General features: G+C 32.1%; 6 protein-coding genes and 1 long non-coding RNA gene across 7 annotated transcripts; 2 read left to right on the top strand and 5 right to left on the bottom strand.

Annotated features, from left to right (window-relative positions):
- The first annotated feature begins 5,783 nt into the window (after window positions 1-5,783).
- On the top strand, window positions 5,784-8,394 carry LOC11425686 (uncharacterized). Its single transcript, XM_003588612.4, has 2 exons — window positions 5,784-5,946; window positions 6,084-8,394. Exon 2 carries the CDS (start codon window positions 6,524-6,526, stop codon window positions 7,784-7,786), a length of 1,263 nt encoding a protein of 420 aa, XP_003588660.1. The 5' UTR covers window positions 5,784-5,946; window positions 6,084-6,523; the 3' UTR covers window positions 7,787-8,394.
- A 2,248-nt stretch (window positions 8,395-10,642) lies between these two features.
- On the bottom strand, window positions 10,643-15,412 carry LOC11433343 (uncharacterized). Its single transcript, XM_003588611.4, has 6 exons — window positions 15,228-15,412; window positions 12,210-13,214; window positions 12,067-12,117; window positions 11,892-11,990; window positions 11,376-11,540; window positions 10,643-11,262 (listed from the first exon to the last, which is right to left on the bottom strand). Exons 2-6 carry the CDS (start codon window positions 13,188-13,190, stop codon window positions 11,113-11,115), a joined length of 1,446 nt encoding a protein of 481 aa, XP_003588659.1. The 5' UTR covers window positions 13,191-13,214; window positions 15,228-15,412; the 3' UTR covers window positions 10,643-11,112.
- Window positions 15,413-21,448: 6,036 nt separating this feature from the next.
- LOC11433341 (myb-like protein X) lies at window positions 21,449-25,177 on the top strand. Its single transcript, XM_003588609.4, has 2 exons — window positions 21,449-21,689; window positions 23,191-25,177. Exon 2 carries the CDS (start codon window positions 23,240-23,242, stop codon window positions 24,686-24,688), a length of 1,449 nt encoding a protein of 482 aa, XP_003588657.1. The 5' UTR covers window positions 21,449-21,689; window positions 23,191-23,239; the 3' UTR covers window positions 24,689-25,177.
- Window positions 25,178-25,872: 695 nt separating this feature from the next.
- On the bottom strand, window positions 25,873-32,115 carry LOC11429812 (pentatricopeptide repeat-containing protein At5g10690). The gene is made up of 11 exons (XM_024775214.2): window positions 31,655-32,115; window positions 30,021-30,153; window positions 29,563-29,660; window positions 29,276-29,437; window positions 29,121-29,189; window positions 28,665-28,800; window positions 27,770-28,002; window positions 27,586-27,663; window positions 27,126-27,194; window positions 26,662-26,838; window positions 25,873-26,350 (listed from the first exon to the last, which is right to left on the bottom strand). The coding sequence occupies exons 1-11, from the start codon at window positions 32,006-32,008 to the stop codon at window positions 26,099-26,101; spliced, it is 1,761 nt and encodes a 586-aa protein (XP_024630982.1). The 5' UTR covers window positions 32,009-32,115; the 3' UTR covers window positions 25,873-26,098.
- A 3,607-nt stretch (window positions 32,116-35,722) lies between these two features.
- Window positions 35,723-37,285, bottom strand: LOC11421396 (uncharacterized). Its single transcript, XM_003588606.4, has 2 exons — window positions 36,831-37,285; window positions 35,723-36,499 (listed from the first exon to the last, which is right to left on the bottom strand). The coding sequence occupies exons 1-2, from the start codon at window positions 37,097-37,099 to the stop codon at window positions 36,031-36,033; spliced, it is 738 nt and encodes a 245-aa protein (XP_003588654.1). The 5' UTR covers window positions 37,100-37,285; the 3' UTR covers window positions 35,723-36,030.
- Window positions 37,286-47,930: 10,645 nt separating this feature from the next.
- Window positions 47,931-50,927, bottom strand: LOC11432831 (exocyst complex component EXO70I). Its single transcript, XM_003588605.4, has one exon. The coding sequence runs from the start codon at window positions 50,421-50,423 to the stop codon at window positions 48,366-48,368; it is 2,058 nt and encodes a 685-aa protein (XP_003588653.2). The 5' UTR covers window positions 50,424-50,927; the 3' UTR covers window positions 47,931-48,365.
- A 2,631-nt stretch (window positions 50,928-53,558) lies between these two features.
- Window positions 53,559-54,511, bottom strand: LOC120578261 (uncharacterized). The gene is made up of 3 exons (XR_005644213.1): window positions 54,444-54,511; window positions 54,233-54,351; window positions 53,559-53,729 (listed from the first exon to the last, which is right to left on the bottom strand). It is a non-coding gene; the product is annotated as an uncharacterized lncRNA (long non-coding RNA).
- Window positions 54,512-61,317: the final 6,806 nt, after the last annotated feature.

Genomic DNA, 61,317 nt, shown 5'->3' with positions numbered 1-61,317 from the left:
TAACATTTTATAACATAAAAAAGTAAATCGTAAAAAACAATAAAGAATTCAATCATTCCATTTTGAATTTTTTTTTTTTTTTATACACTCATTATTTATGACCTAAATTGTAGGTTCTTTATAGGCCATTGAATTCTTAGAAACGACCTTGCATGAAATCGGTTAAAGTTTCTATTTGTATTCGCTTGATCTTGTTTTAAAATTTGCAAAGAGGTTATGGTTAAACTAAGATTAAACGTTTTGTCACTAAGCAAATTAGGACTATATCATTGGAGAAAATCCGGCAACAATTCAGTGAAGAAATTCAATAACTAAGATCAGATTAATATCTAAGAGTTAGAATCTTTGAAAAATTCATTGCTGATACTTCTCTCATGTTATAAATTTTAAGTTAATTTTTACTGTCACTATTCTGTGATAAAAAAAAAAAAATCAATCAAAAACCTTTTTGTTCTATTTGATAGTTCAAAATGGTTAATATTATAACAAAATTATTAAATTCAACACTCATTAACAATAAAGTACACTTTGAACAATTGTGTGTAAGACCACATGGGTCCTTGTACAATCTTATAGGACTTGTCCATAATACAACAAACAATTTCATCATATTATTATTCCCTTAGCAAAGTTATCCAAATTTACCAAAAAAAATAAATTTGAATTTCTCATGATCTTTACCTTCACACTCAAAACATATTAGTACAAAACATCGAAAATATAGGTCATTGATGTTTAACAAATTTCTATTTGTATCATTGTTAGTTAAAAGATGTTGTGATAGTATAAACACACTTTTTTAACACTATCTCTAACACTCGCTCTCTCATTTGATTCATCAATATAGTTTCACCACTTTAAGTGAGACTCGTTTCTAAAGTTTGAGACCTACCTTGATTTAAGTCAATAAATGAGTGAGTGTTAGAGACAATGGTGAAAAGAGAGTCTTGATAGCATTAATCTAAACCATATTCAGCTTTTAAGATGTGCTCCTAAACTTAATTTCAAGAATTGATGAACTTCTAGTTTAGTCTTCTAATTCTTATCCTTTTATCGATTTATTTCTCTAAGATAATTTAATCATCCACAATTCTCTTCAAAGAACTTTAGAAGCGACGATAAGAAGTATTATTGTAGAAAATAAAAACTAAAACATCAAATAGATCGAAGTAAAGGCTCAATAATATAGATCATTGAAATTTAATAAGTCATTAACTAAAACCCGCTAGGGTTGGTTAAGTGGTATTGACTTAAGATCTGAAAATATGCTCCTCCTCAAAGTTTTAGGGTCGATTCCCCTTATGTCAATTTAAGTGAGTTAATTTAGTTTCTTAAAAATAAAAATAAAAAAGTCATTAACTATATTTATTCTTAAACAGTGCCCTTGCGGCACTCATTAGCATTTTACATAAATGATTTAGTCTTTAACCATCCAGATTTGCCTGCCCCATTTAACCCCTGAAAAAGCGGGTCGTGGCTTGCATGCTCGTTAAAATATATTTATTTAACTTTTATTATACTAATAAATTGTAAGTGACCCAATTTGTAAGACTTTTCCCCTAAAAATAATTGGACAATTCTTTAAGGCACGAAACCATTGAACAATTCATTATTAGACAATTGTTTTTCTCTTTAAACGAGATTAGAATGGGAATAAAATGATTATGAGAAAATAAAAATTGCTTTTTATAACAATATTATATTATTTTTTGGGTTAATTAAGTTTGTAGCCCAAACAAAATTATAGGCTTTTAAGTTTAGTCTCTAAAAAAAATCCATTCACTTTTAGTCGCTATTTATATTTCATAGAGACTTTTCTCAAAAAAAAAAAAAATCATAGGGACTATTATGAAGGACTAAAAATATCCATTTTCTGTAAAAAAAAAAAAAAAAGTATTAAAAACATGGACTATTCTTAAAAACTACAATATTATGGAGGATTAAAATTACTTAAAAATTTTATAGAGACTAAACTTGAAAACTCGTGATTTTTCAAGGACTAAAAACATATTTAAACTTGTTTTTTAAAAACATTTATCACAAAAAATAGGAACTTGAAAAAAAGTTGTTAGATGGACCAACACGCTAATCTGCCTCTTTGCGGGGTGGGGTGTGGGTTTGAGCCCACCGCCTTAAGTTGGCCTGCCCCACCCTCCCTGTTTTGGTGGGCTGATAGCGAATCGAGTCTAAACGGGGTGGGTTGACCCATGTTGTCGTCCCAACTTAGAGTTAGAGTGTATTAAAATGATTGATGAAGAGTTTTTAAGTCACTATTCAAAATATCATTGAATAGTGATGCCACATAAAAGTATAAATAAGTGAAAATGATCACAAAGCACTTCATAAAATATTTTGAAAACATTTTAAATAAAATCATTTAAAAGAAAGGTTTAATATTGCATGATTTTAACATAAAAGACACAAACAAAGAAACAAAAGTTTTTCGAAAATGGAATGAACTAATGTGTCTCCAGACATCATGCATATTCATAATTTTCCTCCATAAGCCTTTCTTTCACTAAAAGCTTCATAGTCTTCTTAACAACCACTGACACCGTTGATAATGCCTGAAAAGGTGTGTTATTTACCACTACTAAGCTTGATTTAGTGCCCCCTTTAGTTTTGAATTTGTTATGTAGAGTTATTTTGGTAATTAGTATATTATGTTGTTTTAGAAGTAAAAGTAGTAATTTAGTGTTTTTTAAAGACTAATACCTCAAAATAGTCCTTAAATTTTGAAAAATCGGCCAATTTTGTCCCTGAATTTTTCAAAATATCAAATTAGTCCCTGAATTTACAAAATGTCAATCAAATTAGTCCCTCCGTTAATTTGGTCTGTTAACGGAGGTGACGTGTCACGTTAACCTCTGACAAAGCTTACCACGTCAGATGCCACGCAAGCAGGGACCAAACTGATTGATTTACACAAAATTTTGAAGGACGAAATTGATGGATTTACACAAAATTCCAAGGACCAAATTGATGGATTTTCAGAAAATTGGCAACGGCTCTTTTCCTTCTTTGTGAGTAACGGCTCTTTCTCCACTTCCTCATTAAGGACTATTTCTTCCCCAAATATATAAATTTGGAACCCTAATGTTATAATTCCTTACATAGAGTTCAAAATCCCCAAAATTTCTTCCATAAATTGATGTAAAATTTCTTCCCCAATTCAAAAAACTTAGAACCCTAATTTTTTTGATTAAATTCGAAATTTCTTCCCCACTTGTAGATTCAGTGTTTAGAATTGATGGGTGGTGCGCGGATGGGCAAAAACAACTACAACAACCGGTATTCATCTTCAAGCTCTATGTACAATGATGATGTGAGAGAGCTTCAATGTTGGTGTCCTAGAATTTGTGTTGTAAGAAGAGCAAACACTGTCAATAACCCAGGAAGGCCTTTCTATGCTTGCCCTCTGCATAAGGTTTGTTTAACAATGGTTATTTGATGTCAAAAAAAATTCAATCACATTGGTCCTTGAATTATAATCATATCCATCATTTCGATCCTCAAATTAATGAAAATACCATCAAATTGGTCCTTGAATTATCATAACAGAGATCAATGTAATCCTCTGCAACGTTTCGCCATCTTCTCAATGTCCCACAAGCATAACTGATCAACATCCATTTTCTCCCAAACACAAAACTCACCATCGACGTATTGTAGCCTCCGGTACTCATCTCGCTCTAAACAACCACCGTGATGCAAAATTACCGTAATAGAGTCTTCCATCCTGCGAATTATGCCAACATCGTCAAAATCAAAAGCAAAACAACATAAATAATGCAAATCAGACTTTAATACGAACCTCAACAAACCCTTTTTATAATTTGTTTAAATCAGGACGTGATTTCGTTCAAAAACGCAATCAAACACACAACAATCACAGACAAACAGCAACGAAACATGATATGAAGTTAAAAGTTGAAAAATAATGGCTAAAACTAAAACCAAAAATCACAAAAAAAACGGACACAAAACAGGGACAAACGAACAAGAGTGAATGGAAAACAAAGTTGAATGGCTATACCTTGACAAACCACAAAATCTGACTTCAAAACCGAATCTTTTGCAAGGATGATCGCCGGTGATGATGATGATTTTGGTGAAGTGAAGAGGGTGACAGTTTAGGCGGGAAGGTGAAAGGTTAGGGACTTGTTTGATGCTTCTGAGTGAAAATGTGAGGATGAAAGTGAATGGTAATAGAGGGGTATAATTGGAAACATAGGAAAAAGAGACTGAAATGTTAAATATCGAATTTTGACAATTTCCATCAGTTTAGTCCTTGTACACGTGGCTGACACATCATCACTGTTAACGGACATTTTGGACGGAGGGACTGATTTGATGGACGTCTGCAAAATTCAGGGACGAAATTGGCCGATTTTTCAAAATTCAAGGACTATTGTGAGGTATTAGTTGTTTTTTAAATTATGTGTGGTTTGTTGATTGTCAGTAGTTGTAAATTCAATTAGAAAAATATGAGAAATTTGCCACAGAAAATGCGGCACAAATTGTTATAGTAACTTGTGAGACAACAAACTGAACATCTTATAATGGTTCAATGTATGACAACCTTATTCTAAGAGCACATAGAACACCTCGCTTTTTCCCACTATTTCTTTGTTAGTTAAAGGACCAAATGTGACACAAAGAGGAGAGAGAAAAAGGTCCAAAGGGCAATTGAGGACAACTTCTTCACTATGCAAGATTAAGCTATTTTGGACTTAATTTGCATGCTTCTACCTCCACCCCCTACCAGTTACTCACTCTCCATCTCATTTCCTTCTATTGGAGACCAATCTAACATACATTGGAGACCATCTCATTTTTTAAGTTCATTAAATAATTAATATATCCGACCTATATATAGATCAGATACATTAGTTATTCAATAAACCTAATGTTCAATCAATCTCTATGAAAGATTAAAGAATGAATCAAAACATATTTCATCCATACTCGATTGCATATAAGTAAATGAATTTCTTCTTCTTTTTCAATAATGTTAGTTTCAATTTTCTTCTTTTTGTTCAACTGCACTGTACGACGACTTCAATTTTACATTGTTGAGGTTAACTTAAATTCAGTTTAAGTAGGTTCATGTAAACTTAGTTTACACAACCTACTTAAACTTAGTTTACATAACCTACTTAAATTTAGTTTACATAACCTACTTAAACCGAGTTTGCATTACATACTTAAACTAAGTTTAAGTATGTACACTTAAACTTAGTTTACATGACCTACTTAAACTAAGTTTACATGTACATACTTAAATTGAGATTACATAGAATCATTGAACAAGGTTGAACTTTTAGATGTACATTTAAACTCAGTTTACATAACCTACTTAGATTGAGTTTATATGACCTGCTTGAACTGAATAAGTGTTTGGGGTGTAACCAAGAAAGAAGGAAGAGTTTAAAAATTAAATTTTATGGAAGAATAATTTATCATTTTAAAGTATAATCATAACTAAACAAGGTATAATTAGAAAAACTCTATCAATTAACACTCTTTTTAAAACATCGTTATAAATCTATAGTAGTATAGATTTACGGTGTAATTGGTTCCTATTTAGTTTGTCAAAAAAAAATATAATTGTTTCCTATTTAAAGTAAAACTATTTTACATCCTCAGTAAAATAAAAAAGACAAAGTTGGCGAATTTGTCAAACTACATAAAAGAGAAAGAGGGAAAACTGAAAATTTTTCAATAAAAAGGAGGGGAAGATTTAAGAGTCAATAAATATAATAAATAAATATATAAACAAAATAAAAAAATTAAAACTAAAAAAGAAAAAAGAAAAAGAAGAAACAAAGAAGAAGAACACTGTTAGTAGAGATCGAGCTTACTCATGAAGAAGCAAAGACCAAACTGAGTTTCCAGATTTCTATGCAAATTCTTCAACTTCACCCTCTTCATACTTCAATCAATGTATACTTCTAACTCTTCATTTTTTTCTTCTTCATTTCATTGAATTTTCAAAGTTCTCTTATTTTTATTTTTCTTAAAAATTTGATTTTCTTTTTAATATATGTATGTTTTTGTTTGCTCTATTTTGTTGAATTCAGTGATCTTTTCATTATTCAAAGTTTGAAGCTTTTGGGGTTTCATGAAGCAATGAGGTTTTTCAGATTGGTGCAAGTGATGTAATTAGCGCAAGCATGGTTTTTCAGACCCTTTTGTTTGGTTTTTCGAACTTAGGGTTTTGATTTACCGTAAACTTTGTTGAATTGGGTTTGATTTAAGTAATTTGGGCTTCTGGGTCAGTGTGATTTTTCAGTGGTTTGATCTCTAGGGTTTTGGGAAAATTGAGATTTGGTTTTGCATTTTTTGTTTGTTGATTTGTGAATTTTGGGCAAAAGGGTAACTTAATTCATGTTCAAAATTGGTTCTTTAAATGATGTGTGAAGATAGATATTACTGTAATTTGGCTCAAATTGAGGTAACTGGTGGTGGGTGGGTTGTTTTCTGATATTGTTGGATGGTGTATGAATCTGTTTGTTGAGAAATGTTACCTCAACAGAGCTCAAGAATCAATTTGGTTGAGTTAAAAGTACAGATTGTAAAGAGGATTGGAGTGGAGAAGTCGAAGCGGTACTTTTATTACCTGAATAGGTTTTTGAGTCATAAGTTGAGTAAGAATGAGTTTGATAAGTTATGTTTTCGGGTTCTCGGTAGGGAGAATCTTCCGTTGCACAATTATTTTATAAAGTCGATTTTCAAGAATGCCTGTCAAGCCAAGACTCCGCCACTAGTTCAGCCATCGGGTCCTTCAAAATCAGGAGCACGGGTTACTAATTTCTCTCCTGGTGTGGAAGATGGACATGAACAGAGTGTTGCTAATGGAAACTTCCAAAATCATAATGTTTCTGTTTGGTCAAATGGGGTTTTGCCGGTGTCCCCGCGTATGTTACGGTCTGGAATACGTGATCGGAAGCTTAAAGATAGACCGAGTCCCCTTGGACCAAATGGGAAAGTTGATTCAGTTGCTCATCATTCCATGGCTTCAGAAGACAGTGGTAGTAAGGTTGACATGGAGAATGGAACTCTTACTCCGTGTGATTATCAGCGACGAACACAGCATCTTCAAGAAGTTGCTGGGCTACCTAAGAATGCTATGGGGGATGCTATTCTGGGATTAGCCGAAAAACCAAGAACACATGTCAATGGGCTGACTCAAATATCGACTGTGGAAGATGGAGAGGAGGTGGAGCAACTAAACCGCCTCGGTTTTAACAGAAATCCTCTAATAGCACCACTTGGGATCCCTTACTGCTCTGCAAGTGTGGGTGGGGCCCGCAAAGCATTGCCGGCGAATAGCACGGGTGATTTTGTTAGTTGTTGTGATAGTGGTAGGTTATCTGATACAGATACGTTAAGAAGGCGCATGGAGCAGATTGCAATGGTACAGGGTCTTGTAGGTGTTTCTCCAGAATGTGCAACTGTGTTGAATAGCGTGTTGGATGTATACTTGAAACGGTTGATCAAGTCTAGTGTTGATTTAGTGGGAACTAGATCTACAAATGAGCCGACAAAGCTCCCTATCTCAAAGCAGCAGGTTCAGGAGAAGCTCATAAATGGCATGTTGCCAAATAATCATTTACATGTGCATAATACTGGTAGGATGGCTGAACCTCAGCTTGAACACAGACCCCAGTTTTCAGTATCTTTGCATGATTTTAAAGTTGCGATGGAGCTAAATCCACAGCAACTTGGAGAAGATTGGCCACTACAGTTGGAGAAAATTTCTATGCAATCCTTTGAAGAATAACACATCAATAAAGATTTTTTTTTTCTTACGTTTACTTGAGCAAATGTTGGGTCAGGTTCTTCTGGTTCTGATAGCTCGGCGATAGTTGTGGTGATTATTGCTGTACTTTGCACTGTTTATATTGCCATGATGAACCAGAAGACTCCCGAATAGGGATTTTTAGCCCTTCCAGGATCAAATGCTGGCTTCGAGCTTCAAAATGTTTTATCTCTGCCATGTGGAGGACCTAGGATGGACCGGCAATATATTTGACTGCAACCAAGGGAGTTATGATATGAAGCCCAGGAGTGGTTGCACTGTTGTATGTTTAGCATTGATACTGGTTGTATTTGCGATTGTAAAAGATCTGATAACTTTTGATTGCTTTACAACCAATTAGGAGACTTGGAAAAAGTTTTGCAGGAATGGGGTCAAGGAACTGTGACATGTATAAGATCTGAAGGGTTGCTTTGTATGTAATTTTAGATTGCGACGATTGATTGAAATTCAATATTAATAACATGTCAAGATCTATTAAGTTTCCTTGATGATTTCAGTGTTATAGTTGAACTTTGTGGTGCCAACTTTGACCAATATCTGAATTAGATTTTTATTTTCTACTTTATTCATCATGTAGATCTGTAAGTTACATGTCTTTTTCAGTTCATATCACTTTTGGTGACAATAAATTAATTTCTGATTATATGCTGTACTTTTTATATTTCAACATCAATGAGTATTGCAATATCTTACTTTTTCAGATTTCATTTGGTTTATAATTTGTGGTATCTGATATCAGGAAAAAGTTCACTGCTTTAAAACAAGAGTAAGATTAATTGTGGAAATTTTAATATGACAACTTGGTGGGGACTTTTGATGCCTATATCCAATTTGGTTCCTACAAGTATATACTGTTTGATTCTGACATAAATCTTAAGATATGTAAAACAACAGTATTCCTGTGAATATGGTGAACTGGTAAGTTACTTATAACAGTAGCCTGATATTTTGGACTTGTTACATAGAGTCATTATACAAAGAAAAGATCAAGCAATCATCGATCAATCACGAGGCTCTTTCAGACAATAGTTTCATGTCTGTTTTGACTTTTTAACCTTGATTTTACCATTTGTATTGGTTTTTTTTACTGTGGTTACAACGTACAACAAAAGCAACTCTGCAATTTACAGAGAGATATGGAGATAATTCTTAAAGCCGTGGATGCTGAGTTTTCTGATTGATGATATATACAAAAGCTGAATATGTTGGAGCTGCAGCATATAAAAGGGGTGAAAGTTAAAGATGGTGAATTGTTACAACTATTTAAATGGAATTAAAATTGAAGTTTTGAAGGTTCTTTAAGTAAGGAATAGAAGTTTTGAAGGAGTACTCATGGTGGAAGCTGGTTATATGAGTGTGTGATATATTTGCTACTTGAAAATTAAGAGATATACTTTTTGATATTTTTTTTTTCTCTTTTCTCATTCTGATTGGTCACAAATATATGACGTAAGCTTGATAGATTAGATTCCACGTTGACATAGTCTGTTTGTTGGGAAACAGGTTTTGTTAGTTAGTTGCAGAATTGGTTGCACAACTTCCCAAAGCTTGATTCATGTGCCTGCCTACAAATGTGCTTTTCTTGTCTTGTGTTTAAATTAAAAGATGTGTCAATTGTTCTCTTAGAATATATGCACCACGCAGGAGATATTGCTTTCTCAAAAGTCAAAATATGTCTTTTATGACCTTGAACTACCTCTTCTCTCCTTTTAGTCCTCATCACCAACAACCACTCAATTCAACTATTTTCCAAATCAAGCTCACAATTATTTTTTTTATTTTAAATTGAGTTTAACTCATTTACATAATCGGTTTGTTAGATAAGAAGTGTCATACGTTATGCATTAATTATTTTCACGCCTTATTTCTTTTCAACGTAAAACTTAGATTTTTTTTTTCTCGATCCACTATTGAGCTTGGCGCATGGATAATATGATGAATAACTCAATAAATAGACTTTGATACAATTTGCATATTTATCATGTATTTCAGAACCATAACTTTCTTACATTCTATAATAACCAAGCTGGAAAGGGTACACGCTGACAGCAAGCCATGAAAGGTGGAATATGCAACTTATTTGTTGATGTTCCACCAATTGTTGTCCCCATTGGAAGTAAATAGGACTGTACAATGATACAAAGTGGGGCTTGTTGCAAAGTGGGATTTGAATCTCTTTGGAACATACAATGCCTTAGACTTCACCATCTAATTTTGAACATATCAAGTAACTGCTTGATGTATAATTTCACATCAAAGATTGGAAGTGGCTAATTATAGTCATGGCATTTAACTTTGTCAACAACAGTACTATTTTGACATTGCTCCCTTGAACTTGTGTAACTACTACACGTGACCTGAACTATCTTAACCAGCAAAATAAACATTCAAGTACATCTATAATTTCAATTAGTGCAGGACTATTGTGATTAACACTGCATTTGAAAAGACTAATTTGATTTGTGATTAACACTGCATTTAAAAGACTAATTTGATTTGTTACTCATTCAAATCAAAGTGTCTTGGAATCAAGTAGATACCCCTTTGGGACACTTGCTGCTGTACCAGGAGTCAAACACCTTCAACTTACACAACAGGAATGACATTCATCCGTCTGATAGTTATGTGTACCCATCTCAATGTATCTTTTGTTGGTATTTATAAAACCAACTTTTTTAATAATGAAAAACTTAAAAGTTTATGCTAATCGATTGATTTGATAATCATTTTCAGTAAAAAAAATAATGAGACAAGACTATTTCATCAGCAAGAAAATAATCAATTCCTAACTCCAAAAGTAATAATAATAATCTACAGTCATAGAAAAACAAAGTCATGCAAATCACTTGATTTTTTTTGTTTTTCAGTAAAAAACAATGAGCCGAGACTACTTCCATCCACAATAAAACAATGAATCCCTAATCAAAAATTGGAAACAGATTCTCTACTGCCACAAAAAGACACAGTTATTGATCGAAACCATTAGATGGCTCACATTTTGAGTTCATTTTTTAAATTTAATTTGAAAGTCAGAATGTTAGCCGTCTAATATACATCCAACAATTCCAATTTGGCGACTGTAGTGAATGCATGTTTGTGTGACTGTAGAGAATCTAGATCCCACCAAAGTCCATCAAACCACGGTTTATCACATTATTAGATGGGATGAAGTCATCTGTTATGCACGTAGGACCAATCAGAAGAGGCGAGAAGCAACTGTATTTTGTGCAGAGGGGAAAAAAAAAAGTAAAGGAAGAATTTTGTACAAAAGGAAAAGAACAATGCAATTAAGGAGATGAAGATGAATTGGACAGTGATGCCGACTCTTTACAAAAAGGGCACCAGTTCTTCAGCCTCAACCAGTCCTCTATACAAAGCACATGAAATTTATGCACGCATTGCAGTCTTCCAACTTCATCTCCATCAACATATTCTTCCTGCAAATTATGTAAATTTATCTAAATCAAATTCGACATGCTGGATCCTAGTAACACATAGCTAATCATTGGCTATATAACATTAGAGCACTGATGAGATGAGATGGCTATACCTGGCAAATGCAGCATTTGGTATCATCCTTTTCCTCATTAACATAGTCAGCAGCATCATCTGAAGGCTCAGACTGATAGATACTTCTTTTAAGACTATCTGAAAGTGCTTCTTCTGTCAGAGCGGTGCTCACGGTACCCATCCTCTCTTCGAGAGCTAAGAGTTCCTGTAATTAATAAGTATAATATAAATATTCTGAGATGGAAATAGATAAACATAAAATTTAAACGAAAATCCAAAAAAAATTAATTCAAAGTATCACATATCCTCAAGGATAGTAAATAGTAATCCCTTTCAAGTCAACTCTCTCAACACAGTTACTTCTTCAACCTCTAATTTACCATTCTACCATTAAAAAGCAACTGGGCCCAAGTCATATACCAATATTGCTTTTAAAAACATGCATGCTTACTAACATTTTTATCCAAACCCATAAACCCTGTATATGTACCCTAATAACTTCGATAAGAAAAAAGGATGTAACAGACTGATTCTGCAACTTACAACATTAACATACCTCATATGACATGCTGTCAATATCCAACCGCATGTCTCTATGACGATCATAGATGTTAAGTTCACTAAGATACAAGTTGGTCTCTAGTAAATGAATTTGCTGCAAAGATTAAAATGAAATAACTAAATAACTAGCAAATTAAGTCAAGTTAACTTTTTTTTTTATCTACAATTACCTCTTGAGTTAACTCTTCATCTTGTTCAAGTCTCTCAAGTGCCAATAATACCTACATGCAATTATAAATAGTACTTACATATTAAGCTCATTAAAAATCAAAATAATAAATATGCACTTGCATGTTTTTACATCAAAAGTTACCTCTGACATATCATCCACATCGTAGCGCCGAGAGCCATCCTGAATTATTAGAGAATGTGGGATGTCATATTCTTCAGGAGAATTAGGCATCATATCATATAACTCCTCAGTGACAGGAGAATTAAGATCAATAGAATGAGGCGAAATAGGGGATACGACAGGGGACTCATTGGTCACCCTGGGGTTTTCGTTTCCTTGACTAGAAAATCTCCCCCTGGCATAACCACTAACTGATCTTACAGTTCTAACTGATGCTCTGCTATTGTCCCTGTGAGGAGGAATATTTCTAGATCCTCTTGTATCAGATATAGATATGCCCTTTCTGGAGCCAAAATTCAATCCTTCCGATGAGGGCGCAGTCATCTTCTTCCCTTTACCAGTGGAGCTACTTTCCCCTTCAGAATTTCTCCTTTTTATCAAAGTAGTCTTCCTTGTATTAACGGTAGAATCTGATGATGAGCAAGAAGGGATGACATCAGATACAGTGTTGCATCTGAGGTTCCTCAATCCATACTTGCTAGAAGCAGCTTGTGTCACCGGACCAATGCTTCCGTTTTCTCGTTGACGCAATACAGGTCTTTGATTAAAATTCCTTTGAGATCTTAAATTTGATACTCCGCTAGATTTTCCTACTTCCATCAAAATCCCTTTAGTAGACTTTGTCCCTTCCTTTTCAGCTTGAAGCCTGCTTGAAGTTAATGTTCTCTCAGGCTTTGTAAGTGGTTTTGCTGGGTTAGCAGCTGTTCTACGGGAACTACCAATTACCTCCTTGCCACTTGAAGCTGACTGTCCTGATGGCCTTAACGATTTACCTTTTTCAACATATCTGACTTGAGCAACCTTAGGAGGGTTGGCTGTACTACTGCAACCCGCTCGTCTGCGAGTTTGATCGTTTCGATCTCTGGTATTGGCGGTATCTCTGGTATTGGAAGTATCTCTGGAATTACCATTAATGCCTCTTTTGCTGGAACGTTCATCCATCAATTGTTATTATTACCTTCAAATCTGCATTACATCAAGCATAATCAATTACTGAGATTAAACTAAAAGGGGACAAATAAAGAAATTTGGCAAAATAAATCGGATTACAATAGTAGTTTGAAAAAGAAAAAATAAAACAATTGAAGATAACGCATTAAAATAGTGTCCATAACCATAACAGAAATTATAACATGCTCATTTGATGGGCTTGCGGTAGTTTCCTTCCTTGTTAATTGTACTGAACTACGTAATACAAGAAATAACAACCCACCTCAAATAGCATTTAGAGATAATTTCACTACAAAATCAAGCGAAATACAATAGTGTTGCAAGAATTTATAAATTCCAAGTTAATTCACAAATTATTTCCCCTTTCATCCAAGAGGGCTTCTTATGAAGTAGGGAAATTGAGATATACCAAAGCTCTTTTATTAAATAATTATGACACCAAGGTTAGAAAACAGAAAACATGGAAAAACACATTTGGTTTAATAATACACATGATAAAATAAATTATAAACTCAAATCATCAAAATGTTAAGAAAATCAGCAAACTGAAAAGCTTTCACTAAACAGTCAAAAGGTTGACACTAAATTGACTTTCTGCATTTTCCTAACAACCTGACAGAAATCATGCAACCAGTTTCCAAAGTTTAAAGCACAAATTTATGAAGATATCGGAAACTAGAACAATCCAATGAAATCCTTGTACCAACAGCCATGATCGCGCTTACATATTTATACTGCAATTCTCAACTCGAAAGGAAGACTACCAGAATTTTCTTTCATATGAAGATGATATTAAAGAAGAAGTTAATGGAGTCTAGCATTATCTGCATTATGCGTAATATATGTAGTTCTTAAACAGAGTAATCCTTGTTTACATCCTCTGAATCATCACAATCTTATTCAATCACAAAAAGTACAATGCAGCCTGATTACATTAAATCCAACAATAGCTATATATAGACATCATAATATCATCATAAGCTAATAAAACTTATTTAAGCGCATTTTCAACAAGCATATATCATATATGAGCTATTTCTAAAATCAAAGAGGGAATGAAAGTAAACGCTGTCTAAATTCAAAACAACTTATGATATATCATTGTGTTTGAACTTTGGATTGGCTTATTTGAGCTTATCCACCGACATAAATTTTGTGAGACTGTTTGGAAGAACTTATGAAAATAGCGTATGACATTGTTCATAAGACATACTTAGCTTACTTTCATAAGTTCTCCAAGATAGTTTATGAAAACAATTTATAGCTTATAAAAAAACAATTGAACTCTATTTTATCTTTTACTATAGAAATAGCTTATACATATGTGCTTATGCTATAAGCCGCAATAAGCTGTTTATCCAAACAGGGCACATATCATAACAAACAAGAGTACAAGTGCAAATATCGTAAGATAAGCCCTAATAAACCCTTCCACCCTTCCAAACGCCCGTTAATTGGATTGCTAGTACTTGTAACAGACCAATATACTCGATTGCATTACTAATATTCAGCTGGAACAATCCCAACGAAGAAAACGAGAAAGAATAAGAAACTAACGCATGCCATGATAAGAAGATGATGATGATTATGAACAGCCACAAAAAACATGATGATGCAAACAACAAAAAGCAACACATATATGATCATATAAATACAATGATCACATCAGAAAACAGCTCAAAACTGAAATAACAGTAACAACAACAATAACAAACAAACAAAAAAAGGCTTTTTTTTATTCCCATCGATTAAGGGATAAAAACAAAATGATCATAAAATAAAAACGAAACCTTTAGCATAAAAATCGATAGCTGGAAACAAACAAAAACAAAACTTCAATAAGGTTTTTCCAATAATCGATGGTTTCAATATGAGGGTATGATCAACATGCATAAATTGATCATCGTAGTAGTACATATGTAATCAGAATCGATTCTAACGCAATTGATTAAAGGATTGCAGAAAGAGATATTAAAAAAACTCGATAGCTTGATGAGAAGAAAGAAACTCGATTGTGGCGGCGAGTACCTTGAGATGGTGGTGGTGGTGGTGGTTAGTTATTGTTCTCCGCCTTAAACAGAGGAGAGATTGTTGGTGGAGTGTGAAAGAAGAAGAGAGTGAGTTGAGAAAAAGTGGAATGAATTTATAGAGAATGAAAGGAGAAGAATGAAAGTGTGAATTAAAACGTGGATTGATTGAAACAAAGCTGAGGGCCCAAATCACATTCGTAACCCATTGTATCAACACATCTTTTTCTTTTCTTTTGATAAATTATTATTTTACATATATCTTAGACGTAAGAATATTTGATATGTTGAGACTACGATGATAATATACATTAAACGATGATCCTCAGGAGTATATTGCTTTATTTGAAGATATGCGTGCAGAGAATTTTCTCCGTGAGAATTCGGTGAGTGAGAAATTCCCGCGAGAGTAGCGCGGGATTGAGGAATAGAACCTCTCCTATAAAACTATTCACATGAGAGAGTACAATGTCTATATCCGCTCTTTGTTATTTCTTTAGAAATTAATTACAATTGGTAAAAAAAGATGAGTGGATAAGATTCCACTAAAGGAAATTGCCTCGTGGGACTAGTAATTCAAAAAATTATATTTAATTTTTATATATACAAATATTTTAAGTGATGTTTACAACAAAGTCTTAATATTATATTTGTTTTATCGTTAAACTGCAATTATTTTTACCAACTATTTGATTAAAATTATATAAACTTGGTATTTTTTTCATGGTGACGGGGCTTCGCGGGGACTATGGGGATTCCTGGGGATGGGAACAGGGAGGACAAAGCTCCATGTGGCAGGAATAGGGACGAGGACGGGGATGGAAGGACAATTTGAGTGATAGGGTGGGGAGCGAAGAAGTATTTTTCGTCATCGCTATGTCCGCCCCATTGACATCCCTAGTTAGGACGTAGAATCAACTAACAATTTCTCGCTTCTCCACACTTTACGTTTTTTTTTATTGGGTCCACAATTAGTGGATGATGAGAATGGTCTCCTGAATTAGTCGATTATATGACTAGAAAGCGAGTTTAAAAAAAAGTACTCCATCCGTTTCAAAATGCGTGTCACTTTAGCAAAAAAAAATGTTTCAAAATGAATGTCACTTTACATTTCTAATACAACTTTAATTTTTTTCTTCCAACTTTTCTCACACACAATTTCCAATGCAACTTTAAGTTTGTCTTTTTCTTATAAAGTAAAGTGCAGTTTAGTAAAAGTGTTATATCTAATTATTATTTCATTAAATTTCTTAATCTGTGTGCCAACACCTAAAACGACACTCATTTTAAAATGGAGGGAGTATAATATTTTCACCGGAGTATTTGACCCGGAAATTTATATATGTTTTCTTTACAATATTTTTTTACCACGATAATAAATTATATTTCAATAGTAAATTACTCTATTCATTTTCAATTAAACTTAATAGCGATTACGATCACATATTTTTATCTGATCACTTAATTGCGTAGATTTCATGGCGAAGTTTGGAACTTCATCTGATGATGGTCTTGTTCTTCATGACTCCCCCCCAACTGGTCTCATTGACCTTCTTAAAACTGATGTCGTTACGCTGACACCTTTTACCTTCGGGAGTAGTTAGCTTCGTAGTAGCTTTTTCTTTTTCTGTTTGTGTTTTGTTTTTTGTTTTCCCATTAGCTTTGTAACAAAAATAAATATAGGTGTTAGGAAGTAGAAAAAGACACTTTGATGCCCAATAAATACGTGTGCTAGCAATAGCGAGTAAAGCGTGAAGTGATCATACTTGGTGGCGCATAGTTATATTGATGCAATATGATGATACACTTCATATTGTTGATATTCTTACTCTTACGATTTGGTTCAGTCTCTTACAATTTCAGGCTTGTCTGTTTAGAGCAATCAATTATGAGATAGACAGGGCGCCTATCCGATCTGAATGAGCTTCTTGTTTGCGGGAACAACTCATCAACCGTGTGATAGTTTGTTGGTGCCTATGTTGGTGAAACACTTTTGTGTTTGACTTATCCAGATGTCAGAACGAGTTGGTTTTTGAGATGATGCATAAGGTATTGCTTTGTGTTGTACGTCGAGTGTGAGGCGTGATATCTCAGGAGGTCGTGCATGAGACATGATCCTATGTTGCACTATGCTATAAGCCGAGATGGACAACTCATATGGACTTGGTTTTATTCACAGCACAAAAGATAATAAGGTATTGTTATCCCCTACTACCTTCGTTCCTTTTTAATTGTCACATTTTGATATTTTACACAAACTAAGACAATCTACAAATGATACTACTTTTGATGCAATAAGCTATACTTTTACTATAATGACCTTATTCATTTAATATCTCATTTTGTATATTTCTCTCTCCGCAATAAATAACTAAGGACAATATTGGTAAAACAACATTTAATGTTGCAATGAACTTTAAAAGTGACAGTTAAATAGGAACAAAAATTTTCTCCAAAAGTGACACTTAGAAAAGAACGGAGGGAGTATTTCTTTGTATTGGTTCAAAGAAGCAATGTTTTCAATGAAGGCAAATAAATGTTCAGACCCAAATGGTTTCAAGCTTGGATTTTACCAATATTTTTTGCAAATTTGCGGACATGTGTTGTTCATAGCTAGAAAATGACAATTTTCCTTCTAAAACGTCCTCCCTCCGTTTTAAAATGAGTGTGGTTTTAGGTGTTGACACATATATTAAGAAATTGAATGAAATAATTATTAGATATAACACTTTTACTAAACTGCCCTTTACTTTATAAGAAAAGGACAAACTTAAAGTTGAATTGGAAATTGTGTGAGAGAAAAGTTTGAGTATTTATTGAGGGTAAAGTTGCAAGAAAAAAATTTAAGTTGTATTAGAAATGTAAAGTGACATTCATTTTAAAACATTTTTTTTTGCTAAAGTGACACTCATTTCAAAACGGGGGAATAATATTTTTACACTTGTGAAATCTCGAGTTCAAACATAAAAGAAGGTGTTCAATTTATAGATATCAATATTGTGAGCTGAACGATGTTATTATAGACTTAATAAATCTCTTAAAAAACAAAAATGTAAATATATCAATGAATATATTTTTATTTATCATATACTACATCTGTTCCTTTTTAACTGTCATTTTTTGACATTTTACACAAACTAAGATACCTAATAAATGTTATTTTTTCTTATACAATAATTTATACTTTTACTATAATAGCCTTAGTCATTTAATATCTTATTTCATATATTTCAGCTCCAACTTTCTTTGTAGCAAGCCCTACCATTACTAGAATTTTTAGTTTTTCCTGCAGATTTTGCCAAGGATTTAGGTTCCGCAGGAAAGATATATCCGTAGGAAATGTGAATCTATCTGCAGAAAATGTGAAATTATTCGTAGGAAGGAAGTAACGTTTTGCGGTAAATTTTTTGCCCAGGCTCTATAAAATTCCTGGCTCCGCTACTGAATGTTGGTAAACCAACCTTTATTATTGCATTGAACTTTGAAAGTGACAGTTGAATAGAAACAAAAAATTTCTCTAAAACTGATACTTAAAAAGGAAGGGAGGTAGTATTGTAGTATTTAACTTTTACCGCATATATGTAAGAAAAGAAAAAGATAAACAGAAAGTCAGAAACGTTGATGGTACCGTCTTTAGTCCTAGGCCTAGCCCACGTATGGAATATTAACGTAGTTTGATTAAAAGATAAAGTGCTTTTAACATTAATTAATCATTACTTCACACACATTGAGTCAAGTGGCCTTAATATTCTTTGCCCTTGAAAAAAAGAAGTGGCCCTTAATTCCATGTAACTGTATCCTCTTCTATAATCTACTACTACCTCGTTCCTTTTTAATTATCATTTTTTGACATTTTACACAAACTAAGATACACTATAAATGTTACTTTTTCTTATACAATAATTTTTACTTTTACTATAATAGCATTAGTCATTTAATATCTTATTTCATATATTTCTCTCTTTGCAATAAATAACTAAGGATAATGTTGGTAAAACAACATTTATTGTTGCATTGACCTTTGAAAATGACAGTTAAATAAGAACAAAAATTTCTCAAAAAATAACACTTAAAAAGGATCGGAGGGAGTAGTACTTTGCATTGCAGCAGGATGTAGCCGTTAAATTAAGTCAGAAAATAAAGCTAAACACTAACTAAAACCTGAAAAAGTATATTGTTGAATTACCTCATTTTTGTCCCGACATGGGGCCTACTACTACCATAGTCATCACAAATGGATCATATAACAATACTACTACCTCCGTCCCTAATTATAGGATCATTTAAAAAAAAATAACGGAAATTAAGAAAATTGATAGTGATAATAAATTTGTTGGTAATTACTATTGGTTTTACAATTTTATCCTTAAGAGAGAGAGTTAATTTATGTTTTCAATATAGTATTTAATGTTGATTGAAGAAAAATATACAAAATAAATAGGGGTATGATGGTGAAAAATTAATTAATGCACTTGGAAATAACAAAGGGGTCTTATAATAAGAGACAAAAAAAATTCTCAAAAGGGTCTTATATTTAAGGACGGAGGTAGTATTTGTTAACATCATAATCCAAAGTCTAAAATAGTATATATACTTTTATAAGGGTAACTCATGCTAAGAAAGTCTTATATAGGTACAAATACAAATGAAAAATGTTTGGGCATATTCACATAAATGGAGAAAAATAAATGAGAAAAAGTTAAGTCATATCATTCAATTATTTTTTCTTTTAATTTTATCAATTTATGTATATGTGCCTAACAATTTTTTATTTGTATTTGTGTCTATGTAAGATTTTCTCCCTCATACTTCACATGAGTTACTTTACTTGTGTTGAATATGGCCCGTTTGTTTTGAAAATTTTAGAAATTATTTTTAATTTTTTAGTTATGTTTGTGCTTTTCCTAAATACTTTTTTTTATTAAATATCTCTCTCACACAACTACAAGAATAATCTTTTAAGCTAGATAAGATCACAATAGGCGACAAATTTTTCTCCTTAAGATATTTAACACTACCTTTAAATTGAATTCAAGCTCATCACTTCTGATTAAATTGAAAAATATCTATTATGATTCAAATTCAAGTACTCTTGGGTTTCTTAATATCATTTTTTTAAAAATGATTTTTATATTGAAAATGAAAAAAACATAACTCATGGTGTTTATGTTTTTTCAATCATATTAATGAAAAACTATTTTAACATACATACTTCCAACTTGAATGATTTTTTTTATTTATGTCTCTCTTAAAAATCTATAAGCAATGATATTCACATTATTTACAACAAAATCAATTTTCATCATGTATGTTACTCACATTCAATAATTTATCAAGTACTAGTACTATTCTAATCCTTGATGGATTTGGCAAGGTTTGCCATATGTCACCATAGAGTGCAATGTCTTCTAGATACTCTATGTCAATGTCAACCCCACGTACTAGATATTCTAGTCAACTAACACTGTTGTTGCGCCAAATGTGTTGGTCAACTTGTTGCACTTTATCAATTACTTTATCTAGTTTTAGCAATATTTATCAATGACTTAGCCAAATCTCTCTCGATGACTTTGTTGTATTCATTTTCATGGATTGATTGTGTTGTGCAGTTGTGCTCACCATGACGTGAGATCAGGGTGAATCTCTATGGTTTGATTCTAGTGATTTGAAGATAAAAATTGAATTCTCTAATTAAAAGTTTATTTTTTAATACAAAGTTTAAGATATTGTCACGTTATTTAATGAATTTTGTTTTTGAAAAATATCTAATGAATTTAAAAATGTAGGGTGTCTTGTGTCATGATACGAATAAAATGACATAAATAATAAACAACAACGATTATATCTAATAGAAGAAACTCGACTATCACATTTGTTTTTTTAGAAGATCAACTACCATATTAATGTAGTGAATTAAAGTTTAAATTTTGACGGAGACACATATGCATTTAATTTTTGACAATGTTTTGAATATAGTTTTCTATTTGTAGTGTAAAAAAAATACACAACGGGATAACATATCATTAAATTTCATTAAAAAAAAAAAGAAGAAAGAATCATTAATGCATGTGACCTATGATGAATCCATAAAAATTTTCTTTTTTAAGAAATATATATTATATGTTATTTATAGAAAATTAAAATAATTATTACGTGTAGAACTGAAAGAGAAAAGGTCAACTATGCTTCCCATATTCTCCCAAATGTCTCGGTGTTATTCACAGCTATAGTTTGATAAAAATGTAAACAAATCATTTAATTTAATTTGTGATTTCATGCCTGCAGTACAGCTCCTTTGAGTTGTGCATGATTTGTGATTTCCTTTTTTGATGTTTTTGTTAAATTTCTTAGCCTACAATTGCTGTATTTTCTCTTCCAATCAACTCATATTTTCTCCTTCTTAAGCAATTTCATTTGCTTTGTTCCCACAAATTCACTCTTCCATTAGCTTTATTTTATCCAGGTATGTTATCAAACTATTTGTTTTTCTTTTCTTTTTCATGTAAATGTAGCTTGCTTTTTATTTTTATTTGTAGCATGTTCCTTTATTCCTTTTAAAAATACAAAGGAACATAATTTTTTGTTTATAAAATTAAAGTACACTTAAAAGGTTAAGATCATAATCATTTGACAAGCACTTGAGGTGTACTTTTTAATTTTACTTTTTCCTTACAACTCATTCAGACACAAATTTGTGATGAATCTGGATTTGGATTTTTCCTATAATATCACACCCTCTTGAGCTTACATTCCTCAAAGTGTACCTTTGGGATGCTTTCTTTTGTTTTTTCATGGAGTTGGTATAGTTTAGCCTTTTCTTTTCAACAAACCATTCATAGCAATTTCTTTTTCTCTTTTGGTTACATACATATTCATCACCACTTATTTTCAAGAACTAATAAGGACATGTGGGTCATATATGAGAAGAAATAAAGTAAAAGAGGGAATTATTAACTTTGGCTCTAAATTTGTGGGGATTTGATAATGTGATCAATGACATTAATGATCGTTTAAAATGATTCATTTTTGCCAAGTTAAATTTTCTGTAAGTTAAATTATTTTTACCTGAGTTAGTGCTCTTCGCTACATTAGACGGTTTTTTTTTTTTTTGTCAGTCAGTTAGTACTTGTTTCATTTCTATCTAATTTTTCTCCTTTAGGTTTAGGTCCTCTTTTATTAAAAAGTTTTTTTTTATTTTTTTAAAAGAGTATTATTTTAAAATTTTGTTGTAAATCAAAACTAGGAGTGTCACACACAAGATGCTTGTATTTTAAAATTTTATATTTGTATACTTCAAAAAGTTGATTATAAATTCCCTATTCAAGCAAAATCAGTTCTTCTAAATGTATTTCTTGAATGCCATTCACAAATATAAGTAAATTTTTTTTATTTCTCAATGTCAATTGATTCAATATGCAAACCTACTAAATTTTGAAAGAAACAACATAGCTATCTTTTGAAATCGAGTATCTAACACAATATTGGATGTTTCCTCCAAGAAATTATTGTAAAGGAAATTAGTCTCAATGTTATTGAGTATATATCCATGCATGATTTAATATTTATATACAAAAACTATCAATCCTTGATTTTCTCATCTTCTCATCAATAATTGATTATTGATTTTCTTATCGAAGGTTGCACGTTTAGCTTTAAAGTAACGTACGTCAACTCTATAGTGTATAAAATGAGATAGATCTTGCACATAAGTTTGTTTTTGGCATTTTGTTTTCACTATTAGATCAAATGAGATATGGCATGACATATCGATCCAAGGGTAGAAAACAAACTTGTGCATGATGCAAGAGTTAATTCAGATGGTTAATCTTTAAGTACTTTTTTGATCCAAGGGTAGAAAACTAATATATTTGTGCATATTAAACAAAGCATTAAAGTGATTTGCTCAATTCTAAAGAGTTAATTCAGATGGTTAATCTTAAGTACTTTTTTTTTTTTTTTTGCAGTGTGCAGATTCTATCAAGAATTTCTTATAGCTTAAATACCTAATTATATATGGCAACAAAAACTAAAGAAAGTAGTACACTTGTTGGGAATGAGAGGAAGAAGACAGCACCTTCTATCACAACCACCAAAAGGACCACAAAACCATCCACAACAAACAAGAGTAACTCAACCACCTCATCAGAGAAAAACATCCCAAACTATCTAAAACCTACAACAAGTTTCAAACAACTCAAAACTGAGACTCCAATTAAGCCTTCTCCATTAAGAAGAAGATCATTAGACAAATCACTTTCATCTTCAAATTTAACAGCAACAAAACAAAAAGAAACCTCTTTTTCAAGACTTCACAAAACCCTTGTTTCTCCTGGCCCTAGAGAAAGATCTGCTACACTAAATAATAGATCTTCCAATGTTCCAGTTAAAAGTACCAACACTTCAAAACCTATTTCAAATAAGACACCAAGTGATGCAAAAACTAAGCTAGTTGGGAAAAAGGTTATAAATAAGAGTGCTTTTAGTAGAAACAATTCTACTTCTAAAACCTCTAAGAAGGTAGCTAATGATCATGCTTCTGATATTCCTGCAAAGATCAAAGCTGTGATTACATATTCTGATTCATCAAGTGTTGAAACTGAAGATGTTAAAGAGGTTACAAACCAAGAAGTTGAAGTGATAAAAGTGGAGAATGAAGAATATGTATGTCATGAGATTTCAACTGATGTCAACTCTGAATTACCACAACAGCATGAACATGATCAAATTCTTGAGGATTCTGACATGTCTCAGAATCAAGCTGATGATGAGAAAGTCATTTCTACGGTTTCAGACCAAGAAGTAGAAGAAAAGGAGTCACAAGAAGAGGAACATGAACTTGAGCATGAAGAGAAAGAAAACAATAATGAGAATCAGACAGAAGAAGTTGATCATTCGGAGGTTGAAAGCGAAGTTTCTGTAATTGAAAAGGAAGAAAATGAAAGTGAGAATCAGATAGAAGAAGTTGATCGTTCCGAGGTTGAAAGTGAAGTTTCTGTGATTGAAAAGGAAGAAAATCAAAGTGAGAATCAGACAGAAGATGTTGATCGTTCCAAGGTTGAAATCGAAGTTTCTGGTAATGAAAAGGTAGAAATTGAAAGTGGGAATCAGAGAGAAGAAGTTGATCATTTTGAGGTTGAAAGCGAAGTTGCTGTGAATGAAAAGGAAGAAAATGAAAGTGGGAAAGTAATAGAAGATCAAAAAAGTGAGAACAACAATGAAGAGGAACATGGAGGTGAAGAGAAGGAAGCTGTTGAAGGAGGGGTTAGTGAAGAAGTTGAAGAAGCTAAGATTGAGGTAGCACAACCAAAGCAACAACAATTAGCAGTAAAAGGGAAGAATGATTTATCTCAAGTATCTAATGGTATGATTGAGGAAACTGCAAGCAAGCTATTGGGGAGGAAGAACAAGGTTCTTGCATTGGCTGGAGCATTTCAAACTGTCATTGATCATCAAATCAAATGAACCATGCATGCATGCCACACTTGTATTATTTTATGTGAGACTATACTTTGCTGACACTCATTTTGGAATTAAAGGGAACAGTGTGAGAGAAGTGAGAGTTATACTCATGATTGAAAAATCAACTTTTGAGATTTAAACAAATTCTTTGTTATATATATGTGTGTGTATGCTATTGCAATTGCAATTATAATTTCAACTCCTGATTTTCCAAGAAATGATTATAGCTCCTCATTTTTCCTTCTAACTTTCTCAATTCAGAAGACAAAATCTCAGGAGTAGGAAGAAAGAAAAAACAAGAACAAAACAAAAGAGTTGAAGAATTTATTCTGATGTATGAGTGCTATACCATTGTAAACTACGTAAATTATTCAGTCTTTTGACAATTTGACAGCTCTCTTCCTTTTGTTCTTCACAAACTGCAGTAATGCAAAGCTTGTGTTTGATTCACCAAGAAGATATTAGCTGATATTATTTGACGATTATGATTGATACTCTTGACTAAGAACATATTGATTTTATTTTCTAACACTTATGAAATTTTTAACCTATACCTTTTGGTATAGATTTGTTTTAGTTTGTACATCTCATTTATTGAAAAGCCTTCTATTAAACTTTTTCATAATTATTTAAAAGTTTACAACAACTTTTTCCTAGGTGAAGTTTAATTAGATAAGAAAAATTTACCTTCCCTTCTTGTTCCTAACCATTTGCCATGAGACGAAAGAAGTTAACTTCTTGTTACTTCATCTTCACTATCAAAAGATAAAAGGTCCAAAATTCTAAATTCTCCCACATTACAGTCATTTATTTCTGAGTCAGAAACTTTTGTGTCCCTTCTTGAGCAGGGGATAGATACCCTTTATGCACGCAGACTTCTTCTATCACAGCAAACAATCTGATTCTTAGTAGTCTATTGGGACTCCTTATAAAACGGTTGATTCTTCCTTCGTCTTCCCTTCTTCTATAGGACAACTCACATCCTCAAAATCTTCATCAAATAGTTCAACCTCTTTTGACAATTCCTTAGCTTGCGCAGCTACGAGGAGCTTCTTGTCTTGAGCTACTTTTGGCTCGATTAGGCAATAAACTTGCCCTTTTCTAGTAGACTCTTGTCCTTAGAGCAAGAATTTGATTTGTAAAGAACTCAACACCTTTTTGCCTATTCAAGAATGGATTTTGCTGCATACATGAAATCCCTTAAATCATTTGATAAAAATATTTGCATCAACTCCTCGGCAAGGCACTCGGGGCGAAACATTAAGTGACAATTATGTTGAAATGCAGTGCACTAGAAATGTTTTTTTTCAACACCATGGAAAGCGGAAACTATTGGTTTTTGAGCTAATGCATTTTCTAATACCACTAAAAATAAAATTCTACATTTTGGTACCAACTAAACATGTTATATTACTATTTTCTGCAGAGTGAAAGGTCTGTCTCTTTCACTTCAGATACAGGTTTGATGAGCCTATTCAGTTGTTCTAATGTAAAAACTCCAACTGCTCTACAGCCGTATGAAGTAGCATACGAGTCGGTGCAATTTAAAATGATAACCATTGGGTAACCCTTCTCCAAAATTAAATCAATTACATGACCAACAGATGTTGAAGCTGCAACACTGGGAGGAGGGCTTCTCATCATTGTTGAAAGCGGAGCATCCAACTGCAGAATGAATTCATCATAGTATTAGATAGTTAGAGGCCGAATCAGAAATTGACAACACGTCAAATGAAGAATTATTTTTTAATTTGTATCGATGTCTATGTATTGTTCTATATTATGTTAAAACATTTTTGTAATTAAAAAAATGTTGATTTCTTTGACAAAGGATGAACAAACGGGTCTTTAATAGCCCAAGACAGAAAGTACATGCATTAGTATTAGCTTCTCTCCATGTCTGACTTAAAGACTATAGAATGCATATCTTTATAGTAGAATGCTATTTCATCAAACGGTAATCTTGCAAAACATACCTGAGTGCAGTCTTTGCGGTGCAAAAGCCCTGTACAGCTTCCCCACTCATCTACAATAGGAACTACTGCATCATTGAAGAAACGTGATACCACATCCTTCAGCTTTATGGTACCTAGTAGGGGCCGTGTTGCTTTAAATGGCATCATGAAGCCCTCAATCGGTTCAGAAGGTGAAACCTAAACCACGAGGTTGCATAATAAGACTATATATAAATTCTCAAAGAAGAAAGAAGAAACTACCAAAAATTTAATGCAGTGCAATGCAGAAAAAACAGCCAAATGCTGAGTCAGAGGGTCTGTGAATTATGAATATATAAATAAAAGCATGAAAGCCTGCAAGACAGTAGTTTTAGACAAACTAGGTTAAAATGCATTTACAAACAAATAGAGCATACTTGTTATTTAGCTTAATATAGCTCAATGCCACCTAGTGAAAAGGATGTCAGTGAATATATGTTAAGTACCTGGGGAAGTAAGAAAGGATTGAATAAAGATGCTGAGAATCCTGACAAGGCCTCAATACGAGAAGCAACCTAAATTACAGAAGCACAGGCAAATGATTAAAAACCTGACTTGCTGCCAACCTTAGCATTTTAGGAGGGAAATAAAACAATTAAATGCCTAACAGCTTGTTCAGAAACTTACTACCAAACAATATTTGGCAACTGTATTAAATGTAATCCACAGTAATATTATACTTATAAAAGAAACACCAAGTCAAAACAAAATCAAGCTAAGAACCTAATCTCTGCAAAGGAATCTTTGCATTGTTAACAGGACACCAAAAATATAAACTGAAGTACCAGTTGATCCCATAAATTAATGTGATAAGAAACGAACCAGATATATAAATCAATGCTAATACTTAAAAGTCTACTAAATGGATGTATATAAAACAACATTCATGAAAAACTAACTACACACCATGCCTCCATGACTCGTCCAGGATATGCCCTTCCATCTTGAAACAATATACATAAGAGTTTTAGTAGCGACATCAACCTGGCATAAAAAAAAAAAATGCATAAAATGTCAAGAACAAGTGAATTATTAACTTCCTTGTCCCAATCAAAATGTTGAAAATTAGAAACATAAATATTAATAATACCTGGCCAGCATTCAGGGCTGCTTCCATTAGAAGGTGGTCAGCTTCTTCTTGGGAAACCGGTAAGATTGTTCCTGAAGTATCTGGCAAAATCCGCTTATGCAAATTTTTAACCAGATCATAATCTCCTCTAAAAGCAAAGGCACGCATCATGGAAAGATAGAGATGAGGCTTCGGTCTCAACTCTGGATTCCAACCAACCTGTTTCTGTATTTCTCCAAAAATACACAGAGCACCTATATACCCCAAGATAATTAAATTATATGACGAACAAAATACAAATTCATCAATTAGTTAATGAAACAAAAGGATTGTCTGAATGCACTAATAGAGTGATTATTAAAGAAGAATACTAATAGTATCTATTCAAGCTTCATTAGAAAATGAACTAGTAATTGAAACTCAAAACAGTAGATTTCCATTCCTTTACTATGTTTAATTGAGTATAGTTCTTTTTGTGCCACACCCACAAATTTAAAGTTTTAACTTGCTACGTGGTTCAACTGGCCACTTAACTGAAAGTTTTATTAGTCCTTATAAGACATAACCTTTAAGTAAACACGGCCAAAAGTTAAACTATTATCCATTTCTAACTAAATAATTGGTGAAATTTATCATAAAATACAACATTCATAATCTTCACTCGACTTAGAAGAATGTAAAATGCAAATCAGCAGTATATCAATGTTTCACCCTTCAATTCAAGAGACAGGTATAAGAAGAACTCCTTAATCTCAGACATATTTTGATTATTAGTACTTGTTAGGAATATCTTACTCCACCCATCCAAAAAAAGGTAGAATATCTCATTCCAACTACCATAAACATTTATCCTTTTAATTATTCCTGAAACTATCTCCAAGCAACTAAAGAAAACCGGAATCAAATGAAAGCATACCCTTAACTGAGCCACATTTTAGTAAAGCATCAACTATTGCAGTGTAAGCAGTTCTGTCAATGTATAACTGAGAACATGATTTCATCTCCAGCACTATTTGCATAACTGAAACGAGATCCTTTGCCTGCCCCAAACCCTGCAAATAAAGAGAAAAACTGAGAGATGCTGCCACAAATCTCTCCTAAACCCCTGATAGAATTATAATAAAGGCCATAACTAAATTTGTTTAAAATAAATGTTGAAGGCATGGCATTTTCATACATGACTGCTTAACTATGAGAACATAAATAATCAATAAAATAAAAGCAATTTCAAGAAAACTGAAATGAGTGAACATAACTCTAGGCACCAACAACCAAAACGTTCTACAGAATAAAACAAAACTTGATTTAAATTTTAATGGTTTCGTACTACAACAAACTAATATTACAAGTGAGTAAATTTAAGAAATCTGACCTTGAGCAATGTTGTGTATGTAACGATATCTGGAAACAGATCATCATGGATGAATTCCTGCGCTTTTTCCTATAATATAAAAGGTTGGAATTTAGAAGGTCCAGATTTATCTAGCACAAAACTATTAAAGTTATATTTCAAATAAAAGTTATTACCTTCATTTCCCCAAATAATTGCATGGCAACATCCAACTTTTCACTCTGAACACATGCTAAAATTAGTGTGTTATATGTGAGCCTGTCAGGCATTATTCCTTGATGTAAAATTTCATTGAGCATGTTTATTGCAGTATGAGGACAGCCTGAGTTTATATGCCCCTAAATTAGTGGGAAAAAAAAAATAACCATTCAAATTATTGCTCGGTTCAACAAATATTTCCAATCTCTAATACTGAAATATTCTATTCATAATGAAATTTTCTCCCTAAGGTTCAGAAGTAAACCTTTATTAGAAGGTTGTATACTGAGACTGAAAAATGTTCGCCTTCACGAAGCACAGAACCATAACAGGCAAGGAGGCCATTTGCACGACGCAGGTCTCCTGCACTACAGCATTGCAAGTAAAACATCACCAGTCAACATGACTTTTTAATGAATTTTATCATAGACTAAACCAGAACATACATCTAACACCTTGAACATTGAAAACAAACAAAATATCAATCGCACAAGAACTTCCTATATCTTCAGCTACCATATACATTTTTACATGTCTGACCATGCAATGCAAAAACAAAAATTGATCAGGAAAAAAAAATATCATAACAAAATAAAAAGTAATGTACACTTAGCAAGGCAAGAAATTCCCAGAAATGAAAAACATTTAATACAATAGATGATGAGACAAAGAGCAAAGATTTGACAGGGATAGGCATCAGGGAGACTGAAATGTCCAACTCACCTGCTTCTGCTAAGGCATTTAGTAAACCAAAGACCAATGGTGCTGACAACTTTGGATTTCCCACGGCAGTACCATTTTCGACAGATTCAAGCAATCTAAAAGCTTCATCAAATCTATGTGCCTTGCCTAAACCCTTTATAAATTTAAATAAAATCCAATCAAGCTTAAATAGAACATATAATTAAAAACCATAGCAGAATGAATTATTATTAGATAAAAAGTAATCTGTAAGACTATTAGTGTATGTCTGGATGGAGGAACTTATAGCTAAAGGAAAGGGACTGTTAATATTTTTCATTTTAATTATGAAATTTATAAAATGATTATAATGATTAATAATGGGTGATTGAAAGTTTCGAGGTTATCTGTTAATATTTCCTTTCAATGACCCAAAAATAAAATCTTAGTCCACTAGATTGAGCTAGCTACATGAATCAAACAACATTAGCATATCCTAACATAAATCATGAATAACGATAGACTATTTAATCCAAATCTTTATTAATGATTAGCCTACAATTTTCCCTGGTTTCTCTGTAACTCTACCTACTGTACAACCATTCACTTGATTTACTTATTGTATGCTTGTTTCTGTGTTTAGAGGAAAGTATAAATTTGATTTTGACATGTTTGAATGTTTTTGGGTAGAATTGATTCTAACTTAAGCCAAAATTTGGAGCTTTCCCTTTACAATTGTTTTTTAGCCTTGAACTGACTATTCAACTCACTTTTACATGAATGTATTCAAACATACATAAATCACGTTACATTAAACTCACTTTTAGCCAAAATTAATTTACAGAATCAGTTTTCTTTGAGCATGTCGAACCCATCTAAGACGAGGTTTGACCACTTTTCCTCAATACTTGCTTATGTTAGCCCGACTATTCATGCAATAAAGGCTTTGTTTGGTAAAAAAATAGAGGATAGCTCATAAGCTAGCTTCTACTGGATGAGCTGATAGCCTTATAAGCTAGCTTATAGCTGATAGAAGATGAGCTAGGTGATTTAGTTTGTAGTGTTTTGATAAAATTAGCGGTTAAACTAGCTTATAAATGTGAAATGACATAAAAAAGATATATTTAATGAATGTTTAATTTTTTTCAATTAGAGTAACATGGGTAAAATTAGGATAAAAAATGATAAGCTTGAAGCTACAAGCTACTTGAATTAGCTTATCAAAAAACGCTATAAATTAATAAAAATAAGCTATAAGCTCGTGAATAAATGGTGGTTATCAAACGGAGCTTTTTTAGTCATATTCATATGACTATGAGCTTATAAGCTATAAGCTCAAAAATATGTCTTGCCAAACAGACCCAAAGTCTTTCCTAATCCTATATTGTCCTATCCACTAACCCATTACAACATTGTCATGCTCACAACATATAATCTCACACCACAGCACTTATCAGTAAAATTAGTTTCAATAGCACATTATCATCACAAAAAAAAAAATTACACTTTAATCATTTCTCCATTTCATTTCATAATAAATAATCTGTATATTTCCCTTTTTAAAATGAAAAATCTACTCTATCTAAACATACCCCATTAATCATTCAATTGTTGAATAATTTCTATAATCAGAATACTTAATTTTGTAAAAAAAAAAAAAAAAAGTATCTTAATACCTTCAAAAGCGTGGCATAGGTGACAGTATCAACACCACAAGCATCAGGATTCTTCATCTCATCAAAAATGTTAAGAGCTGAATCAATATCACCGCAACGAACACAAGCTTCCATAACCGCATTCTTCACAATCGTGTTCAATTTTCCAAAACGTTTCTTTGCAACTTCAATTTCATTCAGAATCTGGCGAAGCTGTTTTCGGCGACTTAGTTGAACTATTCGTGAAGTGAGGTGTTTCAGATTCGTTTTGCGAGGAGTGGTAAATAAACGACGTCGTATTGGAGAAGATGAAGAACACGAAGAAATGGGAATGTATGAAGAATGGATTGAAGAGAAAGCGTGAGTTAGAAGCATTTTTTTATGATGAAGGTTATTCTATTCTATCCATTCGCCATTGAACTCGATTACACAAAATCTCACTCTATCTGCAATCTGTAATATGTACTCTATCTCCAACATGTAATAGTCAATTTGGAATTATATTTACTTATTGTCTTAGTTCCGGTATGAAGGATTATTTTAATATCAAAGACTATTTCGAAGAATCATGAATTATTTTGAAATTTCTATACATTAAAGATTATTCATTGAATCTTCAAGAACCAAAAATATTATTACCTCAGTTTTTGTCTATATGTTTGTCTCTTCAGTCAATTGATTTTGAATAAACTAATCAATGAAAATTGATTTCGGGTAAAAATGAGTTGATTATGTAAAAGGAGATTTAATGATAAATTTAAGTTTAAATCGATTGTAAAAGTTAAAAGTTACAAATTCCAACTTCGAATAGAATCAATTATTCTTTAAATTATCATGCACCCTAATACATCATTAGAAATATTTTTTACCTTCCAAAATTGAAACCAAATATATGTTACGTTCATTTTGAAATTGGGTTGGGTTTCTAGATGGAACTGGGGATCATGTTTGATTTGGGCGGGAGAGTACCGAAAATAGAGTACTGGGAATTGCTCGATAGGCTCTCTTAGTTGCTCACGGTCTCCGCAAAAATGCCCTTGTTTTAAATCGATCACATCAAAGATAATTTCTTATGGATATAAAAAAGAAAAGAAAAAAACATGGATTATAAGGGATCTTTCAATGGTATGCAACTTTCAGGTACATCAAAACTTCCAATGCTTATGAACCCTAAGACATATACATCGAAAGATGATTTTTGATGCAACCAGACGATAATTTTTTATTGGGTTGAACTGGTTTTGACAAAATTAAAATTTGGCACATTGACATAATTCATTTTTTGCATGAAAACATAGACATAATTCAACTTTGTAAACAGTTTTGGTGTACCATTTCATACACAATGGCACATAGACTAATGATGACAATATTTTATGTTCATTAACAAAATGAAAATAAAATCATATATGATAAACATTTCGATTGCTAGAGCGCCTGCTTAGGCAATGTGGACATGATTAGACAATATTTTTGTGTAGGGATGTTCTAAACATGACCATATTGTCTGAGCACGCACTCAAACAAATGAGAAAAATCATACGATGACCTCACCTGATACACCTAGAGAACCAACATATGTCCTTTAACAAGCGCGTCTGACTATGATCATCATATGGAGAAAAGATATGATCATCCACCATTGTCCAATCCAAGAATGTCTTGTGCGTATCTGGTGTCTTATGATCCTTTCTAGGGATTAAACGGCACACGCATTGTTTGGATGTAAAGAAATCAATGTTTTGATATTTTAAATCAAGTGTCACATATATCAAAATGAGGTTCATGTTCTGGTGTTATTCTGTAATAGATTGTAGCATATCTTTCAATACCTAGCGACCAAAAGATATCTTCTGATCCCATCTGATAGATATGTAAATGGTGATTTTTGAATTTTGAGGGGTCTGTGAGCAAGTAGAGGCTCAAAGAGCAATTTCTCAGAGTAGTGGACCTATAACTCGTTATTTTCTCTTATCTCAAATGAAGAAAAACGCAGTAACTTATAGTGTATTTTATTCGGATGTCAAATACAACATCAATTTTGTGTGTCAAAATGATATCTCTTGTTTATTTCATATGATAAAAATTTAGATGAGGGAAAATGCTCTTTGTACTTGATCAAGGAAAACAATACATTTTTTGTATAAGTTTAGACTAGTTATGTGGTGGTGAGAGTTGATACCTTTAAATTTATGTGTATATTTTGTTCAGTCAACAAATATTTGGATTTTCTGTGTTTCCTAATCTCTATTTTGAGGCCAGAAATAAGGTACCCATCAGCGGCGTTAAACATTTTCTACAACCTCTTTGACTGAATAATTTCCTCAAAACAAAACCTCTCACCACTGCACTGGTCTCCCAAATCCTTAACTCCTCCACAGCACCTTAACCACGAAATCAAACTTTGACTCCATTGGCTATCAATTTCTTATCACCTCTCTCGTTGCTCCCTTCGTCACCCGAAAGGTGAAAATATGTCGAAGAGGGAGTAAAAAACAAACCAAGTTCAAGTAAAAACAACATTACCATCACATTTTGGTAAATAAATGAAAATAATATTGCGTAAAAAAGTTCAAGTGAAAACAAACTTAAAAAAAAGGTTCCTTCAAAAAAAAAAAAACTTAAAAAAAAGGTAACTGGATATTTAGGAAACTTAAGAAGATAAATATGCATAATTGATTGACGTCTAGTGCGAATCAATTATACATATCTAATTCAATCTTAATTATTTATAAAAAAAATGTTGAGGAAATCTTATAAGAATTTCTCGATGTTAAATTTAGTACTCATGGAGTCATGGTACAAAATTAGAAATCCTTCCTAATTTCCGCAGATGGTGTAATCTGATGGTGAGTCTAAGAGAGCATCCAAAGCAGCAATTGATTAATAAAACTTCCAAAAGGTATGCGAAATATATCTTCATTAAGGTATTATACAATCACATCTTTGCTAGTCAATGTTAGACCGACAGCTCTCATTTAATTTCCAACCATTTAAATAAGTTACTCTTAGATAATGTTTGATGCATAATTGGCGAATCATATTATATTAGCAACAAAGCATGATTGAATTGGCAAATTGGATTTTTTATATCAATTGTTTCAGATACACAGTCGATATAAGGACCAATAATTTCATACACTTTATGATAGAGGATATAATAGATCAATGGCCCACAGCTATAATTGCATGAATTTGAATGGACAGTATTCTATTATAGGTGTTTTTATGTGAATGGGATTCATGAAAAGTTAGCAACTTAGCATGACCCACGTCATCCAGTTATAGCCAAAACCAATAGGAGAATGAGTTGGAAGTCAAGTTAGAAACAAACCACAACAAAACCAAACACAAATGAAATGCGTTAGGACAACAATGCTACACACTTCAAATTCGATTCTTGTTCCCCTTTGACCAAGGATGCAACTAGCAGCCCGTGGTATTCTAATAAGATTGTTCAACAATTTATGCATTTTATATTTGGAAAATGTTAATGAGTGCCTCAGGCACTTGTTAAAGTATTTGTTAACCAATGTCCTTAAGGCACTAGTTAAAGATTCAAATATAGAAGTAATTTACAAGTTTTATGTAGATAAATTACTTTTTAAACTTTCAATGTGTTGAATACATCATTCCTAAGATAAAATTTCCTTTTTAAACTTCTTAACAAGTATCTCAAGGGCACTTGTTAACATTTCCCAAGAAATATTGTCTTAAAAATTGTGTATTCTACTTTTTGATAGTTAAAAAGTGTAGTTTTTAAATCAAAATTTGACTTTTCTACTTTTAAACCTTAACTAATGCCCCGGGGGCACCGGTTAACAAGACCTTTATATTTTTATGTGATGCATAGACATCCACCTCTTGTACACCTACATAGTGTCTACATAGTATCTGATTAATTCAACTACATAATATGATTAACAAGATGTCATGAATGTGTCATTCAGACATGCACTTTATAGACAAATTATAGTGCAGTATATCTTAATCCACCACTCGAAAATTGCTCAAAACTTTCATTGGCAATCAACATCTCCCTCGAATCGAACGGTTAAAAGGTTAACAAGTAGTGAAAACAATTATGAATTACATTTTGAAGCACATCTTTTTGTTCTCTTTTGCTTTTATCAAATTGACACCGATCAAATCATTATCTTCGGCGTTACAAGGGTCGTAAACTTCCACTTCCAAATGCCAACATTAGTCACCATTAAAGTATCGAACTATTTTCACAAACGAAACCATCATCACCATAGAACATGCCTACTTTTTTATATCCTTAAAAAGTAAAAGATCCCTCTATGATACGAACAAAAATAAAAAAAGTTAAAAGCTCCATCTATACAAAAAATGAAATTAAAAGTTCAGTACTAATTACACCCAGACTTGTACTTTTAATCCAAATGTTGTTCATCATTGTCCTCATCATCATCTTCCTCCACCTCATCATGTTCTTGTAGATCTGCAAGAGAAAAGCTCCTAGACTTAAAGCTGCCTAATCTAAGCCTCATATGATTAGCATAAGATTGAGGCATTCTATTATTAAACTGTCTCATCATCACTTCTTCTTGTGGATTCTTCTTTTCCTCCATTGAAGAAGATGAAGATGATGGTGATCCTTTTGTTGTGACTTCTTTCTCTCCTCCTTGATCTTCATCATCATCCTCATTCACAGACAAAAGAGGCATTGATTTTGGATTGAAACAAGAATAAAAAGATTTCCTTGATAACTTTGATGCAATTAAAAGCCTTCTCCTCTTGTTGAATGGATTCTCTTGCTTCTTTAGTTCAGTCACAGTTGTCACTTGAGATAGATCCGAAAATGACTTTGATTTTCCTATAAAATGATTCGATAATCCCTTCCTGATTCGCTTATATTAAAAAAATCACTAACCCTTATCAGAAAATTCATAATCATCCACACAAATTTAACAAATAAAAAACCTAATAATCAATCATCAAACCAAAACAGAAAAAACACACACATAAAAACCTAAAAGAAATTCAAAATTAAAAACACAAATCAAATACATAAGATTGAAAGTAAAGTAAAAAAGCATATCAAAACCCATGCAACACAAAAAATTCAATTAGAAAAAAATTAAAAAAATCACCATTTCAGATTGAAAGAGAAAACAGATAATTAAGGAAAATTAACAAATTAATCAAGAAATTAAGAAAAAGAGGAACTAACTTGATGGGAAGAGAGTCTTCTAAGGAATCAAGAGAATTCAAACCCTTAAACTTGCTCTGAACTTCATCATCATCATCTTCATCACGGTTTCTCTTCGGTGAAACATTATCGTTTTCGATGTCACTATCATCCGGTGTTCCGATCGATGAAGAACTCTCCGGTGAGTCACCGGAGAAAAACACGTTCCCAGACGGACGGTTCCCCGCTCCGGCGAACGGCGGTGATGATGGAACGTCGATGGAGAAAGTGGGTCCCACCATCACATCCATAAAAATGAGAACAAAAAACACAAACAAAGGAATTCACGAAGAACAAAGACACAGACAGAGAGAAAGAGAGTACGAGGAACCGAACGAGTTTCACGCTACCTATGATGTTTTTTTTTTTTTTTGAGAGAGAAAATGAGAAATGATAATGTTTTTTTTTCGCCGGCGGAGAAATAAGAAGTTTACACTGACGTGGAAACGATGGTGACAAAAATTCACGTTTTAATAGTTAATTACGATTAATAATTAATTATTGTGAGGGAAAATGGAATGAAATTGTGAATCCTTATCTACAACTTTTAATGGCATGAAAGGATAACAGCAACGTTTTAGGGGATTATGTTCAATTATCCTTGTCTAAATTTGCCGTTTTTATCTTATTTTAAATTAAAAGAATTTTTTTATATTCATGCATTTGACTCTTGGAAAAATATTACTTTAAAGTATAAAAAATATCTCAAAGACTAATTTGACTACTGATGTGAAAAATTAAATATTTTTAGACAAAAAAAAAATATATATTAAATTAAATAAAAATAAAAGGATCTGGAAGCAAATGATTTGACTTTTTGTAACAAAAAAAAATGATCTGACTTTTGATTTTCAAGAAATTAAATTAGTCCACCCAATTAGCATCGAGGAGATTTGAACTTGAAACTTTGAGGAGGAGCACGCTTATATGATCGACTCCCTCCGGTCACTATTATAAGCAAAAATTATCTTTTTAGATTCATTCAATAAATGATGTATGCGGTCTATGTATAGACTAGATACATTATTTATTTAAATGAATCTAAAAAGTGAACTTTTGCTTATAATAGTGACCGAAAGGAGTAAGTCAATACCACCAAACCAACTCAAATGAGTTTCTTGAATATTTTATTATATCATCTTTATCAAATATTGATTTATTCATAATTATCATAAATAGAAATTATAAGATATTAAATAATATTAAATTAATATTAATTAATAAATCAAATTAATTAATTAACTTAATTAAATTAATATTTTAAAAAATATATTAAATCAATATTATAAATGAATTATTAATAAAATTAATTAAATCGTAAGGATCTAATTCATCGTTTTTTTTGTTACAATCTAATTGATCGTGATTTCTAAATACTTATAGGTCATGTTAACCAATGCCCTGGTGCATTGGTTAAGGAAACTAAAAAAAGAAAGTTTTAAAATGAAAATAAAACTTTTTATGTTTTTGAAGAGTTGACAACACAAGTTCCAATGTAAAAATTACTACATTTAAATTCTTAACCAGTGCCCCGGGGGTATCGGTTAACATTACTCATACTTAGCACCTTAAATTTGCGGTTTTTATCTCTTTTTTTTTTTTATGTATCTTATTCTTTTTTGTGGTGTCCGGAATTCGAACTTCGAACTTTGCATATATTATGCATTGTCCTTACCAACTGAGTTAAGCTTATGGGGACGTATCTTATTCTTAAATTGAAAGAATTTAATATATTTAATATTTATACATTCGACTCTTGGATAAATATACTAGGATAATGTTTGTAAATAATCAATTGAATTTTAGTTGAATATGTATTCATAAAGCTAATAATCTTTCATAAAAAATGAAATGACATAATTTGAAGTTAACATTGAGAATAAAAAGAAAAGACAATGAAGGAATTTAAGATATAAAAATACAGAATTTTGGGAAAATGTGATTCATAACCAAAACCTGAAAGCTTGAAAAAATTCTTCATATTGCTATAATTGATAAATTGACATAAAATAGGATCATAGGCAGGCCTACTCTGTGCCTGTAAGTGTTTACTGTCAGAGACCTTAGTGACAATAAGTGTATACTGCCAGGGACCTAACTGGTAGTAAATATGCACAGTTAGGGACTGAAAAACAAGTCCTCCTCAGCCACATAACAACTTCATTAAGGAAATGACCCAGTTCTTGTCGAAGAGTAACACTTCGTTGGGACGAGTTTGGACATATTTATTTTCGGTTCATGGATATTGATTTTCAAGGATATTAATTTTCGGTTCAAGGACCAAAGTGATAATTTTCTACTTTCACTTTAGTCCATGTGACACCTCTTTGTCGGCATAAAACAACATCATCAGTTAACAAAATTATTTAACGTCAGGGACTAAAGTGATAACATAAGTGCATATTCAGAAACTACTTTATATTTAGTCATAAGTCATGGACCTTTGTGACAACAAGGTGCAGAGTCAGAGATGAAAGTGATTATTTATTCAAATTAAATAATATTTTTTAGACAAAAAAAAAAAGAAATATATATTGAATTAAATAAATATAAAAAGATACAGAGATAAAAGATATTTTATTATATCATCTTTATCAAAATTGATTTATTTATCATTATGATAAATAGAAATTATAAGATATTGAATCGATGTTGTATATAAATTATTAATTAAATTAAATAAATCTTGTACAATGAAAAAATAATATAATTAAATCATCTTGAAAATTAAAAAGGACCTAATTCATCGTGATTTCTAAATACTTATATGCATTTGTTGAGCCTAGACATGACAATGGGGTAAGGTGGGGACGCGTTTTACCCTCCACTTTCATATACACTACTCTCATATACTTATTTGTTACCCTACGCGTACACGGTGAAGATGAGAAATATAAATGCATTCCCGTCTCTGACGGATTCGTGTATCCCCGCAGTGGATTTTTTTTAATAAAAAATAATAATATTCAGCTCCGATGTTGTAATGCATAATCCAGCAAAGAGATGATGGTGATTGATGACTAAGGTGATATAGAAGAGAGAGACCGAGACGGTAAGATATGAAAGGAGAAAAGAAAGAATTATGATACATGTGCTATTTGACTCTTAAAAAAATATAATGTATTTAAAGTACATTATATTTTTAACAACCTTAAAATAATAAAGTTATCAACTTTACTCTTTATATATATATATATATATATATATATATATATATATATATATATATGGGTTTTGATAGAAGTCATTCATGAAGGTGTTTTTTAACAACTCACATCTCAAAGTGTGATTTCCACTTTTTAGTTATAACTTTGCTAAAAGACACCTTCACAAAAATTAGTCGGTGTCTTTTACCAAATGTTCATAGAATAATTTGCTAAAAGACACCTTCATAAAATGTGTCTTCTAGCAAAACCCTATATATATTTGACTCTTCAATTTTTTTAGGCTTAATAGTATTTTTGGCCCTCTAAGTATCAGGAAATTGCGATTTTGACCTCCTAATAAAATAAAATACAATCCAGCCCCACTGTCTTTTTTTGCAGTTTTGGCCCCCATGCCAGTTTTGACGAAGTCAACGCTGATGTGGGTGCCATGTGTGTATTTTTTATTTTTTAATTAAAAAAAATAAAATAAAATATTTAAAAAAATTACACACGTGGCGTCCACGTCAGCATTGACTTGGTCAAAATTGACCTGAGGGGCCAAAACTGCAAAAGGGGTAGTACTTAGGGCGCTGAATTGTATTTTATTTTGTTAGGGGTGAAAATTAAACATTGTTGTTTTGCGCGTGAATGAATGTCAATGATATTTGTTTGGTTTGGTTTGGTTACTTGAGGATGAATGTGTGAATTTATTGGTGTTGTTATGTATAATGGTGTTATGTAAAACACAAGTTCATCAATCATGACCATGTTATCTTTATGTTTTGATCATGAACATGTAATCTTTATGTTTTGATCACTCTAAAAATTCCGTCAAATTGCTTTGTACGTAACTTTAGTTTTTGATAGAATTATTTATATTGATTTCAACTTCTAAAGTTTCAAATTTGCATTATTTTTTTTGGTAGATTCAAATTTGCATTATTATTGACATTGATGTTATTTTAACTCATTTTCATCAAATGGATAGAAGAAGATATTCATCATAATTATATTGTGTCAAATAATGTTATTTTTTATTTTTACCATAGTTTACATTATTTTTTCTTTGATATTTTAGCCACATATACACCAAATATCTGGATCTGCACCCATGATGTTTACCTATGTACATAAATTGCAAATAGCACTCTCTCCTTTGCCAAATGTTTTCTTCTTATAAAGAAAATATAGTTTTCAATGAGCAAGGTGGAGGAGAGAAGTACTCCCCCACTCTTCATTCCCTATCACGAAAAGTATTAGTTTCTCCATCTTTGTGATTCTTTACAGAATTATGTAATTTAGTAAATAGAAAATAATAAATTCTATAATTCAATACAAATCTAAAAAAGTATATAAAAAAATTTAGAAAAATATTGTTATGTTAATGCGGTTCATATGCTTTTTTGTTTGTTTGGTAACTTTTTCATTTAATAATATAATCTTATTCCATGTCTATTGCATAACCATGGAGTACATTTGAAGAATATTTCCATTTTGAGAACAAGTATGCGAAAACTCGATTTTGCACACTTAAACAAACACGTTTGCGTCTTGAATTTGCTCTTGCGTGCAAGTTTATAGATGCAACTACTCCTATAAATTCAACATATATAATAGCCTCTAGTTTATAGCACCTAAATTAAAATAGGCTCGTGGGTTGCAATTAAATTCACTTTTTTCAAGTCAAAGGATCTCCTAATACGAGTTTCTATAAAAACTAAAGTTACAAGCTCAAAAAGAAAACATCTATTTTCACTCCTTTCAATTTTTATGTATCTTTTATACAATTTTTTTTTTCCATCACATATTCCATTTTTCTTTCTTTCTTCTTTTTGAGGCATGCAAGATCGCAAATTCAATCCTCCTAAACCACTATGCTAGAAGAATAATTATATGTTGATAATTTGTAAAACGTGATTGTTAGGAAAAAGTCCATTTGTCCAAAATATGAAGCAATACCACCAAATGCGCAAACTTGATCAATAATACAATTCATCTCAATTTAAGCGGAGGAGAAATTGACGGATAACTCAAAATGGATTATTAATTTAGTGTTGGGAGAGTTGATAAAGCGACTCTTTCTCAAGAAAGTAATGCGTGTTAGATATTATCGGAGTCCAACTCAATTTAAAAAATTTTGCGTTGCTGTCAACTTGGTGATTGGTCTTTTAGGAAGTAAAGAAGGCATAAACTAAGGATACCTTAAAATCTTTACTAGGGTAAAGACCTTAATTCTTACGGTGAGGAAAATAACCCAGACAAGGATTTGACGTTGACTAATAGCTATCTTCCAGCATATGTACAAACTTTCATGATTCATACAATATAAAAAAATTTCTTTTAGAGTTACAAATTGATAAATGGAGGGTTTCTCTATTGATTTACTATGTTAATACTTAATAGCTTAACCATTTTGTCCATTATTTGATGTGAAAATGTGTTGAATTAGGTTAAGACTTTACATTTTCTTTCTTTAAAAGGCATGGCTTTACCAACCTTTTGGAACAAAATCAATGTTTGATAAAAAAATATTAATAAATAAATCAGTTTATCTGATCCTGAGTAGAATAAACATTGTTCAAAGTTTATAGGTCTCACCTAATTACTTAATCAAATAAGTTCTCATTTGAATGTTTGGAAACATTTTTTTTCGGGAAGTAGTTATTCTTTTCAGAATGTTTTTTTAAAGAAGCTCTTAATCATTTTAAAAAAAAAAATAAACACTTTAATTTTACTTTTTGCTTGAATAACTTAAAAATGTCAAAAGTAGGTAAATTATGTGCTCCATCCTCATAGGTTGTGTGATTATGCCCTATTACACATATTATTTCCATCTACATTACCTACACGATAATGGTAGCAATATGAAAGTATTGAACTTTTGGAATAAAAAGGGAATAATTTGTGGGATTCCAGCATCACTTAGGTCATCTAGGTTAAGTGCACATAAATTAGCAAACGACAACTTTAACTTATATCAACTTTGGCAGGGTGTTATAAAAGGTTGCAGTGGAAAATGTATTGGAATATTGAGTTTTTGATTGTAAATGCTTTTAGTGCATTGATAAAGTTTCAAGTGCACCCATCAAAAGGACCCCAAAAGGTATAACGCAAAAACATGTGCACAAAGTTGTAAGAATACATGACTTGAGACAACAAGCAATAATGGCTTGGCTACAATTTTTTCTATACCAGTTTAAGCTTAGGTGTGTGTTCACATAGGAAAGGTTAATCCTTTCCCACCATGGGAAAGTTGATTCAATGATTAGATTAAGTGAAGAACATATTCTTAACATGTTCTCTCAACACTAGATTTTTCTTCACACTATTTTCTAACAATTTTAAAAATTAATTTTCAGAAATTAAAAAAATATAAAAAAATTCATATATATTTTTTTTAATTCTGTAATTCATTTAATGAATGTTAAAATTTTTTTTTTTTTGCAAAAAAAAATAATTATTTCAATAAAAATAAAATTTTGGAAACTAAGATAAGTTTTTATTTTTTTAAAAAGAATATATTTTTTAATTTCATAATAAAATAAGATATTCTGAAAAATCAAATATAAATCCTAAAAAAAAAAATTGAAATTAAAGTTTTTTATTTTTCTAAGAAAATAAAATTCTGGAAAATAAGGTTTTTGAAAATAATTTGAAATAAAATTCTGGAAAATTCTGAATTTTTTTTTTTCAAAAAAAAAATTCTAATATTCAATAAATGAATTACAGAATTTTAAAAAAAAATTATCTGAATTTTTTTATATTTTTTTAATTTCTAAAAATTAATTTTTAGAATTTTAAAATTGTTGAAAGATAGTGTGAAGAAAAATCTAGTATTGAAAGAGCATGTTAAGAATATGTTCTTCACTTAATCTAATCATTGAATCCAACTTTCCCATGGTGGGAAAGGATTAACCTTTTCCATGTGAAATGCCACCTTAAGCTTAATGTATAAGGTATCCTTTATAGGAAAGTTTAAAGGAGTTGCTAAACTTATAATCACAAAAACTTTAAAGATCACCTGCAATCCAATAATGCAATGAGAACTTTGTGCATGATTGAATTGACCGTAACTTTGAAAAACCAAGGTATGTTATTGTGATTTTGCAACTTCAACAAAAATATAATGTCATTGTTATTTCACTATATTTACTATCAATCCAAACATACATTTCATGGAGGCAGAGATGACAATTGGACCTAAGGTCAGTGGAAAATCCACAAAAAATACCCATGATAAAAGGGTAAATGCCCACATTGTTTGGTCTAGGTCTGGTCTTGGACAATTACCCGCAAATTTGAATGGGTATGAGCGTAAGTACTACACTCTAGTGCCTAGCCCGTCCCACGCTGCACATTATATATATTATAACTATATTTTTATGTAATTCAAAAATTAGTTAATTAATCCGAAGTCTTTGATATTTATTGTAATATGCACTTGTTTTTTTTATATTTTTGATCCTTTTTATTTGACTAAATACTACGATATGTAATATTTATAAGTTGATTTAAGAGATTTTAGACCATACTTTAATTAAGTTGTGATCATTTTTGCTATTTATAATTATTGTCTTTTTGTTGTTAAAGTGGGGTAATAGGCGCAAGTACGAGAGCTTCGGTGCCCATAAGATACCGAGATGGGCACCGAGTTTGTTGCCCACGAGGATATGTGCACGGATATGAGGATTTTTCATAAACGTATGTATGGAGATGGACACTATAGTACCTACCCAAATGGTACCCATTGTCATCCCTACATGGGGATAAATTGTCATATCACTTAGAAGCAATTTCCTTCTTTCTCTCTCTTTCTTTCTTCAATAATGTAAAAATATTTAAGAATGTCTTACTTAGACACAAAATATTGGACAATAATTCGAATGTGTGTGATGTCAGAATCGAAGAAAGAGAAAAATTACTATAAAGCTCAAAAATCATATATAAATATGATGTTGATATCAAATTTTGTGTCCAATAATAATTTCAATCTTTAAGAACTCAGATTATACAAAATTGCCTCAAAATTATGGAGTGCTGCCTTGGATAGTTGCCTCAAAAAATAACAATGGTTAGGTCTGATGAAAAGCATGCCTCTCATCTGAATATGATAATGGAAAAATTGAAGAAAAGAAGAAGAAGAAGATTGAAGAATTGAGGAAGAAAGCTCAGCATTCCGTTCATCTTTGTTTATGTTTCACAATTGTGATGTTTGAGGATTGTTAAGAGTTTCCCCAAAATACCACCAAGAGTTATAACCAATTTGCATTCAATAATTTTCTAGTTTTTACCATGCTTTACATGCTTAATGTTGTGTAATTTTTGCTACATAATAGTGCAATTATAGCTAAAGAGGGTCTCATCACTCTTCGAGTACAATTTATATATGAACTGACTTGGATGGAGGACTCTGAGGTTTTTTGTTTCTACATTGATAATATTGATAATATTTGGTTAATTTTGTATTGGCTTTATAGGTATGCATTTGTTTGAAAAGTTTCTATGCAATGTGATATGAATTTAGTTGCAGATTATTAACTCATCCATCGCTGTGCTACGTACCATTGCATAATACTATGGTAGCAATACGAAAGTATTGAACTTTTGGAATAAAAAGGGAATAATTTGTGGGATTCCAGCATCATCTAGGTTAACTGTACATAAATTAGCAAAAGACAACTTTAACTTATCAACTTTGGCAGGGTGTTCCAAAAGGTTGCAATGGAAAATGTATTGGAATATTGAGCTTTTGATTGTTAATGTTTTTAGTGCATTGCACCCATCAAAAGGACACCAAAAGTTATAAGGTAAAAGCATGTGCACGAGGTTGTAAGAATACATGACTTGAGACAACAAACAAGAATGGTGTGGTTACAATTTTTTCTATACCAGTTTAAGCTTAATGCATAAGGTCATCTTTTATAGGAAAGTTTAAAGGAGTTGCTAAACTTATAAACACAAAAACTGAGAGCACCTCCAATAATGCAATCTACAATGGAGAACTTCGTGCATGTTTGAATTGACCGTAACTTTGAAGAACCAACAACGTCATTGTTATTTCACTAAATTTACTATCAATCCAAACATGAATTTTCATGGGACCAAAATGTCACATCACTTAGAAGCAATTTCTTTCTTTCTTTCTTTCTTCAACGATGTAAAAATATTTAAGAATGTGTTACATAGACACAAAAAAGTTGGACAACAATTCAAATGCGTGTGGTGTCAGAATCGAAGAGAGAAAAATCAACATAAAACTCAGAAATCGTGTATACACATGGTGTTGATATCAAACTTTGTGTTCGATAATATTTTCCAATCTTTAAGAACTCATTGATTCCACAAAATTGCCTCAAAATTATGGAGTCCTGCCTTGGATAGTTGCTTGAGCATGTTCCCGTCCTTGTGACACATTGTCTTGTTGGCACACTCAAATGGTGAACTTAGTCAACTACCAACTATATGGATTTAAAGACATGCTATGAACAACTGTTGGAGCTACGTTACGTACCCACCATCGCAGATAGTGCAGATGAGAGCTTATAGATACATGGTCAAAATTGATCAAAAATAAGCATTGATGCTTTACACATTTGAGATATTGATGGGTCAAGGTGTAATTAATGTGGACCAGAGTATAATTAATGGATATTATGTTGATGAAAATAATATTGTTAATAATGAAGGGTTGTACCACAAAAAATAGTCATAAAGATGGTAAATAGAAGGGATACAGTGCTTATTGGAAAGGGGGGGAAAAGGTAAAAATGAGTGCAATATACACATTGAAAAGAAGTAATCAATAATAATCAAATGCCATGGTGAAAAGGTGATGACAAATTGAACAAGGATTCAATGGCACAATTCTTGTACAAGTCAATAGCACAAATTAGAAACAACACAAACTACTAAAAGGGTTGAAGAAAGTACAGGTAAAACAACCATATAGAGTAAAAGTGAACGTGCAATGATGCAACTGAAAGGGATGAATATTCCATTACAAATATGTAACAGTAACCGACATTTGTAACTTTTGCAAGGCAAGTTGTATGGTGGTCCACGTACCTGAACATTATTTAATTAAAATACCTACAAAGCTTGATACTGCCTTCTAGAAATAAAAGCACATGGACCTCTTTGTCCTCACAACTACAGTGACCAAATTGATATCAGTTTAACAAAATGGATGGAAAACAAATATGATTTGAGGCAACCATATTTGTTTTTACAAAACTGACGGATCTAGTCACTATATCAGACGTTCCAACAAGGATCGTGAACTTATATTTTTGGAGGCCAATGTCAAATCATTGTTGGAATTTTGTACGATTTTCAAGCGGTCTGTAGAACTTGCCCTTTCATAAAGCTAACTTGGTATAGAAGTTTTGGTTGTAGAAATGTAAAACCTAGACGTCCATAACCAAACTTCGTATAAGGCTTTTTGAAACCAAGTTCTACAGTCTACAATCTGCATCGTTTGGCTCATGAGATCGATTGGTGATTGAGCCGTGCGGCTTTTTTTTTATCATAAATGATAATGATCTCTAGAGTTTTGGAGAGAATAACAAAACAAAGTCAACAAGTAATCAAGGAAGCAACGATCATCAAAGCAACATATTCCTATGAGCCTCTCCCATCAGTTTTTTTTTATCAGAAAAAACACATCTTAATGCATTTTTGTTTACAAGTTATTAGTTTCAATGCATCAAAATCAAATTGAAGAGGCTTTTTGTTTACAAGTTATTAGTTTCAATGCATCAAAATCAAATTGAAGAGGCAACAACTTGATGCTATAGGGAGGACATACGTTGGAGTATTTTCCACCATAAGTCCACACACTCTTATTTTGCGAAAGACACCCTTAGAAAATTATGTGAAACAAGCAATTCAGAAGGGTTTCCCCCTACGATACTGATGACTGAACATTTTGTTAATCTAAGCTTATAAACTAAATTCATGTATACTAAAAAATTGTACATTAATTCTGCATATTACAACGATCCTGCTACAAACTGAATAATTAATGATGAAAATGGAAAAAAATAATTAATTACCTTAGCAAGGAGTATGACCAAAGGACCTCATTGGAAGGTCCATACTTATTGACCAAGGATCATAACCTATGGTACACTTAGAGATTGCACATCTTTTACATAAACCCCTGTTAGAGGGGGATACAAAACTTCATTTTCATGGAAATACATCAGATATTTGAATAGAACTACTCAGAAACTTCCTCCTTAGAATCTAAGCAAAACCTATCTCATGCACCGCAAAGCTCCAATGAAAAATTATATACAGTAGCCATCCATCTGATGAGGGGAATCGATTATCGTTGCTGTTTGACATTTATAAATATAGGATTCGGAAACTACACAACTGCTGAAGCCGTACGACGAAGATCGGGCATTCCATTGCCATACTTTCCACTAAGCTGCGGAATTTTCATGCTTCCATGTCTTGCAGGCTTCGGCCGGTAAAGACACAAAAGCATTTCTTCCAGCTTCTGTACTGTGTATTTTGCATATTTATTGGAGCTGTTATCTTGCTCAACCAAGGGACCATAATTCTGCATGTAACTCCGGTAAACAGGCACCACAGCCTGCACTATAAGCTGACACGTCTTCTCTCTCAGATCTCGTTCTACCATGATCCAACCTGACTGCTTGGAAAACATCTCATCAAAAACCTCGTTGAATTTTTTCAATCTTTTCTTGACCAGATCACGAGCAGTGGCACGCCCTCCCGAGAAAAGAATCAGCCCTTCCCTACTCAAATGTCCAGGGAGCTTTCCCCAGCTATCACGCAAGAATATTGTGGAGTAATAGTCCTTATACTGCTCGTGTTCCTTTAACCAAGAATCACCTAAAAGATCCCCAAGCTTTGTCCCTTTCAAATGTTTGAAAAGATGCCAGTGATTGTTCATTGCAAAAAAGTTGGACAACATAGGATCATCATAAGCCTTGATCCACGTCTCCAAATTTAATTCCACGGCTTTCAATATGTTCAAAATCTCATTAACGAGGAGCCTCTCCTGAAAGCTTTGACGTTTCCAACTTCGGTGAATGATCAGGACTTGGGTCAGTATAGGCTTATAGTCGTCCCCCAAGAGTTTATTGCAGTAATCAGTTATAAAGCTCACCAATCTTGGGACACTTCCATCTGGAGGAGGAGGGTTCGGCCTCTGTAACTCTACCTGAACCAGAAGTTCCCAGAAAATTTCTGCAGCCCCATCAATCACACTCTTGATAAGTTCCCTTGTCAAATTTTGGATTTCAACGCACGCATCTCCCCCAAAAAGACGGTTGAAATCCAGTCTCAATTTGTTCAACGACGCAAAAATATCCAACAACTTCAAAAGCTTAATGGGATCTTTCTTACTCTCCGTAACAGTCTTACCGAACTGAAGAAATGCAAGTATACCGGCTTGTGCAGCTATCTTTGAGAAGCAACCCATCCACACATCACGTCCAAGCCTCTCAAACACATCGTTACAAAGCTTATACTCAGCCTCAAACAAATGTTTCACTGCAAACTCCAAATGCTTTCCCCACTGAGCTATATACACCTCTATGCTCTGCACATCATTGAACTCAGAAACTGAGATCTCAAGGTAATCCAAATTCAGCGCCTGCAAACTCGCCCTCACATTAGAACTTCTAACTTCGACGTAAATCGACACACACTTGTCAAGTCTATCATTAGCTCTCAACCTACCAAGAATAGCCTGCAATTTGTGAACAACAGAAACAGGCAAAGGTGAAGGCGCAATGCAAGCCTGATCACCAAGAGAATCCGACAACATAGGAAGCGGCACACTGTTTTCCGTTAAAAGCAACCTAAACTCATTCTCTAATTTATCCAAAGCAGCATCTAACAAGCCACCATCCAAATCACCATTCTGCGATCCCTTAAGACTCTCCAACTCCTTCTTCAAATTCTTAAGATAAACCTGATCTGCAACCGAATTATCTTCTAAATACTCAACTATATCATCCAACCACTGAATAGCCAACCCACAATTATCTCCCAAAAACCTCAATGCCTCCTCAAGACGCTTCAAAACCGACAAATAACCCGGCAGATCAATCCGCGGATCCGACAACAACGACTTCTCAAGTCCATGAACCGCATCGAAAACCTTCAAAACAGCAGCCGCAGGACCAACAGCCCTATTAATATGGCCTCCAACCGCCACAAGAGCATCCTTTTCAGCCCGAATCGGCCTCACCGCGGATTCAAGCCAAGGCAACCTTACCCTAATTTCATCTAACCTTGGCCCTGCTTTCTCTAATGCTAATCCAACACTCTTTGATTTGTCTAAACTAAGTTTCAATGATTTACTAGCTAAAATCAAATTCTCAATTCTACTATCACTTTTCAAACTAACAGAACCAGAACCAGAACAACCAGAACTAGAATCAGCCATTAAAAACACTCAAAATAAACAAATAACAACAATTGTTAACTTATTTGAGATGGGTTTTTTGTCTTTCTAATTTTCCTTATTTGGGCTATTTTTCATTGGAATCATCGAAAATGTGGTTTTTGTGATCAACCAAGAAAAGGGTATTAAAAAAATTGAATTTTTAACTTACCACTGATAAAATAGATAAGAAATTTGTACTTGGGCTATCAAATCAAAAAAAGAAGAAAAGGGTTTTGAGTTAAAATAGGAAAGAGAGAGAGAGAAGGGTGAGTTAACTCACCGAGTTGAGATAATGGTGAATGGAGAATGAATGGAGTAGATGAGAATCTGAATCTGTGTAGTGATGAGAGAGAAACCCTAATGTGTAGAGAGAGAGAGAGAGAGTTTGTGTTTTTGGGGTGATGCAAAGTGCATGACAGAAGGGAGAGAATGGTTCTACTTTTTCTGAATATCTATCATAGTTTAATTATTCTTCTCTCTCTCTCTTTACTTTGAACGTTCTTTCAATTTGTTTATGCTTCTACTTTTCTCGATGTCTTTTCTCAAATCACATTGGTTTTTTGGGCATCTTTTTTATCAACTTTTCTCGATGTCTTTTTTCAAATTGTATGACGTTTTGGCCATTTCACAGTATTAAGAAATGTAATTAATATTGTGTAGGGAAGAGAAATTATGAGTTGTTTTACAAAATTATCCTTAATAAATAGTATGGAAAAGATAAATGAAATAATTGAAAGAAGAGGAAGTAATTAATAGTTAAGGATATAATAGGAAAAGTAACATTAATATTTCATTGGTTTTGTAAAACGACATATAATTTGAGACAAATTTTTTTTCCAAAGCGACATACAATTTGGGACGGAGGAAGTATTTTGTAATTTTATTAGGATTAGAATTTGCAAAAGAATAAAATAAAGCTTCTTCCTAAAAAAAAAATCTTGTTAATAAACATCGATATTGATTACACAAACTTTTATAAAAAAATTATCGTTTCTTTCAAAAAAAAAAACAAACTTATTGTTTAAAATCTTTAAAGAATGTTTTGGGACCAACTTGTGGCGCTGTCTCCCATAGGCAACCTTCTTAAGTCACTTACAGTAGGAGAGACTTGCAAAATTTTTTTAAAAAAAGGTTTGCATAATAAATATGGTTGCGGTTATGGTGCATAAGGAAATCCTTATGCACCATGCATAAATTCAGAAATGGTTTTTGTGAGTTGTACTCAAAAATCATTAGATGTACTTAATAGTTTCTAGCCCTGCATAAATCCCAACACAATTATGCCAAAATCATTTTGCTGTGGAAATAGTTTCTGTGAGTTGTACTCCAAAATCATTTATGGATTTAAGCAGGGTGCAAAAGGATTTCCTTATGCACCATAACTGAGTTAGACATATAATTTTTTTTTTCAGACGTAGTCTGAGTTAGACATAATTTTTTTTTTGAACAATCAAAAATGGAATTATATTAACCACCAAAAACAACTCTTCTAGCACAAGGTGTGCCAAAAGAAAGTTAGACATATAATTAAGGATGACAAAAATTATGTGTATATAATACTTCGTCTGTTCCTTTTTAAGTGTCGTTTTAGAATATTCACATCAAATTAGTGAAGTGTATTTTTTCACATTTTCTTTCTATCATACCCTCATTTTAATCCACCAATATATTCCTATTTTTTTCGCACACTTTCTTTTTCCAATAAATTTAATATGTTAACTTTCTTGTTATCTTAAAATTTAAACAAAATTTTGTTACCTATACTAATAGTTTCATGAATAGTTAAAATTCTATGAATAAGATGGGTAGTAATTGTTAAAAAATTCAAGTGCAAAATTTAAGAACAAATTTGATAGAGAAAAAAAAGATTTCATTAATGTTCAAAAGGAAGAAAGAGTGGAAGATAAGTGACACGGTGTGAATCAAAAGAAAAGTTAATTTTGATTAAAGGAGTTGGAGGAACGTTAATTTTTTTTAGCTTTTGATTAATGTGAAGTTGGAATAATTTTTATATTGACTTAAAATAATTAAAGATGTGCAATATTTAAAAAAATTGACAATTGCTTGTTAATCAAAATTAAGAAGTTTGAATACATGCAATTGCTTCTTATATTAAAGAGATCTATAGAATTTGAGTACAATCTCAAATAAATATATTACTAAAGACTTGAAATGCAAAAATATATATAATTCAAGAGTAAGAAGTTTGATCTATACATCAACTTAACTAAAACCAAAGATATAGCACCAAGTTTAAACATTCAAAAAACCGAAACACTAGTGACTGAACATTCAAAACAACTGTAGCAAAATTAGAAGTCCATAAACTATCTAAATATTCCCTGGTGGTGTTGCTTTAATGATCCTCGAGGCGGTAGCTAGACTCCTATGAATGTCTACCATCTCTTGTTTCTAAATTTGTTGGCTGAAAACAAGAAGAAAAATAAATAAGACAATGATTAGTAAATTGAAACACAATATTGAAACTGAAAAAAAAAAAAAAAAACACCAGAGTTGTCAAATATATCAATAAATGGCACAATGTTCGAGTACTTGTATTGCTCAAAAAAAGCACCAGAGTTGTCAAGATAAAAGTAAAAACACAACATTCAGTAATGATAGTTTCATATGATTTCATATCCAAAATTTGTATCATATTCCATATCAATTTCAACTGTTCTTTCACTTATGAAGAAGAAGACAAATCTTGTCTAATGTTTTGGTCTATAATCAGAATTATGTATACATGAAAGCAAGCATGAAAGAATCTATACTAACAGAATATAGCATCAGCAAATACAGACTATAACAAAAATGAGCCAGTCATAGCAGTTATACAAAAGTACACGTCTGGCTACATTCAACAAATAGGAAAACACACATATTTCAGATGCTAAATGATCGTGAAACTATGAGTCTCTATTATCCAAATCATATACTCAATTTCACAAAGCAACAACATACAAACATACTCTTAACGAAATGAAAAGCAACTGTCCAAGTTATCAGGCCAGAAGTTTGATGTTTTAAGGGGACTTATTTAAATAAAAAAAATTACTACTCAAACAGTGAAATGGATTGGAGTCTAATGTGACATCAAGGGATTTAAAAATAAATCAGCACAACTACCTGAAAGTTTCTTGTTTGATAGGATTAACTGTTTTAGGGCACTCAAACATCCCTGTGCCACACTTTTAGCATAAGCAGGATCCCATCCCTATAATTTCACAACCACATCTGCATTGGTATATGCAGTTATGCGATCTTTGATGTTTCTGTGTGTCTCCTCCCTTGCTGAATCTTCATCTGTATTTCATGCTATCAAAATCACTTCATCTGTATTTCATGATATCAAAATCAATTTTTAACAACATAACTAAGCTCTTATGATACAAGTGTTATATATAAGCTATTTATATAACAAAAGTTAAAATAAAGTAAATCTGTTTTCATGTAAGTTATAAGTCATTTTCATAAGCTCTCTCAAACCCTCTCACAAGTGTTTATGTCAAAAGATAAGTTCAAATAAGTTTTCTTCCCCTTGTTTAGTTTTCTCACTTCTCATCTCCCACCCACCCGCACCGTTTTGAAAAATTTCCAACAAAGGTTGGTTCAATCATGGATTCCACACTCTTCGCCTCCTGAATCTCCTATCCAACACACAATCTTTGTAATGATAAAATTTCTTCGAGTCAAGGGTCAAGTGACTCATATCTTGTTTTCAAGGTTCAAAACAAGGTTGGACTATTGGTCTGAAACTGAAGACATATCTTGTAAAAACAGCCAAATAACATATAAGCTAAAATCACCTGATGCTTCAATATGTGACAACCAGACAGTAAATCCTGCATAGAGATGTCGCCGTTTATCAGATCTTCCAGCAGCACCATGTTTACCTCCTAATGTTGCAACTGCTGCCCTTACATGACTAGCAGAGTACTCAAAAGTCAGAAGTAGAAAAATTGTGTTAGAACCTAGCAACAAAAGTATCCAGAAAATGAAATGAAGAAATTGACTTACCTACTTATGCTTGCAAGTACAGTGCCTTCGCCTTCGGCTACTGAGTCAGAACCTTCAGCAAGCAGCCCTGGAATACGATTACATTTGTTAATACACAACAATATAAAGGATTTAAGTGGCTAAGGTATTGAAGTTTGTGCAAATTGCAATCGTTGCAACCATGTCCTCTTAAAACAAGATGCATCACCATACTAATATCTTTCGAGTAGGGGGATTTTTTTGTTTTTTGTTTTTATGATTTATTCAGGAATCAACTCAAATAACTCTAAGATAAACCTCGGCCCAGGGTTGCAAGTCTAGGATTAATATCCCTGACAATGTTGGCAAAGTTCACTTAAGGTCCAACTCGCAAAAATATATCCAAATATTGGCATATCCCTCCAAAAACCAACTCGCAAACAGACCCTTGAGGTCACAACCCACTTTACCATGACAACGGACCCTTAAGGTCGCAACCCACTTTACCATGACCAACCACTTTTGGGTTTCCGGGATGGGGTCTGAAATGAATCAAGAAAAATGATGGTTGAAAAGCCATGAATTCCATTAACGACAGAGGAGGAAAAAAACTAGACTGGTTCCTCAATTTGTAACATATCTTTGTTAGTCCACAAACCCCATTTCAACAAGTTTAGATTTTGATTAGTGTTAGCGACTTCAATTTCCAAAACAGTGATGGCAATAAGAGAAAAATGGGTCTGAATTTCATGATTTTGGTGGTTATGGTGTCATGGTTTTGGTCATTTCCTACTACGTGTGCCTTGGCTGCAAAACAACAAGAGAATCTGAAGCTCAGGTTTGATCAAAATGGTGAATTCAAGATTTTACAAGTGGCAGATATGCACTATGCAAATGGAAAGACTACACTTTGCTTAGATGTTTTTCCTTCACAAAATGCTTCTTGCAACAGAAGCAACAACTACTAACTAACTTTTGCACTACAATTCAACCAGTCCATACAAATTACTGTCATCAAAACACCATTCAACCCCAAAAAAACAACACAGGCAGAAGAAGAAACTCTGATGCTCCAGAACAGTCCCAAAAACATAAACAGAAATGCGCCATCAGACTGTGTTGTTATTAGTTTCAATTCTCAAATGAACCGATATTGTCTACAAGTTTTATCACAACTAATTAAAATGGTCAAATTGATAAGTCGAACACTGTCATTTCGACTTTCTAGAAATACAAATGAAATAAAACTCACATTTCATTAATTCCCAACCATCTAAAATCATACTTCTTAGACTATCGACAATAGGGGTATCTACACCACACTGTGCTTAATCAAAAAAGAGTCTCAAGTAAGCTTTTTCTCTAAAAACTACTTTTTCTAAAATTTCTAGCTCTTTCAAAGTTTTACATCAAACGCCATGAGTCATGCTTACTCTAAACTAAACTTAAAAATGGATCAACCAACAAATAAACCACAAGATGAACAACGATAATACAATTATTAGAGCTTATACTCACTCAAATACTCTCTTTCTCTCTCTTATGTTTCTTCGATGTACCAAACGAGTGAAGTTATACAAACAAAATTATTCAAACCAATGAACACAATTTTCTGAATCAAAAACTTTTCCGAATAAAAAACTTGGCATCAAATCAAATTTAAAGCAAAGGTGAAGGACCACATAAATCAAAAAACCCAAATCAAAATCCATAAAATTTTAAATCACAAATTAGCAGCAATAAAATCAATTTAGCAAAGGTGGTTCACTAACCTTTCAGAGTAATAAAACCAAAGGTGATTCACCGATTGGACTGATTCAGAGATTATCGCAGGTTAGGGTTTGGGAGTGAGAAGAATCTGAATCAAGAGTGTGTAGGTTAGGTTGGGAGTGTGAGAGCGAGTGTGTGTGAAGGCATAACGAGGAAGAGGAACGAGTGAGGATGGAGTGTGGTGGGTGAGTTTGTGAAGTTTGAGTTTGAGATTTGGGGGGTTTTGGGGGAAAGTAAGAAAGCGGGGAAATGAAATTTTGGATAGAGAGCGTAAATGAAATTGCAACGCGCCTTTTAATTCATTTAACAAAGAAAAGCTGCGACAGTTGCTCCAAATGTGCATTTTGAGGCAGTTATAAGTTAAGGGTCGCAGATGAAGTGTCGCAATTTGCAGTTTTTCTTGTAGTGAGTTTTGAGATAAAGGTGTTGAATCATCTGAAGGCTGCCCCTTCTCAGTTGCACCCTTTGAGTTTGGTTTTGGTAAAGGTATTGCATTTGGTCTCTCTAAATGCATATTTACTTTTATTTTTTAAATTTCAATTCAACGTGTACCAATATTTATATTATTTCAATTCAACCTCTAGTACTTCTTCATCTTCATTTTGTGATAACTCTACAGAAGATAGACACTTTGATAAACTGTTCGTAAATTTGAACATAGAGAAGTCAGCTGTATTAGAATAACTATATAATGTAGATTGCATTGTATATGGCATAGGCTCCCTTTTTACTTCAATTTGCCCTTCTTTTTCTCTTACTTGATAGTTCATCTTTTCCAGTATTAATTGTTGAGGCAATTCTTACCACATTGATATGCAACTTTGTTGGATTTTATATATGACGTTTAGCTTTCACTCTTTATGACACTTTCATTCTGCCATTAGATTCTTCCTGACTTACTACAAATTCTTCTTGGTTTTTCTAGGAATTAGGGAGATTATTTCTTCACGGTATTGCATGGTATTCCTTGTCAACTTAATATATTAACATTTTCAGACGCTTATAATATTCGAATTTTTCAGCCTGAAAATAAATCAATATGTAATGCCTGAGAGTGGTGACATCAACAAGACTCATTCCAACATGTTAAACCCTTGTTGCATGTGGTAAAACTGCTATTAACTCTGAAACAATTGACTGGGATATTTTGACAAATTTTTTCATCTAAAAACATCCCATTAGTGTATAATTGATATTCTAGAATTAATATTTTTTTTTTAAAAACACTACATATTAGATTTTCTTGGTGCTGAAGCTAAGTGAGAATCACATTTTTCTATTTCTTTAAAGGAATTATTACTATCATCAGATTCAATTGTTATATGAAGTGTAGTTTGCTCTTTTTTTATTATTAATATTATAGTAGGGTTTCCTTAGAAACATCACATAAAATTTAAAGGCTTAGGATGCTTGCTAACTACCTTTGTTTCTATTACTATTCCCTTGTTCCCTTCATTTCTTAGTGCAACTATACCAGTTCATTAGTGCCATCTCAATCTTATTCTTATTTTGATACAATATCAAATATTCTATCCTAAAGATACAAATCATACAATTATAATTGAAAATTTAAAAAATAATAAGATAGTACAACATGAATAATGTGCTAAAGAGTTTTTTTTTTCTGTTTATATTTGATGCTGTCTAGTCAATATATTAATACTCTTTTGGTGCCAAGAAACATTAAAAAAATTGTTGATGTTGGCTGCCCAAGGAATTATTTGATGTGGATGTCTCCCAAATCTTTTCATTATGCAAAATATAGTGCGTATACTCTATGTTGTTTACAACATGGTAAATATATATCCTAGACCTATATGATGTTTTCTTTGAGATTTCATGTGGACAAGTTCATTAAGTTTTAAGAAGTGAAATTGATTTATTATTGATGCAAAACTTGTGTGAACCATGGTTCAAAATTTTAATGAGTTTAGAGAGTGGATCAAAATTAAACTACTTAAGAATTATTATTGTGATGACCTGAGTCATTGTTCAAAAGTCAGACTTTAAATAGGATGTTTATGTAGTATATAAAGGGAAGAATCCTTTTTTTTTTTTTATGACTTTTCCATTGGTCAAAAAATATCCTTAACTAACTTGCCGCTAATTTTCATGATGACCCATCAATTTATACACACATATATATTATCAAAGATGGTGACAACTAGGGTACCCATGGAAAAATGGTGGGTAATTTACCTCAACCAATAAACATTCACCTTTTTAGGTGGTATCCATAAACTATCTTGACCCTACCAATAAATTGCTCATCATGATTGGTTGGTGGGTAAATTACCCACCATTTTTCAAATGTAATCTAGAAAATTAATTACACATGAATAGAATGTTGAGAAGCCACTAATTTTGAGAAATAATATTATACTATTATCATGCATGTACCATTAAGATACACATGTTGCATCAACGTAAGACGAATCAAAAGTGTCCACCGAATACTACTCCCTCTGTTTTTTTGTAAGTGTCATTTGACTACGGATTTTGGTAGTTTAAAGGGTACAATTTGTCACTAATTAATGTTATCTATTTGAAAAACAAAATTTAGTTATATTTAAACAAAGTTTTTGTTTTTTTTTTTATTTCAACATTCAAATCTATGTCATATAGTGTGAATTTAGTATTGGTTGAAACCAATTTTAATTAAAGAAATTGAGGAAATTCAAATTTTTATTTACAATTATTAAAAAATATGGGTACAATATTAAGATTATAATTGTTTTGTTAGAGAGATAAAAGGTTTTCAAAAATAAATAAATAAATAAATTGTTGAAGAAAACGAGACCAACAAACAAATTGTTTGTTATCTGAAAAAGATAACAAATATTTAGAAAAATGAGAAAATTTAGGTACAATTCCTTAGGTGCTTTTCGTATGGTTCTTAACTAAAGATACCATGATTTCCTCAAATTCATAATTTTCTCAAAGTTTATTATATCCAAAAAATATGTATTTTTAGTTAAGAACCATACGAAAAGCACTAAGGAATTGTAGTAAGTTTTCTCCTTAAAAAAATAGTTTGTTAACTTTTTATCAAAGATTTTGTCATTTTAACAAACTCTATAAATAAAGTTTGTTATGGAAGAGATAAAGTGGCAAAAAGAAGAGTTTGTTGGAGAGATTGAGAGTATATCAATTGTTTGTTAGGAAATAAAAAGATATAGAACCAAAATTAGTGGAAATTAAAGAGGATGTTATTGCACCTTCCAACATTTATTTTTGATAGATAGATGAAATAGCAAAACATCCTAAACTCACACACAAATTAATTAAACAACATTATTTATTAATTAATAAAAGAAACACCTGATGTATACTACCAAACTAAAATTACATAATAAAGGATTCTACCAAAAACTAAGAAAATGAATTATAGCAAAAAAATGCAAGAGTTTATTAAGTTCTTTTACTTTTAGGAACGTCTATCAAGAATCAATTGGGTTGAAAACCTTCGGCCATGGATGAGAGATTGCGATCTGTTTTGACGACGGTTTTCTTTCCATTGTTTTAAAGTTATTAGGAAATCATCCATAGGTGGTACTTTTGAACAATCACAAAATTCTTCGATGGTTCTATCAGAAAATTCATTTAGGCCAATTGTAAAACCTGTGAAAAAACAAGCAAATGGAAGGAAAAAAAAATTATATTAAAACCTTTGACCTATACAAAACAAAAGGAAAAGTGGTAAACCCTAAACATTAAGCGTATAATATTATTACCTGCTGCAGTGCTGTTATGCTTCTCTATGAGTTCCAACTCCATCTTGAATATTTCTTTGCGTCTCTTCATCTCGGTGATGCTTGAGTATGTTCGATTATATTTTAGCATCCATTGTTGAAAAGCTTCATCAACAGACGAGGATGATTTTTTTGAGAGTGTTCGAGACATGGCTGCATGGTATGAACATGCCAACAAAACGATGATGAGCATGAAAACTGTAACAAGCTTCATTCTATTATATATGAAGTAGAGTAGTAGGGTGAAAATTGCCAAGGCTTTTATAAAAATATAAGAGATATGAGCCGTAGCTGCACACTATATATAATGAGAATATTGATGGGACTAGGGTTTGTTATTATTATATGAGTAAATTACACTTCTCTCCCCTCCCTTCAAAGATGCTTGAATTACACTCCCCTCCCCTCTTATTCAAAACATATTAGAAAAATATTCACTCCCCTCCCCTAAGAAAAGCTTGAATTACATCCCCCTCCTCTCTTATGTTAAAATCTACATTTTACTCCCTCAATATTTTTTTTTATTATTTCTAATAATCAAGCAAAAAATAATAATTTAACACACTTAAAAAAAATAGTATTACGGGTCTATTTTAATATAATAAAAAATTGAATACATATTTTTCGCTATTTTTTATTCACAATTTCATTAACATGTAGTTTTAAACCCTATTATAAAATATGAAACAACCCAAAATAAAATTAAAATATGTGAAAAATTACTAAAATCAATAAACCATGATTATTTAAAAGTTAATTTTATACTCTAATTTATAAAATCAATAGCAATATAGTTAAATTTAATTATCATTGACATTTAAACTATAAAGAAATGAATAAATTTTTTTTAAATGGTGATTCAAAATTAATATATATTATAAGAATATTTATTTATGTTCAAATAGATTAAAGTGTAGTGTATATTTAATTATTAAGGGAGGGGTTTGTAATTCAAGCATCTTATAAGGGAGGGGAATATAAATTTTATCATTAAAAAAAAATAATGAGGGAGTAAAGTGTATATTTTAACTTAAGAGGGAGTGTAACTCAAGCATCTTTGAGGGGACGAAGTGTAATTTACTCTTATTATATTATAACAATACCAAAGTTTTGGGTTTTTGTAACGGTAATTCTCAAACAAAAAAAGATTGTGGAATTTATGAGAAATCCAAGGCATTTAAAGTCTATCCAAATAGCTAACAAGAAAAACGCCCAGGTGATGGGGTTGAGTAGCTAACAAGTAACAACAAATCCGAATTAAGGGGAGGTTAAAAAATTCAATCTCAAACAAAATTTTATAATTAGCCCTTAAACTTACAATCTTCTTATAAATTTTATGGGATCTAATAGTCTTTTTATAAATTAAAAAAAAAAAAAACAATTTGTTATGTGTT

Source organism: Medicago truncatula, chromosome 1 (assembly GCF_003473485.1).
Source record: "Medicago truncatula cultivar Jemalong A17 chromosome 1, MtrunA17r5.0-ANR, whole genome shotgun sequence".
Lineage (NCBI taxonomy): Eukaryota > Viridiplantae > Streptophyta > Magnoliopsida > Fabales > Fabaceae > Medicago > Medicago truncatula.
The sequence above is the reverse complement of the archived record's forward strand: the minus strand, read 5'-3'. Positions and strand labels throughout refer to the sequence as shown.

Coding starts and splice junctions, on each gene's coding strand:
- LOC11425686 (XM_003588612.4), top strand. CDS start 6,524: ATGTTACCTCAACAGAGCTCAAGAATCAATTTGGTTGAGTTAAAAGTA.
- LOC11433343 (XM_003588611.4), bottom strand. CDS start 13,190: ATGGATGAACGTTCCAGCAAAAGAGGCATTAATGGTAATTCCAGAGAT. Junction 12,118..12,209: donor ATGTGGATGATATGTCAGAG/GTAACTTTTGAT, acceptor AATTGCATGTAG/GTATTATTGGCACTTGAGAG. Junction 11,991..12,066: donor ATGAAGAGTTAACTCAAGAG/GTAATTGTAGAT, acceptor TAATCTTTGCAG/CAAATTCATTTACTAGAGAC.
- LOC11433341 (XM_003588609.4), top strand. CDS start 23,240: ATGGCAACAAAAACTAAAGAAAGTAGTACACTTGTTGGGAATGAGAGG.
- LOC11429812 (XM_024775214.2), bottom strand. CDS start 32,008: ATGCTTCTAACTCACGCTTTCTCTTCAATCCATTCTTCATACATTCCC. Junction 28,801..29,120: donor CATACACAACATTGCTCAAG/GTCAGATTTCTT, acceptor CTTTATTTGCAG/GGTTTGGGGCAGGCAAAGGA. Junction 26,351..26,661: donor ACCGCAAAGACTGCACTCAG/GTATGTTTTGCA, acceptor TTCATTCTGCAG/TTGGATGCTCCGCTTTCAAC.
- LOC11421396 (XM_003588606.4), bottom strand. CDS start 37,099: ATGGATGTGATGGTGGGACCCACTTTCTCCATCGACGTTCCATCATCA. Junction 36,500..36,830: donor GAAGACTCTCTTCCCATCAA/GTTAGTTCCTCT, acceptor TAAGCGAATCAG/GAAGGGATTATCGAATCATT.
- LOC11432831 (XM_003588605.4), bottom strand. CDS start 50,423: ATGGCTGATTCTAGTTCTGGTTGTTCTGGTTCTGGTTCTGTTAGTTTG.